General features: G+C 45.1%; 5 protein-coding genes across 13 annotated transcripts; 3 read left to right on the top strand and 2 right to left on the bottom strand.

The window, feature by feature from the left end:
• The first annotated feature begins 12,673 nt into the window (after positions 1-12,673).
• On the top strand, positions 12,674-25,293 carry LSM14B (LSM family member 14B). 6 transcript variants are annotated; one of them, XM_042832422.1, is made up of 10 exons: positions 12,674-12,836; positions 16,994-17,157; positions 17,477-17,540; positions 18,068-18,184; positions 19,989-20,159; positions 20,273-20,353; positions 21,379-21,549; positions 21,724-21,877; positions 23,416-23,595; positions 23,980-25,293. In XM_042832422.1, exons 1-9 carry the CDS (start codon positions 12,716-12,718, stop codon positions 23,585-23,587), a joined length of 1,215 nt encoding a protein of 404 aa, XP_042688356.1. In that variant the 5' UTR covers positions 12,674-12,715; the 3' UTR covers positions 23,588-23,595; positions 23,980-25,293. The 6 variants fall into 6 exon arrangements, with proteins under 6 accessions (XP_042688356.1, XP_042688355.1, XP_042688354.1 ...); XM_042832421.1 differs by having other exon boundaries at positions 17,477-17,612; positions 20,276-20,353; XM_042832420.1 differs by having other exon boundaries at positions 17,477-17,612.
• Positions 25,294-26,863: 1,570 nt separating this feature from the next.
• On the bottom strand, positions 26,864-32,053 carry PSMA7 (proteasome 20S subunit alpha 7). Its single transcript, XM_042832508.1, has 7 exons — positions 31,903-32,053; positions 30,821-30,947; positions 29,714-29,838; positions 28,437-28,559; positions 27,998-28,117; positions 27,360-27,422; positions 26,864-27,096 (listed from the first exon to the last, which is right to left on the bottom strand). Exons 1-7 carry the CDS (start codon positions 31,996-31,998, stop codon positions 27,004-27,006), a joined length of 747 nt encoding a protein of 248 aa, XP_042688442.1. The 5' UTR covers positions 31,999-32,053; the 3' UTR covers positions 26,864-27,003.
• A 458-nt stretch (positions 32,054-32,511) lies between these two features.
• SS18L1 (SS18L1 subunit of BAF chromatin remodeling complex) lies at positions 32,512-47,224 on the top strand. Of its 4 annotated transcripts, none has more exons than XR_006171081.1 (12): positions 32,512-32,659; positions 34,381-34,457; positions 35,506-35,590; positions 36,396-36,540; positions 40,226-40,423; positions 41,369-41,533; positions 42,429-42,530; positions 42,933-43,025; positions 43,795-43,914; positions 44,704-44,831; positions 45,014-45,435; positions 46,458-47,224. XR_006171081.1 is itself a non-coding variant. In XM_042832522.1 (11 exons), the coding sequence occupies exons 1-11, from the start codon at positions 32,591-32,593 to the stop codon at positions 45,038-45,040; spliced, it is 1,209 nt and encodes a 402-aa protein (XP_042688456.1). In that variant the 5' UTR covers positions 32,512-32,590; the 3' UTR covers positions 45,041-47,224. The 4 variants fall into 4 exon arrangements, 2 of the variants coding, with proteins under 2 accessions (XP_042688456.1, XP_042688457.1); XR_006171080.1 differs by having other exon boundaries at positions 45,014-46,689; positions 46,762-47,224; XM_042832522.1 differs by having other exon boundaries at positions 45,014-47,224.
• Positions 47,225-47,353: 129 nt separating this feature from the next.
• MTG2 (mitochondrial ribosome associated GTPase 2) lies at positions 47,354-51,891 on the top strand. Its single transcript, XM_042832367.1, has 6 exons — positions 47,354-47,504; positions 48,764-48,911; positions 49,513-49,628; positions 49,924-50,142; positions 50,764-50,902; positions 51,280-51,891. Exons 1-6 carry the CDS (start codon positions 47,358-47,360, stop codon positions 51,672-51,674), a joined length of 1,164 nt encoding a protein of 387 aa, XP_042688301.1. The 5' UTR covers positions 47,354-47,357; the 3' UTR covers positions 51,675-51,891.
• Positions 51,892-61,521: 9,630 nt separating this feature from the next.
• HRH3 (histamine receptor H3) lies at positions 61,522-65,915 on the bottom strand. Its single transcript, XM_042832266.1, is given in 6 exon segments — positions 61,522-63,820; positions 64,642-64,808; positions 65,057-65,275; positions 65,278-65,323; positions 65,326-65,411; positions 65,852-65,915. Coding segments are annotated over 6 exon segments (1,449 nt in total). The 3' UTR covers positions 61,522-62,953.
• Between the last annotated feature and the right edge of the window lie 1,322 nt (positions 65,916-67,237).

Below are 67,237 nucleotides of genomic sequence, written 5' to 3'. Positions count from 1 at the left end.
GGGCGGGGGCGGCGGTTGTGTAGGGGAGAGGGCTGTCGTCGGGCGGGCGGCCGGGCGGCCGCGGCTCTTTGTCTGCCTCTGCCCAAAATGGCTGCATGTTCTCCCTGTGTCCGGGTCTCCCTCGGCGGCGCGAGTCTGAAGGGCGCCCCACACCTGTGCCAGCTGCGTGTAACTGATCCACCGCCGGCGGAGGGGGGGGAGAGGGCGGCCCCGGGCGAGGAGGAGCGGCCTCTCCGTGCCGCCTCGCGCCGAAGCCCGGAGCGCTGCCCGCGGTGGCGGCTGCAGGCCGGGAGCGGCACCTCCGGCCCCGAGCGGGCTGACTCAGCGCGGCTGAAGGCTGAGCGGAGCCCCGGGAAGCGCGGCCCGAGGAGGCGGTGCGGTGCGATCTGAGCGCTGGGAAGGGAGAAGGAGGAGGGGAGGGGAAGAAAAAAAAAAAAAAAGAGAGGGAGATGACAATTTTAAACAGTCCACTCCCAGCGCCGAGCCGGCACCGCGAGGCGGGGGAGCTGCCGCTCCGGGGACGATCCCCGGGTGTGTGTCAGCCCCGCGTTACACCCCCGCCTCCGCTTAACCCTTCGGGGAGCGGCGGCGCGGGGCTGCGGGGCCGCAGGGCGGAGTGCACTTTGACCCGTTGTGCAACCGCCGCGGAGGAAGTAAATAAAGCGCGGATCCAAGCCGCTGTCTTTTGCTGGCTGTTCTTTCTAACGAGGTGTGTTAACTGAACGATAAAGCGTAGCACGTGTTAAGGGCTGTCAGGCTTAAAATAGTAGCTCTTGTTTCGGTATTATCAAATAACTCCATCTATTCCCGAGCGTAAAGGCTGGAGCTGTGAGAGCAGCTCTGCACCTGCCGGTGCCCAGCACTGACCAGCCTGTGGCTGCCATAGGGCTGCGGAGGGGACTGGGAGCTCTGGGTGCTGGGAGCTCAGGGACTGGGCTACTTTAAATAGGTCAGGAATGAGAGGATTTGGTACTTAGGGCTGCCCAAAGATGGGTGTCAGTGCTGCTTACATTACACATCTGTGGCAATGGCTTAATTTGCAGTGCTATGACACAAAATAGAAAATAAAACTGGCTCGCCCAATGAGTGATAGGAACAATGCTGAATTATAGTCTCATGTCCTGCCCTGCCTGCAAATATGTGAGCACATCTACGAGAGATGTTTCCCGAAAGCTCACACTGGGGACAGCAAAAACTGAGAGCTGTTTATCTTAATGGATGGGCCTCAAATAACAAATAGGGTGAGCATCTTTAAATCTAATCTTAACTTTAACATAAACTGTGTTTCTATTACTGTTCTGGTTTCTCAAATCATCCTTTTCTGCAGGAGCAACTCTGCTCCTCTGAGTTAACGTTACTGCACTGAGCTTTTCTGAAGGCCCCGATCACTTGGCAAACAGGCACTGACAGAAGGGGCCACAAAGCCCCAGTGAAAAGTTTAAAATTCATCTTTTCTTGAGTGTTTTGTATTCCAAAGCTTTTTATTTTCTGTCTGGATAGGTTTTCCCGGTTGTCATTCAAAACTCAGGGGAGTTTTTCCTCAGAAGATGCCCTCTTCCCTTCTCTGACTCTTACTTCCCACTTTTTTTCCAGTTTATGATGCTGTGAAGTAGTTGCCTGTTGCTTAAAAGGCAAGAAAGCTGCTTCAAGCACGGTCATCTCTATCACCTTTTTTCCTGCCAAGTATATTGCTTTTTTTTCCTGTCAAGTGTATTGCTAGTTTTAGCTATGCTGAAATTCTATAAGCAGCATACCAAAGAACTATCTGGAGTAGAAGTCTCTTTGCATTCCCGACACAGTGGAAGAATTAATCTACTCAGCTGCTCTAGTGATTTATCGGGGTTGGGGTGTGCTAGGCTTAAGCTGGAGCCGCCTGAAGGTGCAGTGGCTGCACGTCTTTCTTTCACAGCATCCAAATAGGAGCACGGCCTGGAGCTGGGACACAGCACTGTTGGGAGCAGTGTGAGAGATGGACTGAATTATCGCATGGCAGTGGTAGTCAGCACGAAGGGGCAGAGCAGCCTGCGTTCTTCTACTGATTGCATTTTAGGACAGCTGGAATGCAGCTTACAGTTGCATACAAAATTAGAAATAAAAACCTAGAAATCATCATGTCTTTGTTCTAACACTTTCTTTATTAGTATACCATATGGCATATTTACCATATTAGGTAAATGACTGTACCAAATTACAAGAGCAACTGAGATGCATTACAACTTGTGCATTGTAAGCGTGTAGCATTTATTACTGAATAATTTATCTTTTCATACTCTGCCTCTCGTTTGCTATTGGAAGTCACTTTTTGTCTGGGTTCTTCAGCACTGGGACTCCAGCTCCTCCAATTTGTATTGCTCACCTTCTGTTTTAAACTGTGTAAAAAAGAGCAACTAGCATAAGAATGATGGCAATGGATTACTGGTGTCGGTGTAGAGAGAGTCAGACTCTCTATATAGGAAAGAGTATTTATTGCACCCATTAGCAATTACATCATAAAATCTTGAACATTAGAAGCAAGGATGGATTCTCCCTGGTGTCGAAGAGTACAAATTAGCAGGAGCTATACAGGAAACATAGAGGGCAGTCAGTTCTTTTAACATGCTCTGTTTTGCATATTATTATTTGAAATACTTATTTTCTTCCCCTAGAAGTAGACTGTGTAGACTGTGGCACAGAGACTGTCTCATGATACAAGTGCTAATGCAATTCTCTATTTTCTAAAACCTGTAGTCAGCTGAAAGTTCCTTACAAGCCCATCCAGCAGAGATGACAGCAATATGGATTACTGTAATAAGGGATGTGTCAGAAGAGTCCGCAGTTTGGAGATGGCTTGGGGGAAGAAGGGTAGTTGCCTTTGGGTGTCTGTGTGCAGCTCCTACAAGTCTCAACTGCCCAGTCACAACTCTGAACCCCCATCAGTAAAAGAATGAAAACCTGATTGTGATGGTTTTGATTGATAATTTTTTTTGCTCTCCTTCTCTGCTCCTTTTAATGTTCCCTGCCCAGCCACTGATAATTTAAAATGTTGAAAGTTACTTGGGATTGGTGGCAAATGCAGTGTTAGGGCAGACAAGCCTATGGAGAAAAATAAAACAACTTCAGTGCCTCTTTTCAGTCTCTGAACTTTACTTCTCCTTGGAAAAATGAGATATTGTTAAAGTCGTGGTTTTAAAATCCTGCCATCCATTGGTGTACATCAGCCATCCATTGGTGAATCTCTGAATAAGCCTAAGGCTCCTACTAGCCAGGGATTAATTCAAAATTAACCATGGTGTGTTCCAGGGAAATGCCTTAATCCTCACATTGTAAAAGAAAAAGAGGTGGACAGTAGGTTTTGATAGAAACTCTACAGTTCCTTTTACTGTGACCATACCCACTTATGTCCTATTTCCAGCTAAGGATGCTGTCTGCCCTGGTGGGTACCAGACCATTTCTGCAGCTACAGATGTACCAACCCTTCGACTGCAATTTGGTGTCAGAGGTATCTAACACAAGGCTGCTATGGAAGAGGTGCTAAAACCATCCACTGAAGTGTTTGTATATGCATAACAGCTATTGGAACTTTGTAAGTGAAGTGGAAAATTCTTTTTTCTTTTTTTTTTCTTTTTTTTTTCCATAAAAGATACCAGCAAGATATGTAGTGAGATATACTTGTTTAAATATGTGACAGTGGATTTCCTCCTTTTAAAGATACCTGGTTGTTGGAAATACATAGAAACAATCAACAATCTTTTAAAGAAAAAGAACTTACGAGCTAGATCTCAACAAGAAAAGTCAGCTGAACGCTCAAATGCCTTGGGAATCTTCTCAAGTTTTTATGGGATGGTTTGAAGGCTGCATCCCTAATAAATGCTGTATGCAATTCATATGGGAGTTATTTCAGTATGGCAATACTGAGACCTCCCAAAGTCCATGCAGTTCAACATCTTGTGCCCAAAGGAGGGTGCCCAGGGAATGTACGGTAGGATAAAGGATCATTGTTTAAAAGCCTCCCGGGCTTTACAGTATAAAAGAGTTGTGGAATACTGTTTTTCCTTCCCAACTGCTCTTAATCTAACTTGTCAGGCTTGCTACTGCTTGCCAAGATTGGAAGTATCAATATCCAGATTCATCTGAAAGGAAAGAATTGGAGAAGTTTACTAAGATAAAGAACTCATACAAGACAATGGAAGTTTCCAATGACACATCCCAGCAGCTAGATTTTTTTTTAAAAGCAAATATTCTGAATGGAGATTACTAGCAAATGTCCAGAATAATGTTTGTTGAAGAGACAAGAAGCAGACACGTCAATAAAGACTTGTGTTTTATTTGCTATGAAAAAAAGTTGTGCAAGTCTACATGTTTCATGGAAAAAAATATAATGTTACCAAAAGATTAATGGTCCTTCTGGACACTACAGTTAATTTCAGTAATTTCACATTCTAGTTTGCTCAGAACTAACTGAGCAAAATAAAAATGCTTTCTTCTCTAAGCAAATTAAAGTAACTTTTGGAAACTTGAGTCCCTGTTTCCAAATGATACTCTGACAGAATGTCAAGAAAATGTGCCTACTGATTGGTCTCATTATTACAAATCCAATTTGCACATTTTACAGTCTGGGCTTCTTAGAATACATTTGAAATATTCCTTTTTTACTGAGAGGTGGTCTTCTCAGCTTTGGCTTCAGTTCTGGGACTCTTTGTGAGTGAATTGTTACCCTGACAGTGATGTTTTGTCAACAGTACATGGTCAGAGGTCTGAGCCATGGCACACTGATACAATGGAAGTTTCAGTTCTGGGAGGAGAGGAGAGGAGAGGAGAGGAGAGGAGAGGAGAGGAGAGGAGAGGAGAGGAGAGGAGAGGAGAGGAGAGGAGGACAAGAAAAGACAAGACAAGACTGTGGACTCTGTGAGATCTCTTGAGATGCAACTTATTCCAGTTTTGCACTATATGCACTCTTGTGCTCTATGCAAATTCCTTGGCTTCATGCTGTTTTTAGTATATTAATCTGTTCACCAGTCCGTGTTCAACTTTTCTACATGTTGCCACTATCAGCTGGAACATTTGCAAACATAGTTACCTGATAAAAGATAATTAATTCCTCTCTACTCCCTAGAAAGTATATTTGGGGAAATAAGGGAGATGCCAATCAATACCTTGTAAAAAAGGAACACAGTGTTTACTAACGTGACCAGCTTGAGGTAAACAGTGAGCTACAGTTTAAACGAGCTGTCAGCAGCTCATTCTGAAAGGTATGGTCTGACTGAAACAGATTCAAAGTCCACAAGAAGAGTTTCCTGTCTATGCCAAGATTGTTTTCTTGATGCCAATGTGTTGCTGTGCATCGCCTCCTCATCTTTCTAATCACAGAATCATAGAACGGCTTGGGTTGCAAAGGAGCACAGTGCTCATCCAGTTCCAACCCCCTGCTGTGTGCAGGTCACCAGCCAGCAGCCCAGGCTGCCCAGAGCCACATCCAGCCTGGCCTTGAATGCCTGCAGGAATGGGGCATCCACAGCTTCCTTGGGCAACCTGTTCCAGTGCCTCACCACCCTCTGGGTGAAAAACTTCCTCCTAATATCCAACCTAAATCTCCCCTGTCTCAGTTTAAAACCATTCCCCCTTGTCCTATCACTGTCTACCCTCGTAAACAGCCGTTTCCCTTCCTGTTTTCATGCTCCTTTATATGCTCCTTTGTGTATCAGATAAAGCCAGAGGAGATAGGAACCCAGAAGGCGAGATGTTACTATGCTCTCTGTTCTGTGCATCAGAAGCAGGGCAGCATGCACTTACATCTGGAGCTCCTTGGGGAGCTGAAGGCTGCTGGAACTTTTCCAGTCAAGACAATAAGACATACCTGGCTGTTGCCTCTTTGCACCCTCAGGAGGAGTTTTTACTAGATACCTAAGAGCTGGCCAGTCATGGCAATCAGCTTTATCCTCTTTCTTCATGTGCTGCCCTGCACTCACACATCTTCAAAAAAAAAAAAAAAGAAATGAACCATAAATGAAGGAATTGAAGAGAAACCTTCATCTTGCTTGGTTTTGGTCAGTACCAAGAACAGGTACAGTTAGTGCCATGCCAGCTGTGAAACAGCAGTTGCTGTAGATGAAAGTATTTGGCATGTGATTGACATTTGTTTTGTCACAGTGCCTGGAGATGGTAAGTTACAGGAACAGAGCGGGAAGCATTCTTTGCTCCTACGCCCTTATCTAAATCATTTACAAGCCCGCGGTGCTCCTCTTTTTAAACAGTTGTTATTTAAAAGGAGGATCATGTTTGTGCTCCAATATACACACTGTAGCTCAGCAATAAGAAACGCCAAATAGAATGAACAGGGCAGAGTTGGTAAAACTTTCAGCGTGCGTAACACACATACATTGAGACCATATTCCTGTAAGTTTTAATTGAAGGAATAATCACACGTGCAAGCATTTCTGAAAGTCGCCTTCAGGTGACAGAAATGGCTGAAGTGCTCCAGAAATGACAGAAATGGCTCCTTGCTCCAGCCCCCATCAGTCTGCCAAGTGCTCTGAGCTGTATGGGATGGCAGGAGCAACCCGACTAATCCTAGTGACATTATAAAGAAAACAGACACAAAATACACCGAACTGGAAAGTTAGTGAAGACAGAAGTACAGGAACAGCACAGTGTAAAGTAAAACACAAAAGCAGTGTAGTAAAGGAGCTTTGTTCTGATGATTATAATGAAATGAGATTGTATCTTGACGTTTTGTGGACTTGGAATGCAAAAAGTATGTAAGCGAGTTTTTGCCAAGTTTATTTTAATGAATTCTCCGTATTAATTGATTAAAATAAATCATGCTGTAGCTTCTTTATTGGGCTGCCTCAGACTTAATGAAAGCACAGCAAGAAAGGCTATTATCCACTGTTGGTTTCTTCTGAATTCTCCAGCAGTACAAAACAGTCAGGGATAGCACTCCAGACTGTAAGTTACTTTCTTACTCTACCTAAAATACGTCCTCCCTATCAGAGACAGAGTTCAAGGCCATGCCCCTATTCCTTTAACAAGCTTTTGCTCATTTTTGAAACTCCAAACTAATCCAATAACTCAATTAAACGTGGGATAAGTTCCCACAGTTGACAGAAGAAACCAGTGCAACTTCTGAAGCAGTCAGACAAATATTTTATCTCTCGTAACGCAAGATGGGGAAAACTGCCAACCCCAAGGAAATGATACTCCAGATGGAGGGCCAAGCTTTTGATGTTAACTTATTCGTTACTGTCAATTTTTTTTTTCTGCATGAGGTTACTTGCAATACTCCTTCATTACTGCCGAATTCTATATAGTGAGTCACTATTATTTAATTTTCTAGCTAGGACAGTAAACCCATCCATCTGTGTAAACGAATCATTTATTAACAACTGGACAAAATGGCAAGCAAGAAACACCACATCTCATTTAGAGAAGATGATTCGGTAGGGAAGTGACGGTTTGTACGTTCTTCTGCAAGGAAGTCCAGTTGTTTTTATGAAACTGTAAACCTTGTTTCCCTTATTTTCAGCAGAGCAAAAAAGGGAGCTGGTTTTGCTGCTTTGTACAGCTTAGTGGGCCAATAAATTCACTCATTCACTACTGCTCCTTGACATGCAGCAATCTACATGGCATTGTACGACTTGGCAGCATCCCCAACAAAACTCTTCAAACTTAACTTCCTTGTGACCCTAACAGCTATGTCGAGTTACACACTGGGACACTGGGTTTTGTTTTGGTGCGATCCTACAACGTGCTGGCTCTTACCCAGTAATAACGAGTCACAGAAAACAGAGCCCTTCAACCTTCTCCTGCCATTTGTCTGCTTCCAGGTGTTCTAAGTTCCAAACGTTGCAATTCATACGGACCACCTCTCCTCCAGGAGGTACCGTCCTCTTTTATGCCTGGGTGGAGCAAGAAGCCACCTGCATCACAAAGGCACTGAATCACTAATTCTTGTCCTGCACAGACCAGACAGCACTGTTATCCTGCTACTGCTTAAATAGTTTCAGATAGTTGTTAGAAATCATTCAGTACTGTCATTTCTGGGTTCTAGTTCATTCTCTTGAGGATGCAAATAACAGATTTCATGCAGTTTATATTAAAATAAGTTCTTTTTTCTTTTTTTTTTTTTTACCAACTCACAACATCACTCTCATCTCCACCTCTGGTTCTTTATGCTTCATCAACAATTAAACTGCTTTAGACCAATTTCTGCTCTGAGTTATACTTGCACAAACCTTTTCATTCAAAACGTCCAAACTTTACTTCCCAGACAGCCTTTAGAAGCTCAGGAGTTTGTCACACGTGATGTCATGAGCAGAGAAAATGCTGCTCTGTGACATGGAGAGTCCAGGGCAAAGCTGCAAGGCTCTCTGGAAAACCAGCCAACCAACAAACAAACAAACAAGCACATTTAGATGATATGAGTGTGAAAATTGAAATGCTAAATCTCAGATGTTTCTATTAACGTTATGTTATAGAAAGAAAAAAAAAAAAGTGGTTTAAAAGTATATTAAGAAAATCTTTGCCATACATCAAGTAACTGAAAAACAATGTATGAAATACAAACAATGCAAAAGCCTTGCAACAGTAAATGTCAGAATTTTCAGGTGGATGTGGGAAGAATGCACACCAATACCACAGCAGTAAGAAGTGCCAGTTAGAGGCAACCCGCCAGAAACTCTGCTGTCTTAAGTGAAGACTGATTTATAATGCAGCTTCTGCGAAATGAAGGAGATTAAATGCCAGTTTATTGTTATAGAAAAATAAATTACTTTCTGAAGCAGCACTAAAATCCTATTGCTATGAATTAGCCTTACTAATCTTGGTATTTTTAACATAAACCTGAATTAAAACTTTGAACTTCTTGCTTTTTAAGAAGTCAAATAACAAACAGAAAGGAAGAAGAAAAGGGTGAATATTAATTCACATCCTTAAAGACGTTTCTGAAACATGCCTTTTAGAGCTAGTCAAAGAGCAATTCAAGCTATGAAAACTGCAGCAGATGTTAGGCAGGAAAAGAACAGCATACTGCCGAGTCTAGGTAAAATGATACATTACCTAGCTCAACAGAATCAGGCAAAACCTCCTAGTTGTTTTTAACACACGTAAGGAGAGGGAGATTCATTTCTTTGGCTCAACAAGAGTCCACTGCAGACAATTAATGCAAATGTGGTCCCAGTCTCACATCTATTAGAGAACCTTCTTCCTCTGTGCTCTCAGCCTAGTGATGTAGTTGTCCTGTGAGTCCATCTGCACCAGCAAGAATTGGCCAGCAGGATCTTGGTTCAGCCCTATTCAGGCCTCATCCCAAGGAGGTAAGTAGTGTTCAGTTCTGATAGCCTGAAAGTACTCCACACTTTGTGGAGGGAGAAAGTAGTATTAAAACAGGAGGAGCTCTTAAAGAAACACTGCTATGGAGACTTCCAGAAATTTTAGGCAAGCCCAATTAGTAAAGATAGACTTCTATGCAAAGAATGGTAAAATCTGACACCCTGAAACATCTAAAGGTCTGAAATATGCACCAAACGCAACAACTCATACTCTCCAAAACATATTATCTTGTTCTGAAAAGGCTGCCCCCAAAGCAGTGCATCGGGCTGTTCTCCTGGCTGCTCCTCCTTCTCTCCACTAAGACCACTGCGAAGTGTACAAGAAGGTCTCTGATCTCATGCCAGAGAAAACTTGATGATCCCATCCCCTGATATCGGAGCATGTCAGGATATACAGAGGGTCGTGGTTCATTGCAAGAATAAGAGGCAACGGGCAAAAACTGAAGCACAAGGAGTTCTGTCAACACGAGGAAAAACTGTGAGTGACTGAGCAATGGAGCAGGCTGCCCAGAGACCGTGAAATCTCCTTTCCTGGAGATATACCAAAGCATCCTGGACACACTGCTGGGTACTGAGCTCTAGGGCACCTTCCTTGCGCAGAAGGCTGGACCAGATGACCTCCAGGGTTCCCTCCAACCTCAGTCATTCGGTGATTCTGTGGCTTCACCATACAACTACAAAGCAGCCTATGCAGCAAAACAGAGATCTTTCCTAATGGAGCTCTGCATTTCAGGCTACGTTCAGTGCTCCCCACTGTCCTAGATAGTTATCTCTCTTTTTGTCCTAATTATTTCTAAACTTAGTTCTGAATTCTCTCACTCATCTGAATGGAAGATAGATGCCTAAACACCTTTTTTTAGAATCTAGGTCTGGCTTATGAGACTTCATCCTTCGGTTTTTGTGACCAAACTGCAAACTTCAGCTTCATCAACCTTTTTTGTTGTTGTTGTGGCATCACTTATCATGTCCATTTACTCAACTTTCTGAAAGGATCTCTTAAAATTACCTCCATCTCCCAAAATCCATGTACAATTCACCATCTGCTTCGCCAGGATAACTTTACTTTGCCATTTTTTATTCAGAAAATGTACACTTCAATACAAAAGTATAGAAACAGGTAAAATTTCATCTCAAATAATGAAACTCTGTCCTACAAAGAGTGTGCATCTACAAAACTCAGCCAACGTCCTCCTTTTATGTTTGTATTTCTTACAGTTAGACATGCGTCTAGCCCGTAGTTTTATGTTTTTGTTGTCCTTTTTTATATTTTAATTAAAAATATATTTAAAAGTTTTGTTACTTACATACATTCACTATTTTATACATTTTATATGCATCCCCAAGACAATTGCTCTTCACTCAGTGAGGCCCAGGCAAGTCAAAAAGTTGAATACCCCTGTCCTAGGGTGTATGTGTGTCTGCCTTTATATAATTTGCTCTGTTTGCCATATCCACTTTAATTTTTCCCAATTCCCACACCAACCTATTTTTCTTCTTCTTCACTTCCTTTTAAGACTGTAGCCTTCCATGTGCCATCTCTGGTTATTTCTCCCCCTGCCAACTTCTAAAATGTGTAGAGAAGCATAAAAGAAATTACCACCTCTTTCAGATACTCATCTGAGGTACCTCAGCTACTGAGGTAATCAATTACAAGAGTATATTCCAGAGTCAGGCCAATTAATGGCCATGATGATTACAACAAAAATTCCATACGGCTACACACCTCTCCTTACCTGTCAGCAGTTTATGCCACATTTGTGCATTGTTATCATATCGTCTCCTTTCAGGATCCCCATGGTTGTTTAGGTAAGGGATGTACTGCCGTAAAATATATATATATATACACACACACACACACACACACACACACACACACACACACACATATATATATATATAAATTTGAGAATATAAACCAGAAGAGAAAGTCCTACTGTTCTACCTTTGGTTATACTATCTGTCCTAACATCATTGTTACCCATTTTTTGTATCTGCCTCTGAACTCAGCATTTATTATTATTGTTGTTATTGTTGTTATTGTTATTTTTCCCCCTACCTTTTCTCAATCTGAACAGAACATTCTCAGAACAGACACTCCTCACGTAAGGAGGCCACATGAGTCTTTTCATCAGGGAAGATTTTAATCAATACTTCACCCAGCAAAGGGCACCATTTACAGCACGCACTAAGAAGGGATCTTTGGCTCCGCTGTACCTCATGCTGAGGTAAACACCTACGGACTGGCAGGCTGACCTCAAAGGCCAGCCTTGTTCCAGAGTGTAGCTCACCCAACCCACATACAGGCGGACAGAATCCTTTATATTTTTTTCTATTTTAGCAACCGTCTCCAAGCAGAGACGCTGAAAATCGAACAAGAGAAAGTCCGCCCGTTTGTTCGCGGGAGAAAGCGAGGAAGGCGCGTTCCGCGCGCAGCGGAGGGCAGAGGGCAGCCGCAGAGCCGCGGTGCGCGGGAAGCGGAGCTTTGTGTCGGGGAACCGAAGCCGCGGACTGCAGGCAGTGGCTTTGGGGCGGCAGCCGCGTAACCGAGGGACGGCCGTGCGCAGCCCCACCGAACCGCGCTTCACAGCGGCTCCCGCCGTGCCCTCTGCAGCTGCCGCTTCTGAACCCCGTTTGCCTCGCTCAAATCGCCGAGATGCGCGCACTGCGACCCGCCGCCTTCACCTCCTGCAGCTGCCTGCCAGATGTCCGAGCTGACCGCAGATGGCCGAGAGGGGCTGCGAGAGTCCCCGGGGAGCAGCGCCGAGAGCTCCCGGCCCGCCTACCTGCGGGACCCCACGCCGAACAAAGCGCAGAGCTGCGCCTGCGGCACCGGCACGGCACAACGCCGGCACGGCGGGGACGGAGCGGAGCGCCGCCGCCCCGTACGCAAACAGCGGCGGAACGGCTCGGGGCCGCCCGTGGTATAGCGGGAGGGGCTTCCAGCGCGGGAAAGCTGCCCTCACACGGAGCCGGGCTGCGGGGGAAGCTGAGGCTCCGTAACAAACCCTCCCGGCTCGGCCCCGTCACCGCACGGCTCCGCCCCACCACGCTCGGCCGCAGCGGGAAGGCCGCGAGCTCTCGCCTCTCCTCGCCCCACCCCTACCGCCCCGCCCGCGCGCACGTGGCAGCCCCCGTCACGTGACGCGGGCCCCGGGTTTCCCCCCTCCTCCCCCCGCTCCCTCTCCTCTCCTCCCCGCACCCTTCGCGTCTGACCCCGTCTCCCGTCTGGTCAATAGCGGGCGGTAATCGCGCATGCGCGGCGCTCCCGCAGCACGCCCCCGCTCCGCGCCCCCCGCCGCCCGTCTCCCTCCGCCCTGCTTAAGGCGCGCGCGGCGGGGCTCCCGTCTCCGCAGTGTGCGTGGGCGGGCGCTGCAGCCACCCGCGCGGCCGCGGCCCCTCGGAGCGCCGCCATGAGCTCGGGGACCCCGTATATCGGCAGCAAGATCAGCCTCATCTCCAAGGCGCAGATCCGCTATGAGGGCATCCTTTACACCATCGACACTGAGAACTCCACCGTGGCCTTGGCGAAGGGTGAGCGCGGCCCGGGCCCGAGGGGAGCGGCGAGGCGGAGCGGGGGGGGGGCGCGGGGCCGAACAATGCGGCCGGGCGCTCCTGCGGGCCGCGGCCGGGGCGGGCTGCGCGGAGCCGGGGGCGGGAGCGGCTCGCCTCCAGCGGCGCGAGCTGCCGGTGAGTCAGCAGTGGAGGCCGCGCGGGCGGGCGGGGGTTCCCCGCGAGGAGATCCGCCGTCCGCCTGAGGTTCCCCTCTTCGCTGGGAAAGCAGCCGTGCCGTGACCGTTCCGGCTCTCGGCGCTCACGTCGGAAAATGAACGCGGTGTGTCGTTGCTCGGGCTGCTTTTCGCAGCGCGGGGCCCGGCGGGTTACGGCAGAGCCGCGGCGGCCGCCTTTGTTCGTGCCCGGATCGATATCCGCGCTGCGAGGCGCGATGCCCGCACGTGGGCGCGAAGCTTCGCACCCGGCGCCGCTCCGCTCCCCGGCAGGAACGGCGATGTGCGTCTGGTTGGCTGGTGTGGTTTGGAATCGATGGCCACCTGTGCTGGGAGCTCTTGTGTTTGCTATCGGAAAAGCCTGCTCTATCTTGTTTAGTCTCTCAGGCAAGGTCTTGTTTTTATACTGCTTTTGCTGCACAGATTGGCTGTTCCAGCTAATGTCTGTTGTTCCTTTCCCCGAGCTTTGTCTTTCTCTGTTCTGTGAGTTCAAACCTTCATGGTAGCCTTGGACAGCCCATCAGGATCGTTCAGAAGCCAAGTATCTTTTGTCTCTTGAGTCTGTCTGCTAGAATTATTGCCTTCTTCTCAGCTTACTTTAGGCAGCCTATGCCGCAACTTGAAATTTCAGTGTCGTGATATTGGCATAATACTGGACGCAAACATTTGACACCTGTTGGTGTTGGTTCTAAAGCTTAAAATGGGTGTTATCTCTAATTTCCACGAATTAACCTGTCCAAGGCTCTAGAAGCAGCTGTCTCCAGACATGAAGCACCAGCCTGTGGGAAGGATGCAATCCCTTCGCTGCATGCATAGCAAGGCCTTCAGCCTTTGCTCAGCAGAAAGCAGAGCTGGTTTCACACATGGCTCTGGTTTCCTTGTAACTGCTGCAGAGCTGAAGTGCTGTGTTTTAAAGGTATATGTGATTAAAATGCTTGATGGTGTGGGGAAGTACATGCCTGGTATAATATCTCTGGCAGCACTTGTATTTATTGGTCTCTTAATGTTTACCTGTGAAGAACTGGAGTTTTAAGAAGTAGTTACAGTGCGTGGAAAAATGCTTTTTTTTTTTTTTTTTTTTTCCCCATTTAAAAGTGCTGCTTTAAACTTCACAGTGCGAAGGCTGGTTGTAGCTCAGGGGGCTTTTTAAAATCAGAGACTTTGTATCCAGATTAGTGTCAGTATTATGAACTTAGCTGTGACAGCCGCCTCAACACAGTGAGCAGCAGTTGGAAACGTGGGATCTCCAAGGGGTTGGGAGCCCTGAACTGTTGATGTGTAGTCAACACTGTTTAGATAAGTAAATTGCTAGGCCCCAAATGACAGTGTTAAAGGTTCAGAAGACCTTAGGATACACTGTATGTACTGCTCTTGTGATTATTTTTTTTTGTCATCCTAATAGCATGAAGGACAACTTGGGTTGAAAGGGACTTTGGGGGAAGGAATCTGGTTCAGACTGTTATTCAGAGCAGGCAAACTTCAATTGATTTGTATGCTATTCCTGTGAAATCTTGACATGTGCAGCAACTCAGCTCCTTGGATATCATTCCACGTGCCTATGTGCTGCAGGACAGCTGTCTGTTTTGTTAGATGCTAAGCTTCACTTATGAGCAATGGCCATAATGCAATACACAATTACCCTCCTGTTCTTAGCGAGCACCACTGCCTTACTCCCTGTTCTGCACAAGTCTGAAGGAACCCTAGATTTTAGGCAGGAAATATCTGTGTAAGAGTTGTTTTCCAGACATCCACTCCTCTTATGCCTCCTGACCCTTCAGTGGTTGAGCTCCACAGAGTCCTGCGTGTGAATGCAGGCTGTTGTAAAACACTAGCTGTGGCACAGCGTGGGATTGATTTCCTGTTCGTCTGTAAACAATAGTCACTGTAAGTCTTCATGGGAGACAGCCCTTCAGACCTCCACAGAAACTCCAGGCTGTGCTTTGTGCTGTGCCAGAAATCATTAAACACTTCAGATACAGGGAGTGGGTGTGCTCCACTCCTGGAGGCCTCACAAATGCCATCGCTGCTGTTTTGTCTACAATAAGGACATCATTTTTCTACCCTTCTAGTTACAGACCTTGGGACCAGGCAACTGAAAGGCTGCCTGAACAGCTCTGGACTTTACAGCTCATGTGTTTCTATAACTGGAAGCCAGCAGGCTGATCCTGGTGCTGAGAGAGGTCGTGTTTTGAGCTAGCTGTGGGATTCTGCAGTAGCTCTTGGGTAGCTTTAGCATATGCTGCCATGAGCTGTATGCTGTAATAAGCTAATCTTGAACAGGAATATCAGTGGTATGGTTCGTGTCTAAAAGTCTGTGAGTATCGCTTTCAGTTGATAATCTGCTTCTAGTTGACTGGGTTGCAGCTGTAATACGATCAAACAGCAGCTGGAGAGCTAAAATAACTTGGAGGTTTTTATACCATAGTTACTAATGGAAGGCTGTGTTTGAGGGAAGCAACTGACAGTTTGTGCTTGCACCAGTTAGGTATGAGCTGAGGTGCCAAAGAGCAACGGTGAAATGGGACAGTTTGGCATTGACCTGCTGTACACTGAGCTAATGCTCCTTGTAAGCTCATCTCCACGTGGAACAGGTGGAACCTGAAGATTGCTTGCAGCATTAGCTGCTGCTTTTAGGGAAACCACCTGAAGGCAGCTCCTCATGTGAGGACTGCTTCTGATGAGTATTCCACCTACAAAGCATCAGCACCCATGATAAGTTCAGTATGCCTGCAGGATGCTGGGAATGCTAAGCAGTGGGGTTGAGTTGATCCACTTCTTGCTACCCTTTATCTGGGGGAGCTGCAGTGCCTCCCTGTCCTTTATCATCCACCTGACAAGGCCGTTTGCACTTATCTTTCCTGCTCTGAAGTGGGAGCTGCAGCTGGCTGGCACAGGAGTGGAGGCTGTGGTACAGCAGGTCTTTGTAAAGGGGCTGTTCAGGATGGAGTCTGTAAAGGTACTGTCAAACTCAGTGTGTCCTGGCTCAAAGTTTGAATGCTTCTCTGGTAACCTGTTGGAACTGGCTGATGCAACTCCAGTCTGGGGCTCTTCCACTGACAAAAAGCATATATCAAGCTAATATGTGCTGGTGCTTATCTGAACTGGCAAAGCTTCATAAAGGCAAAGAACTATGCTAGCAGACTTGATAGACTTCTGTAAAGTGTAGAAGGAAGTCTCTGTACATGTTGGTCGTGCACGTTCTCTAGTCTGTTTCATACTCTGGTTTTTGGTGTGACTGCCACTTGTTTTCCTGCACTAACAAAGTAGAAAGTCTGAATCTGACCTCCTCCTGTTTAATGGATTGAGTTAATTTATGCTCCTCCCTGGTAGGCACGCAGTCAATTACAGCCTTCTTTCCCGCTGCAAAGTAGAACATCATTCTGGTAGTACCTGCACAAGTGCTCTGATAGCTGAGACTTGGTGAAGCTTCAGTAGGCACTAAGGTTATCACTTAAAGCTTTCTAAATATGAAACCATTGGCATAGAGAGAATTTAAATAGGAAGCTCTTATGCAGATAGACAACTTGCTATTAATAAATATGAAAACAAAGGTATGGATTTGAGCTCTAAAGCCACTGAGGAGCTTTTCCCTGCTGCTTCAGAGGCCTCCCTCGTGGTCTGTTGTGGTGGCAGTTGTCTCAAGTTGGATGTATATATGGGACAGGATCTGGGCAGAAGCGCTGGCTATGGCAGTATAGCAGTGTGGGCAAGTCCTCAGTTTTGCAGTGGACTACTTCATTCCAACTGGTTTATCATCCTGGCCTTCCATTTATGCAGGCTGCTAGAAGATTTGGTCTTTGGGAACAGATGTGTGGGATATGGGGGGCTGGGACTTGAAAGGTAACCTACTTTTTTGTTACTTTTGGCAGGCATTGTAGGAGTACTTCCTAATTTTGTAAGTCTTAACTTGTATAACGTTGCAAAGATAATGCTGAACTAACAGCAATCTCTCCAATGCTGAAGTGCGATCCTTTGGTACCGAAGACCGGCCCACAGACAGACCTGCTCCTCCAAGGGAAGAGATCTATGAGTACATTATTTTTCGAGGAAGTGACATCAAAGACATCACTGTCTGTGAACCTCCGAAAGCTCAGCATACCCTGCCACAGGATCCTGCCATTGTTCAGGTAAGTTAACCTGCAGTGTAATAGATGTGGTGGAACACTGATAAAAGGCTGCGTTTGGTATCAAAGTATAAAAACGGAGTCATTGTCTCCAGGAATCTTCAGATTTTTGGGAGCGTTCTGAATTGCATTGCCATGTTTAAAATAATGGTAGTAAGGCTTCAGTCAACAGAACTGCAGCTAGTGTAGCAGCTGAGAATGCGGGTAAGGGCTGCAGTGTTTGCTTGAGGGGTAACAGTGCTGTACTTGAAGTAGAGAATCGCTGCCGAAGCAAGGTGACTTCTGGATGCTGTAAATGGAAATGTGCTTTGTCTTGTTGCAGTCTTCACTGGGCTCTGCCTCTACGTCATCCTTTCAGCCACATGTGCCTTACAGCCCGTTTAGAGGTATGCCACCTTACAGCCAACTTGCTGCCAGCTCTTTACTTAGCCAGCAGTACGCAGCTTCATTAGGTTTAGGTAAGTAAAAGCTTTCTTTGCTAGAATAAAGGTACAGTCTTTGTATGCAGCTACACTGGAGCCACATAGCAGTAACTGATAATGAGTTCCATACTGAATGTCAGGCTGCAAGAAGCAGTGAATAAGTAGTTAAAAACTTTGCAATGTTCTTATAGCAAGGAGGCCCATCTTTCACTTATGCACATGTACCCAAGAAAGAAACTAAAGAGCTGAAGCTTCTCTCTGAAAGTAATACGAATAACAAACAGTTGAGGTCAGTTCATTTCTGGTCTGACATAGCTCACATGCACAACCCATGTGTGAAAAGAGCTTGTGTTCCAAAAGAGAGCTAAATAAGCTGCTCTAAAGCTGTTCTAGAGATTCTTGTATCTCTTTCCAAGTCCTCCAGATGTTACACAACCTTGTATCTTATCCATATATCTTTTTGCTTTCTCTTCTTCCCTCTATCTCTTTAGAGAAATTGGTAAGCCCTCCAGCATCAGCAGCTGCTTCCAGTCCTAGTTCTTCTCCGTCTCCACAACCTGTTTCAGAGCCTGACATGTCTTCAGAGCCCCATCAGCTCTCTTCCAAGGGTAACAGCAGTTTGAGGACTCCAAATATTTGGAAGAACTGCATGGCATTTGAAAATATGTTCTTGTTAACCCCCTCCTAGAATGATAGTACTTACATGGGTAATGCTAGTGAAATGAGTTTGTTCTTGGCTGTTGTTGCTTTTCATCACATGAAGCATTACTTCCTCCTGCTCTAGAAGTATCAATTAGAGAGACAGGAGAATGGAAAAAGTAAAGAATCCTGAAAGAATGTGGGTCCTCCTGTGTAAGTATCAGGAGAGAGGTGAGGTTTAGGGATGTCGTGCTGCATCCTCCCTAGGAGTATGTGTTAGCTTAGGCATTAGGCAGGGAATTAATGGGCCTTTCCTAGAAAGCCAAGCACACTGCTTAAATCATGGGTGGCCTTACTACTCAAAAATAAACAGGCAGGTAGAAAATTCAGGAGTATTCCTGTAATTTAGGAAACTTCAGGATATGTTTCATGCATGACGGGGCAATGTACCTTATAAAGATTGCCAGCTAGTGAGGCATAACTAACAGTGAGCAATTTTAGTTGTGGTAAGCAGAGGTAACATAGTTCTGGGTGCTTGCTTCTGTGCTTAAGAACTTTTGAAGGAGTTTGAGTAGAGATAACTAGCCTGACCCATCTTCAGAGCAGAGAGACCAGGTGCAGCCTGCATTTAAACATGGTAATTAGTTAAATCTGTTTTTAAATTAGCATGTATGGTTGTGTTGGCATGAAACTTCCCGCTTTCTGTTTGGCCATCTGTCTGTATGTGCTTTCTCAATTTTCGTACTGAGCTTTGAAACTTTTGTTCAACTTGCACAGCAGCTTTGTGCTACTGAATAATCCTTAGGCTGTGTCTGTCCTCATTGCAAGTTTTCCAGGTGTGCATAACTGGGAACCTGCATGATGTTACCTACTGGGTTTATCTCAGGTGGACTTGGGTGACCCAGAAGTGTCAGTGGCTTGGTTTGTGTGTACCCTTCAGCTTTTTCACTTTTCTTGCTCTTTAAGTGTATTCAGTTCAAGTTTGCTTCCAAGCAGTTCTTATGCATAACTACAAAAGCCTGTAGCTCCAGAACTTCTAATTAAATCTAGAATGCAGTATTTCTTCTGAGTACTGAAGACTGTCACTTTCTAAAATAAATGGTGTAAGGTATACCAAACCATGAAAAGTATTTACGTGTTTTGTAGTGTGAATAAATAAGCCTGGATGGAAGAGCAACAGAAGTCTTGGGTAACACTTTGGCCTTGACCAAGAAGGAATTTAAAAGGGTAACTTTGAGATCTGGTCTGGTTTCAGGTTTTCTTTGTCTGAAAGCTAACAATAAGCAATGACAGTACTTCAAGTAATCAAAGGGCTTCTAAAAATGGCTTACAAAATGGGATATATAGCTGAGGTGATGAGGCTTTAGCAGCAAACTTTTTTTTAGACAAAGTGGGGAAGCCTTCTGGAGCAACTTCAGAATGGTCATGTTTTGCTTCAGATTAATGTAAAGTACAATCCATAACCAGAGAGGCAGCTAGAAATTTGATTTTCTTATCAGCTCTCTATAGGAGAGTGACCTGGCTTGTTTGTCTGAAGTGTCTAATTTGACTTAAGAAATAAATGGGTAGTTTTTCTGATGTAAGGCTCTGGATTTGTGAGCTGAGAACTGTGGCAGTAGTGCTTTCCCTACGTGCCACTTAAACGTAGCTCGTAACGATAAACAACCAAGGTTTTGAGTAACTGTGGTCGATGTTTGCTCCGTAGAAGTGGGCAGGGCTTGAATAACGCTGGGTGCTTTCTGAGGAGCACTCAGTCATTGCAGTTCTTTCCAGGTGCTGGCTTCCCTTCCGTTCACCCTGTCCGCAAAAGCCCCATGGTAGAGCAGGCTGTCCAGACCGGCCCTGTGGACAGCATCCATTCGCAGAAGCCGCTCCCAGTGAAAGTAACTCCCGGGGTGCAACGCAACGGCCGGCAGGTTCCACAGAGCAGCACCAAGACAGCTGGTGTGTATGGACTGCTGTACAGTGCTGTTCTCAAGTGTCGTTCAGAGGTTCATAGCAAGGCCAGACTGCTTTGCTCTTGTTCTTGTGTGCCTTGAAGTTTCTTTCTTGTTCAGTAGATACAGTTCCGGCAACGCCTGTACAGACCCAGGGGCAGGTGAATGATGAGAACAGAAGGCCCCAGAGGAGAAGATCAGGTAGGCTGTTCTGACACAGACACTTGTTTGGGTTTGTAAAGGCAAATACTGCTGCGTCAGTGAAGCGTTGTTGGACAGAAGGCTAAGACCAAAGAAAGGCTTCGTGAGTCTTTGGCCAGGTAGGGATGGTTCCCCAACACAGTAAGCTCTGAGCCACAGAAATACAGAACCACCAAAATCCTGGTGCCCTCTGGGCGCTGGAGATAAATTGTTCTGTTTTGTTTTTTAAAACTGACAGCAGTAACTGGATTGCTCTGAAACCTGTTGTGTTGTCTTATTGGGAAGGGCAGCCTGCTTAAGATATCTAGTGTTCTTTCAAATTAAAAGAACTATGGAGTCATTGCTTCTCTAGAATGAAGCTTTTATCTTGAGATGACTAGTTAAGCATAGGACAAAGCAAAATGAAGCCAAGTTCAACTAGAGATCCTTGCCCAAACAAAGTGAGAAAAGGCAGGAAGCAGAAGTTGAGATCAGTTTTCAAACTAGTTTGAAGGCAGCACTGTGGAAGGGAGGCCGCAAGTTTGGTGTTTTTCTTTCCAAAAAGAAACTGATAGTTTCTTTATGTGGTTTCTGCTTTACAATTAAGTATGCATCCCTTTGTGGGCAGGTGAGTCTTAGGTAGGTTTTCCAAAACCAATGATCTGTTCATCCCAATCAGGACAGGTTTGTGGACCAGTCATAGTAACATGTTAGCAGATGAGTAGCAAATAGAGTTCATAGCCCCTGTACCTTTCCCTCAACTTTACTTGAGGTGCTGCTCTTATTTTTTTCTTTTCCAACTGGAAGAAAAGTTGGATGTGTTTTAGTGGTAAGGCTGACAGCAGGAATGCTTTCCAGGCAGTTAAAATGTTGCTGTAGTGTGTCTCCTGTAGCCCTTCAGAAGTTACTTTCAAAGAGGTGTGACCTAACCATGGGACTGGAAGCCAAGATTCTGAGTTCTAGTCCTGGTTTTCTCTGGTCTTGAGGAAGTCATTTAACTTCCCTTAGTTTAACATTACCAAGTGTTTCAACTCTCCTGCTTTCAGGAAACAGGGGAAACAGGAGAACCAGGAATCGTTCTAGAGGACAAAACAGACCAACTGCTGTGAAGGAAAATACAATAAAGTTTGAAGGTGACTTCGACTTCGAAAGTGCAAATGCACAATTCAACAGAGAGGAGCTTGATAAAGAATTCAAGAAGAAACTAAACTTTAAAGGTTTGTAGCTTCTTTAAATACGAGATGCTGGGTAGTAAGCCTTGCATAGAAAACTCATTCTGAGAAACTGCATCATTACGTGTGGCAGCATCTCAGATTTTGTTTGAAGGACCAAGGGAACAGATGGGTCTTCAGTATGCCTCAAAGAAGTGTAATGCATTGTATTATCTTCAGATGACAAAGCAGAGACAGAGGAAGAGAAAGGGGACCCTGGAGTGGCAACTCAAAACAATGATGGCAGTGCAGAGGAGGACCTTCTGGGACCCAACTGCTACTACGATAAATCCAAGTCTTTCTTTGACAACATCTCCTCAGAACTGAAGTCTAGGTGAGTATTTCTTTAAGCTTGCTTTTTTTTTTTTTTTTTCTGCCTTAGCCATAATCCTAGATGTGTAACATGGTGCAACTTTCTAGAAGTCTCAAAATGCAAGAAGAAAATGTGATGAAATCAAAACAGGTTTTAGAAGGGAGTGTTGTCACACACTTGATGCATCACTGATGATGTTACCAAGCTTTGTGCAGTGAGACCAAACAAATAGCAGTAAGTTCAGTTGCACTCATACATTTCCCTCAACTAGGATACACGGATCACTAATTATCAGATAGCATAATTGATGTGGAAGGAAGCACAAAGATAAGTGTGCAACTGCCTAAACTTCAGGGCTGCCAAGGAGGTGAAGCAGGTTGGTAAGGGCACTGTTCAAATGGCTCCTGAACCCTGACTGACATGGAGATCAACCAGCTCACTAGGAAGCCTGTTTCAGTGCTTGACCACCTTTCTAGTGAAGACAGTATCTATAGAAGTCTTGCCTGGCATGTGTGTATGCTGTTCCCATGTGTTCTGTCACTGATTATGAGGAAGAGAGTCTCTGTGCTCTCTTATTTTCCCTCCCCAGGAAGTTATGGAGAGCAATGGGGTTACTTGGTCTCCTTGTCTGCAAACTAGACAAGCAGGGCCTCAGCTGTTCCTCATGGGATGTGTGCTTTGGCCATTTTACCAGCTTTGTCCCTTGGGTGCATTCAAGTATCTTAATGTTTTTATATTGTGGAGCCCATAGTTGCCAATAATATTCAAAATGAGGCCGTACCAATGCTAAATACAGTGGGGGAATCACCTCTGCTGGCTGGCTGTGCTGTATTTAATGCATCCCATTCTGTTTCCTAGTCCTGACTTTGAACCCATAGAATAAAGTCTTTAAAATCACATTTGTGGGAGGAGGCAACAGAATCATGCTGTGCTGAAGATGGTGCAACTTGCAGACAGGAGCAAGCTAAGCCTGGAGTTTGGGCAGGTCTGTCTGTAGAAGCATCAAATTAAGTACTGCAAATATTAATGAGAGGCTTCATCTGCTGCTTCTGTCTTTTGGTGTCATGAGCAGCCTGATGAAGTTAAACTTCCCTTTAATGTCAGCATGTAAAATTCCCGTGGTGTTTCTGCTTCCTTTTAGCAAAGCTTTCTTCCAAGTGTTTACCATAAGGCGGTATTTGGGTAGGCAGGTTCTGGGTAGGAATTAAGACTGGTGCTCTGAGGCTGTTCCAGTAACTGAACCTCAGCTGTGACAGGGCTGCCTTCCTAGGAGTCCAGAGAGGCTTCATGGGATTCAAGTTTGTGTTTGCCAAGAAAACAAGACTGGGTGTGAGATGCTACCGAGTCCTCATGCGAGCATATTTTAAGTCTTTCCACAGTTCTCTGGTCTGGAAGTAGCATGTAAAAGCCAACAGCTGTCACTTCCAAAAAGCCCACATTTAGCAGAGGAACTGAATTTGTGTTTTCATGCTGCAGCAGTTCTTGTTGTAGTGGTAGTCAGGAAAACAGGGTTGGGGTTATTGAATGTCTGTATTAAATCTGAATGCAGTCCCATTCAGTTCTAGGCGCACCACGTGGGCTGAAGAAAGGAAGCTCAATACTGAGACGTTCGGAGTGTCGGGGCGGTTCCTTCGTGGCCGCAGCTTTCGTGGTGGGTTTCGAGGTGGAAGGGGCAGCGGAGCAGCAAGGAGGAGCCAAACCACTCACAGAGCTGGTACTGGCAGAGTGTAACTTCACAGGTAAACTGCGTTTTCTTTCTTTAGCTGTTAATAGCTGCTCTCCCTAACCAGAGCATCCCTTATCTTGTCCCTTCTTATCCCTTACCTGAGCTGTCTGTGCAACCTCCTCTTGCTCTCCAGTCCTGCAGGTAAATGAAAAGTAGTTCTTTATCATCTCTTAACTGTTCATCCATCTTTCTAAGTGATGGAAGGAAATACAAGCAGTTCTAGCATGTTGATTGATCTATTGGCTCCTGGGGCTCACCTCTGCAAAAACCAAGAGCTGTTTGTTTCAGCTGAGACTTTCTAGCTGAACATTTTAATTGATATGTAGGCATGAACTTTTGCTTTTTCTTGGGGCAATCCTCCGGATATCAAATCTAATTCTACCTTTTTCCTGCGTAGGTTCTAACATCTCTCCTGAGAGGACGAAAATGTACATAGAAAACAACTGACTGCTGCACTAATGTGGGAAAATGGTTCATATTGTTTACCGTCTCAGCTCAAATGACAGAACTTCATGTACTACTGCTTATATTCTGGACTTACTTTGGACCAGCAACAGTCAGCTGGAATATTCTTTGGAAGAGGGAATGTGTTCAGGGGTACCTTCTTCAGGGTGTCTTTTCGTTTGTTTTTGTTTTTTTAAGTGCAGATTAACTTACATGGTTCTTCTTTCGGGTCTCTCAAAGGCTGCTGTAGTCTAAGCATAAAGTCAGACTCCTTTTCTGAACCCTGAAGAAGTTAAATCATGGTATTTTAACATGGAACCAAAGCTCACTTGAAATAAACCAGCTAACTTGTTTGTTCTGAGTAACCAAATGGATTCTTTGGCGCTGCTGGTCTTGCTGTACTCAGCAGCGTGTGTGGAGTAGCACTTGGTATCTGAAAGAATGGACTCCTGGTGCCGAGGAGTTACGTGTATTGTCACTTGGGAATACTGGATTGTTGCTCATGTAGTGGTGTGAAATGACTACGACTGTTTGTTAGCCAGTACCGGTGTGGAGGTACTGCAGGCTCTGCAGAGCTGTGCCTCCCTCGAGTTGAAGGGTGCTGGGCACTCCTCCACGGCTCGGAATTCTGCGGGGTCAGCGGGGATGGATGCAGAGCGCTGTGCCCCAGCAGGACGGGCAGCAGGCGCTGCTGCTTGTGTGCTCGCAGTGCAGAGCCCCTGGCAGCAATTGGCTGCCTGGCAGGGAGCCCGGAGCGCCGGCTTCTTGCCTTGCTTTGTACCTTGTTCGTATAGTGCTAAATGCAAACAGTTCTCTGTACACTAGTAGACTGTGGTGGAACACTATGGAATGTTTTCATTAAACTAGGAATGGGGAGTCCATATAATGAAGCTTAACAGATGGGCATGTTTAATTTTTCCTCTGTACCCCCATACTGTAAATAGTTTAGTTTTTCTTTTGTTTTTAAAATCTGTATGTGGGGAGAGGGGCTGGGAGGGAAGGGGTTACATTTGTTTGCATGAATAAGTGGGTTAAATTGCTATAAGCATGTGTCCCTTTTCTGTTGGTAGGGAATTTTGTTGAAAAAGCACCTTGATGACTGAACCCCGTACATAGCTAGAATTTTTTAGTTATGCATTGACTTAGGTTACTGTAAAAGCTTGGATTTATTTTTGTAGGACTTTATTGCTAAGAATTAGAGCATAGCAGTGGGGCTGCTCTTTGGAGTAATGTAAATTGTAATTATAATAAACATGTAAATGTTTGATGTTTTCCTGCTATTTTGTTCTGCGTGCAGCTTGGCAGCATCTGTCCCTACAACTTGTTGGAGCCCCAAGCAAGGCTGAAATCTAAGAGGAAACTGAGCTGGCCTGGGAAGAGGCACACAGTGTTTAAGAAGGCTGCTGAAGGCTCTGCTACAGCTGCTGCATCGTTCCTGTCACCCTGTGCTCCCTCAGGGGAAGTCTGAGTATCCAACTAAAGGAGTGTTGCTGTTCACAGCACCCAGAGCTCACAGCCAGCACTGGTACAGCTTTACCAGTTGGTTTTGGGTGGCAGTACGTCTTTTTGGTGGCCACAGATGCTTTTAGGAGCTGGTCTTTTACCAGCAAGTAGTGTGTGCTGACAGCAGGGCTTGCAGCAGCCCTAGGTGACTCCTTTCTCCAATGGCAAAACAACTTCTATGACACTACAGCATGAAGGTGGAATTGCATTGCCTGTCAGCTGCTGGAGCAGTGAGCGCCTTTACAGCTTCTTCTGTGTGGCTGTGGTGAAGTGAGAAATCAACACCAAGCTCAATACCACTCCTTTTTATCATTAAGGCACCAGTTCTCTTTCTTCTAGATTCAGTGTCAGGCATGTTGGGCAAATACACCACAGCCTCCATTTGCAGTACTGTACCTGGATCACTGCCCTTGTAGGGAAGAGCTGTCAACAGGAAACAACAGCAGAAAGGCACAACTCCCTCCCTTCCCCAAAAGCTTTACCCCCATGCTTGTGTGAGGCCAGGCTACTTGGAGCTGCCTCAGGCTGCAGCTGGCTATTGAATGTAAAACTTGCTGTCTGGGTACACAGCCACCTGCCCACAGGGCTTTCATTTTATACAAGTTATTGTTTGGTGAATAGAATGCACACAGCAATGACTTTGGTGTGCAGAGGTAGGCCTCCATCACTTACAGAATGTGATCTACCTCTGCCAAGAGCACTGGGCAAAGAGACAGCTGTGAGAGTAGGCAGGTCTGACCAGAACCTGAGCTAGGCACCAAGCCTGGGGTAGGGTGTAGGGAGGGAGATGGAGGAGGTTAAATACAAAAGGATAAGCTGGAGTAGACCTCTATCCTTGTTTTAGCATGCCTGCAGTTCATATGAGGCAGTCACTGGTCTACAAAGCCCCTAGTGGGCCATCACACCACCGCTTTATTCTCAACCCACAATCATGCAATGACCTGCAGGTAGCAATTCAAGCACCTCAGTCGCTTATGATGTGCCTTCAAAACAGGTCTCATGCTCACTGCAGCCCCAAATCTGCTATAAAACTCACCACAACTGGGGATGAAAAGTGTTTTGTTTTACATCTGGGCCCTGGCCACTTACATTTGAAAATAGTGATGAGGGACAGAGAAAATGTAACTCATTGAAAGCAGTTGTTTTTGCTGAGACAACCACTTCAACAGCAAGAAAGTAAGTGACGATGGAGACTGTTCACTAAGAAAGCTGCCAGGAAGAAAAATGCAACCAGTCTTCATCCTTTAATGGGTCACTACTGCATGGTGTAGCTGATCAAGTCATCTTTAGTGATTAAAATATCAGGAACACATGGATCTTTCTAAAATAAGAGCTTAAAAAAAATCAGTAGGTTTATTGTAGGTCTCCAGAGGGGCACAGTATGAATAAACGGAATGCCTACATCTTGTCTATACAGAACAACCCTTTGCTTCAGTTAAAAAGAAGCAGCTAAGCAGGCGCCGAATTTGGTTCATCATGATGTCTTCTTCTGTTTTTTCTTTTCATTCTCTTCCTTTTCTTTTTCAATTTCAGCAACATACTTCTCAATTTCTTCAGGGCTTAGAATCTAAAGAAAGGAAAACAGCAACCTCTAAGATGCCACTTAAAGAAGATAAAAGTCTCTTGAGTAGCTCTGACACGGCAGGAAAGTGAACAGCTATTTCCAGAGACACAGGCACACTGTGCAGACACAACGTGCCTTGGCTGCTACTGTTAAACAAATATTTGCCAGTGCAGAATGGGAGATGAGGAGTGGAAGTTAGGGCTGATGTACAACAGTGCTATCAGAGAAACTGGCTGCAAAGGGAGAAAAGCCAAAGCAGCCTTTACCTTCAGGGGCTGATCTCTTCTCATAACAGCCAGCTCGATGTTCTTCCCCCCAGACTGCACAACCTGAACAGAAGGTAACACCATTAGGAGTGGGTCCAGTAAACAATTTGAACACCTCTCTTTCAGACCTTTTAGGAAAAACAGCTGTGGAAAAGGAGCACTTCTTTAGCTCCAAGCCCTCTATCCCGGCAGTAGGAAAACCCATCCCCAAAAAGGAGGCATTCCTTTTGGCATCAATGCAGCCTGTTGATGTTTAACTTAAAAACCATCACATTTCCACCATCTGAATTTTGATTTAAGCTTTCCTCACCTCAAATTTCAGCACAAAGACAAAGCATACCGCACGTGGAGTTTAGTGCATTTTGGTTCATTTATATTAACTGCAAGAACTGAAGTCTTTTTCCCTCCCCTGAGGACTGCAGTTTAACTTCCTCCATGTAAGTTACAGGCACAGTTCTCTGAAGTACTCTGAACCTTAAACATAACCCCACACCTATGGCAAACAACAAATGCACTTTTCAGAGATCCTTTTGTAATGCTCTGCTGCCACGTGGGTGAAGATTTCAGCATACTCACAATCAGGAAGTTGATCCAAACACGAGGTGAAGAGTGACACAAAGCTCCTGAGGGAGACTCACCTCAAGAAGAGCCTTGATGACAAGCTTAATAGTCAGATCATCTGTTTCAATGGCTTCGTCAGTGTAGTTTTTCTCCAGGAATTCACGTACAGATTTAGCTCCTCTGCCAATGGCATTAGCCTGGAATGGATGGGGTGGGAAGAAGCTTGGAATTAGCATCGAATGGGATCTGTACAGTTAGATGATCTGAAACCCACTGTGTGTTTTTCAGGAGATGGAACGCATTACTTCCCCCACCGCACAAGCAGTCAGCAGTCAGGCACCCCTGTGTACTTGGGAAACAAGAAAACATGGTAAAATTTCCCAAGTGGAGCTGAACTGCACACTGCCACTCCACGGAGATGGATTTGTTCATCTCCTTCTACATCCACCCCTCTTAAAGGAGATGGTAACTCTTAAATATTTCATTACACCTCCAGAAGAGACGGAACCAGCTCACCTTCCAAGCATGGTACGTGCCAGAGGGGTCGGTCTGGTACAGCCGGGGGGTTCCATCAAAGTCAAATCCCACGATCAGAGCAGAGATTCCAAAAGGCCTGCGACCGTTGCTTTGAGTGTACCTCTGCTCAGAAGGAACAGACATGCATTTCACAAGCAGCTCCGTCGTTAGAGCAGAAAGCAGACATTTGTATGTTACGACCAGGAAAGGCATCAGAAATATTTTCAGGAGGCTTTCTCACCCACCTACCTATTGAAGGCAGGATTCTGTGTCCTACCAAAGGCCGTAAGCCAAGCAGCTGACGCGGTTACTTCACTTTTCAGCCACTTTTCCTAACATCCACTGAAGTTTTCTGCACCACTGTAACTATCAGGAAGAGACTGGCTGCCAGGAGCTGCTGACAGTGACTGCACGCCCGGGTGCGGCGCTGTGCTTTCACAAGCACGAGGATGCCATCTGAGCACAAAGCCAGCTTTCAGCAACGATGTGCAACAATTCCATGAATGACAAAGCAGGCTTCATCCGCGATGGCAGCCGGCTGTTTGAAAGGCAGTGCCACAGCCCTTCTGCTCACTGCTGCAGCACATCATTCACCACAAGTGACCCTAAAAGCACGGAGGCCCAACAGCAGAGCTGCAAGATTTACTGCTGCTACTTTTAGAGAGATTGCAAGCATGCCAGAATGAAATACACAGATGTGAGATTACTGTAAAGGAACAAAGCGAGATTCTGCTCTGACAGGCTAGTAATGAACACCAGCATCACACCATTGTCACCATCACTGTGCTAGCACGTCATAAATAAATTAGACTTTTGCTAATCCCCACTAGCTGCTGAAAATTAGTTCAGTACACCAGCAGCAAATGAACAATCTTACCACAGAAGGCAGTTGGGCATATTTTGACCCTGTCGTTAATCTTACATTCATGAATATCAAACTAAATATATTAAGTGCTGCCTTAATTTGCTGCCCTCTCATCTCTCCCTGCAATGTCTTAGAAGGGAAACCGGAACAGGAAATGCATCACAGCCACGATGAGAATGAATTAAAGCCACAGATGGGCAGCGTCCCTGGTAACATCACCGATGTGCTCACGCAGCTGTTATAGGCACTGACTGATTTCATCTTCTGAGGAAAGCTGGCGGTCAATCCTCATGTTCTATTACTACATTTTCATTTCCAACAGCCAGCAGCGTTCTGTTGCTTTCTGCCAGCAGAACCACGCGCAGCTCCTGCACAGCAGGACGCATGGACAGAAGGACCCCACACAGCACACCTGCTTCAGGCTGGCGATGTAACGCGTGATGTATTCCACGGTGACCGGATCCTCCACGGTGAGTCTGTGGCTCTGACATTCCACACGAGCTCTGTTTATAACTATTCTGGCATCAGCTGTGAGCCCTGCAATGACAGTGGATTCGCTGTGCTCAACTCATGCTTCACACCACGAGCACAGACAGCTTGTCTTGCTCCAAAAGGCTCACAAGGTCAGTGCCAACAGTGAGGGAAGGAAAGCATACAAGAGGTCACGCCTTCCCAGGTTTGCTGAGCGAGGACATCATTTAAAAGGCAACAGAAATAAGCTAATGAATCAAAATTACATACGTTTTGTTTACAGGTTTCATGACTGTCTGTTAAATAACATGCAATTTGGAACCAGGTAATCAGAATCCCCGAGAGACTGGAAGCATTCAGTCTAATGGCAGAGCTTCCATTCTCACGTACGGTGGCTGCATTTCTTTTGACAGCACCCCTCTCTATAAATCAGCTTATCTGCACAATAAATCTTGTCTAGTTGATGGAACTACAGCAGCATGACGTTAGCTGACAAAAAATGGCCAGCAATGCCATTTTCAGCTGGGAGCCTTGTTTCCATTATAGAGCTATTCTTTAAGCTTGTGAACCCACCTGCACATATCACAGTGCCCAGCTGAGGAAGCAAGGCACACTACATCTCAAAAATCAGTATTTTTGCCTGCTCGAATCAGATCTCCTCTTAAAGCATTGTGAATACTGATACAAAGAATTACTTACAGACAGGAGATATCTGCTGAAATGTACACATGTTCACATGAGCTCACATATTGTTGAACACTGTATTTCTATATCTGTGTTGATAATGTTACTTCTCAGTCTTCATCCTCACGTTAAACTCAGTGGACCTTGTGAGTTCTAACCAATATTTCATCCCCATTTAATCACTGGTTCTCCCATATGCCCTATGGACCTATCTACACCTATTTGTAAAAGTGGAAGTAACTGGAAACACACTCCTTCCCCACAGCCCTCACTCAGTTATACATGCCCTATGAATCCATAACCTTACCCAAAGGCAGCCTAAAAACTGCTGCACCAAACCCCACACTCTGCAGGGATCACAAACCTGCAAAAGCCATGCAGACATTGTCATCCAGGGCGCAGATCTTCCGTACAGTTCTTTCATCCTGAAGTTTTGCCACAGACTTCTTCTCCACGCCGAGAACAACGATGTCCTTCCCTCTGACTCCAACCTTCAATGCGTTCAAAGAAAAGAGGAAAAAAAAAAGTTAACTTAGGTCCCCTAAACAGGTTGCAGAATACTGAAATGAGGTGGAGAGAAAAAAAAAAGCAGCAAAGCAAACATTATAAACTTCAACTTGAAGTACTTTGTTTCCTATTGCCACAGCCCGGGAGAGGACGGATGTAACAAAAATCGCATTCAATTCCTGAGCGCAGTTTCATCAGCTGCTTTCACCAATTTAAATCCGTGTGACTCCCAGCAGATATTCCCACCCTCCTACAACCGCGTTCTCCAATACCAGCACTTTCCTGCAGCCACTGCGGCAGGAGCAGCACTAAAGCTGCCACATCAAACACAGGGGCAGCCTGCCGCAGGTCGCTCCCTCGCCGTACCGTAAAAAAACCCAACGCTATCTGGCACTGCGCCTCGTTACGAGGGCCGCCCCGCTGCTGCAGGGCCGGGGCAGCTGTGCTGCGAGGAGCTCCGCGCTACCAGCGGCCCGGACGGCTGCGTCCATCGGCGCTCAGCAGCCGATGCGGGCAGTGCCAGCCGCGCGCCCAGCCGAAGGCCGGCGGTTTCCTTCCCGATACACCTGGAAAGCGATCCGTTATTCCCCACGAGGTAAAACTCGTTCATCAGAACCTCGGGGCAACGCGAACACTGAAGGCAGCGTTCACAAAGCCATTCCCACTCGCCTCTCCTCTTTCCCGTCCGCCGGACACCCGCACAGCGCAGCACAGCGCCCAGCAGCGCCGCCCGGCCGCGCGGTTCCGCCGACAGCAGCGCCGATTTCGTGTCTCTCCCGTGGCGCCGCCCGGCTCGTGGCGCTCCGTGCGCGCGGGGCCACCGGCGAAGCGGCGGCGCGGCTCCCCGCGGCGCGACGTGCGCAGGGCCTGCCTTCCCTCCCTGCCGCGCCCGCCTCGGCCCCGCGGCGAACCCGGAGCCGCCTTTCTCCCCTCACTCACCGCCGTAGAGCCCTTCTTCACCGCCTCCTGGGCGTACTCCACCTGGAAGAGGTGCCCGTCCGGAGAGAAGACGGTGATGGCCCGGTCGTAGCTCATGGCTGCCGGCCGCGCGCCGCCTCCCTCAAAACAGCACACTCATCCCCCGCCCGCTTCCGGAGTACGCCGACGGCGCCCCCTGCGCCAACTCCGTACGCTGCAGCCGCGAAGCTCCGCGCTCCTTGCGCGAGGAGCCGGCGTTGCGCAACGAGCGTAGGCGAAGGCGGCCGCGGCGCTCGACGCACTCGGCGTAGATGGCGGCCGCCCTTACGCAGTTGGCGCACCTGGCGGCGGCCGGCGGAGGCAGGGAGATGCCGCTCGGCTGCGACAGGAAACCCGGCGGCAGGGACGCACCATGTGCGGCGGCGGGGAGAGGCGCGGGGCGGCGGGCGGCCGCTCTCCTCCCCTCCCGCAAATCCGCCCCGCAGCCCCCCCGCCCCGAGCTGCCGGCACCGGCCCCGGGCGCGGGGCGGCGTGTGCCGCTCCGGGGCGCGCTGGCCGCCGCTGGGCGCCGGGCTCAGAGCGTACCATGTGCGGCGCCTCCCCTGCCCGCGCACTGCGGAGAATCCTCGCACGGCAATAGCAGGCAGATAATAACAATATTATTAGAGCCTGGGACCCATATATTATAGACACATAAAAAAAGCCCACCATGTCGGTTGCCTTTGCTTCTGCTCGCCCGAGAGGCAAAGGGGAGGTGACCCAGCAAACTATCCAGAAGGTAAAAACAGCATGCTTTGTACCGATGGGGTGGACGTGATTCCGTCCGTGCTCCCGCAGCCGTGGAAGGAGGCAGATTGCGGGCGAGCAGGGAAACTCGTGCATGGCCAGGGCTGCAGAGATGGACAGCTGGAGAGAGGTGGGGGAAGGAGGAGGAGGAGGAGGTGGAACAAAGCAAAGGTGTGCAGATCGCTGCAGAGAGAGCCAGAGAAGGGGTACGGAATGAAATCCGCTGGCACGTTGGCTGCTGCTGGAGGGAAAAAGACTGACAATAATGCAGTGGAAAAATGCAATAGCGTTTGCAAATATGTGTTTAATTTCTGACGGTATATCAGCAAAAAAAATGAAATAAAATGCTGCATTGGCGAGGGTTTCGCGTTTGGATGCGGAATCTTAGAAGCCAGAGGGAGCAGCGATCAGTGGTGTTTTTCATCTGCTGTTCCTGTTATTTGTGATGTGTTTATTGGTGTGTAATGACAAAGGTTTTGAAGATTTTCTCTGCAATTGAGCTCTCCACACGGTACAGAAGGGCTCCCAGTTGGGAAGTTATTGTTTCCCACCCCGGAGTGCTGGCAGCAGGGAGTGCAGTGCGTGCACCTGCCGACCCTCCGTCCCTCCCACAAAAGGTAACTGTATAAGGAAGAGGCTGGAGACTCAATAAAGACGCATGTTTCACTTTGACCGCTATTTGTCATTTGTACTTGTGCTGCCGTGGCTGCGTTCCCCACCACGAAGGCATTTTGTTCCTGCAGCTCGTGCAGTGTGGGAGGTGCAGGTGTTGGTCGTGGTCGGTCCGTGGACGATGGGCAGTGAGGCAGCGTTGTTGCTAACGCAGCAACGAACGGATCGTCAGTAGGTTTTGCAGCCAAGCCATTTTCTGGTGCCAATTTATGACTTCTAGGGAAAAATAGGAAGAACGTTACAGAAAAGAGATTGGGCAGAACGACCTGCTATGAGCCTGAGGAGTGTGACTGAAATCTCAGGGCGCTATTTGGAAACGAAGCCCATGCTCCCGCAGCACACAGTGTTGTGAGCAATTAATTTTAGGCAGTGAAATATCCCAGTGGCTTTTTTTTTTTTCCTCTAACTGCCGTGTGACTTCAGGACTGTTTGTCAGTGTTGGTGGGCTGCTGGCAGTGATTTGCTGTTTGCGAAGCACGGTGCTGAGCAGGGGACTTGCAGGCACAGTGACTGAATGGATGTTCCAGTTCAGTGTAAGAAACAGAGCAGTCAGAGGGGGCACGTGCTGGGCTCCTCACAAATTCCCACTACAGCAAGATTGTTTGAATATTCTAATGGCACTGAAAAACAAAAGTGTTGTTATTCGTATTTGTAATATGAAAGCAGCTTGTTTTTATTTATTAGCTCAATGGTCTTTCAAAGCTTTAGTCGTTCCAGTACCGCACACCACCAGAAAATAACTGGTGTGCTGGAAGTCAGAGCTTTTGGCCACACAGCAGTGATGGCGCTGCTTTAAAATGTTCAGAAACAGCAATTTTAGGACAGTGAGCTGCATCTTCTTGTGGGTGGGGATCAGAACTCGGGGGCCCTCGGCATCTCAGCGGGTCAAGGACCGTGCCGTCACGTGTAGCACCTGCTCGCATCCCAAAGCAAAGCGCCCACAACGCCATCTGTGGCTACGGAGAGCAAATGCGGAGTGTCGCAGAAACTCGGGTGTTTCATACGATTCTCACATGTTCTGATCGTGTTTCTTTTATGCAGATGTTAGATGAAAATCACCACCTAATACAGTGTATTATGGATTATCAGAGCAAGGGGAAAACTGCAGAATGTACTCAGTGAGTATGATGAGTTTTGGGCTGGGCTTTTGGAGTACTTTTTCTCAAGGGCTGTACCATGAGCAGTGCTGTCCACTGAGCAGGGAGAAAATGCTTGGACTGATCTGTTAGATTTGCTTGTATTACAAACTATTTATTGTTCTTGGGATGGAGGGTGTTATTTTTTTCCCCAAAGTATTTGAGAATTTAATATTTAGAACATTTTTAACAGATTATTTATTAATTCTGGAGAACCATGCTAACGTATTCACCTCCTGCTTGCAAATTAAGCTGTTGAATATTTTGAGCAATAAGGATCACCTCACATTTCTGCAAAGAAGGCAACACCATGGGACTTGTGTGCATTTGGGAGGAGATGACCAAGTTCCACGCTTTTTGTATTCCTTTCACAACCTTGGCTTCATATTTGCCAGTTTTACTACTTCCCACACGTTTTCCCCTTATCAGAAGAAAAAATCATGCTAAAAAATATTGTCTCTTGCGTTCTCCTCAAACTCTCCAGGTTTGACTCTTTGCACAGTGGTACATCTGTAGTTTGCTTTTGGATGCCCTCCTGTTCTTCCTTATGAACTCTTCCCGTTCCTGGAGAGCTGTGAAGAAGCAGAAATGGTTCAGGTGGTGCTGAATTGAGTAAACACTCCAGTTAAAGCACTCTTGAAAAAATCTTGTTCTTCTCAGCTTGTTGGCAGGGCAAACAGGTTTTGGGTTTTGGAATTTCACTACGAATGGGACCCTGGTTAGACAGAGGAAGAATCTGTGGTAAAGCTGCTGACCCAGTGTCAGTTCTCAAAGAAAGCCTGAGCTCCCAGCTGCACAGCGCGCTCCAAGTGCTTGCAGAGAAGCGTGTGCTTTGCCTCCTGCTTCCCCGCGTTTACCCACTGGTACAATGGGTGTTGAGCACACTGTGAAAAAGCACAGCAGCGCAGATGTGGGTCAGTATGATAACTGTTTGCTTTGACAGATGTAAAGTGGGCTGATGTCATTTAATAAACTAGAATTTTCTGTGTTGTTAAACCTTTCCAAATAAGCTTTGCTCCTTATTCTGTAGATACCAACAAATCTTGCACAGAAACCTTGTTTACTTGGCAACAATAGCAGATTCTAACCAGAATATGCAGTCCTTGCTTCCTGCTGTAAGTACCAGTGCTACCACCACATTTATTTCCTATGCCAGAGGGAAATGTGCTTTGATACAGATACTGATAGATGTCAGTGAACCTTTTTTATCCCTAAGTGGTTGTGCAGACCACCAACCAAGTGCAAAGCTACTTTTACTGCATTTAAGATACATTCTTTTGGATATTTGTGTTAATATCTGTCTCAGTGGCCTAATTTCTAAATACTGGGAATGATGCAGTGTTACATATGTGAACAGGACCCATTTGTTCCAGATTCATTATTCTTGGCTTATTCTTACTGTATTCTTTACTTGGGAAAAAGAAAAAAAAAAAGCCACTATTTTATCTCAGTATTTGGGCTTTGGTTTGCTTTTAAAAATGGGGTTATTGCTGAACTGATTGATTTGAGAAGTATCCAGCATAACACAAAGCACACAGTAGCTTTATGCTTGGCAAAGGTCAGTTTGTCAACACTCTGCTGTGTAGTGTTTGTGAAGGCATTTCCCCACAGCAGTTACTTTCAGTCCAGTCCAAATGAAATTTATCTGAGTACAAAGGAATGGGCACAGAAGCCAGCCTCTGTTCTAAGCACAGCTTGGAGACCTTTGCTGTGCTGCCTGCTGGCTCCCCCGTGTCGTGCTGAATGTCACTCACACATCCTAGTCACATGAAAAAAGGTTTGCTCAGAAAGTAAGGGAAGCACTTACTTACTTGAGGCAGTTTTTAGTCATGCTTGGTCTAATTTGAGGGTGATTATTTTTCTAAATAAAACCTAATAAAACCTAACAAAAAATTTGCTTCTCCTCCTTGTTGTTTGCAGCCACCAACGCAAAACATAAACTTGGGCCCAGGAGGAATGACTCAGAGTGCATCCAACCAGTCTCTTCATTCACAGAGCAATCTCAGTGATGCAATCGGGACGGGCCTTCCTCCTTCCTCCCTCATGCAGAGTCAGATTAGCAATGGTGAGCCTTGGTCCCCTTTGTGCTGCTTGCTGTTGCTTGGCAACAAAATCATTAATGCAGAAAATACGTACAGAGCTGTAAAAGACCTCTCCTCACTCACCTTTCAGGCAGATGGGGATTTCTGGGACTGTTGAAATCATCACAAAATGGCTACAGTCTGTAATGAAGTTGGGTTCTGCGAGGCCTCCAGTCTGCTTAGTAATTCTATGGGAGAAATTGAAAACAGTTTTGAAAATGTCTAATGAGAATCACCAAGATGCCTCCAAGTCTCTAGTTAGAAAAATGATAGATTGCAGTATTTTTCTCTTGAAGATGGTGGGGCTGGCCAGGGTGAAATGGGATCGCTTGCATGACTAACTGCACAACCAAGCCTTTAGATTGCAAAGCTCCTCTAGATAGATTTCTTTGGGGGAACAAAATGGTGTTACCTCAGCCTTTGTCCTCCACAGAAGCTTTCAGGGATTGTAGCATGCAGCCAAAGAGTCTGCACAGACATTTTATATGGATAAGACAAATATACACATTTATCTATTTGTTTCTTTGGTTCTTGCAACTAAAAAGAAGCTAACTGAGATTTTTGCTGCTGTTGTTTACTTTGTATTAATACTCTATAGCATTAATAATCCATGTATTCATTTTGTTCCTCACGGTTATTTAGTCAGCTCTTGTTTATGTGGGTCTTTCCCAAAGTGAGAGAGAGAGAAAAACAATGTCTATAAATAGAAGGATCTGACTGTAAAATCACAGACCTTGGCAGGGGAACTCAGGAGCAGATGCAGGCAGTGAAATTACTTCTGAGTTTTTGGAAATCTATTAGTGGTCAGGCTGGTAGGACCTCTTGATCAGATGGAGGAGGTACCTACTTTTGTACACTTGCAGCTGTAGAGAGAAATCTATCCGTGCCACCTTTCCGAAAGATTTATTGACTAGTCTAAGTGTTACACTGAATCAGTCTGAACATTGTTTGTTTGCTTTTTTTACTCACAATCTGCATTTTCACTGTTACTGCTGCTGTTTTTTTGTATTTTCCTTTGCTCCCCAGTTCTTTACAGCAATGTAATGCTCATTAAGAGGCAGTCCTGCTGGGTGCCATCACTTGCAGAACAGAGCTGGGAGGCAGTGCTGGTGCACGCTCACCTCGTGTGCCCCCATCCCAGTGCTAACAGCCCGAGCTGGGGCTCTGGGGGCAGCTTACTCTTTGTCCAGTGCTCTGCACCTGCGTGGTGCCAGGCTGTTAAAGTATCGCTCCACTGGGGGCTGGTCTCAAGACAGAGCTGCTCTTCAAAAGGAAGGTGTGAGAATGCACTAGCCTGCCTCTCCTGGTGTGCTGTGAGTAGCCCAGGTAACAGCAGCAGTGATGGCATGTGCTGCTGCTCTGCAAGAATGGAAGCCTCCCACCCCAGGCCTGGGGGCACCCACCTGGGTGCCAGCCCCTCCTGCTGCTGTCTCTGTGCCAGCCAGAATCGAGTTGGCACCTTAAGCTATCCGGCACCCGACCCTCATGTACAGATAGGCTTTGAGACTGAGAAATTATTTAACATCAGCCAGTGATTATTGGACAGTGTTTTTTTGCAAGTTAGGCATAAGGATGCACAAGCAGTGATGAATGTATGGGCTCCAGTTCTTGTGAAAATTTTTCATCTGAAGGAGATGAAAATCTGTACTGAACAGGTACAGCGTTGTTAAAGAGGAAAGGACAGGGAAGGAGACCTCAAACTAGTACATTTTATCCTTTATTGTCCTCACACTGGTCTTTACAGGAATCATCTCTGCAGGACAGTCACTAGGTAGTACCTAAATATACAATAATTACCAGCAGTGGCTGCTGGGTCAATAACTAATGGTAACTGATGATAATTCCGCCTGTAGGGACAGGTTAAAAACCAACCCACTGAAATGTCAAATAATCCAACAGCCACAAGTTGGTGATTCTTCATGCCGTGGCCCTGCAGGCAGAACTTGTAGATTCAGACATCAGCCAAGGGAAGCTCAGCTGCCTCCTGACAGAATGGGGTCCAACTGGGAATCCTCGCTGTTCAGAAATCATGAATGAGGCCTTTCAAACAAAACTCAGCTCCCTTAGATTCACAAAAGTATGAAAGAGATTCAGTGCTTTGTATTTGCCTTATTGTTCTAGTATTTTTATTTAAACACTTTGGGTCATGCTGTCGTATTTTCCTTTACAACCATGAATTAGCCAAACTTTTTTTTTTTTTGGGGGGGAGGGACTTTAAAGAAAGCCCAGAGTCTCATGTTTTCCCATGCTAACAGGGCAAGATTTACTGTGAGCCTTACTGAGCCCAGTCTCTCTCATTCAGTGCCTGCAGATGCCATTCAAACACCTCATGTTTTGTGTAGCACAAAAACGAGTATCAGCTTTAGAAGATACACAGAACTCTCACAAAGCACAGAGCTGGACCTCTGTAGCAGTTTGTGTGTCTCTGGTTCTGCAGATTTCAGTAGAAACAGCTCTGTTTGTTTGCTATTAGAAATGCTGCTTGCTTCTCTCCGTGAGAGGAAAATATAATGATCAACAGCAAATCTTCTGTTTTTGATGACTAGAAATATCATTAGGAGTCGTTAATGAGGTTTGCAGTACAAGAATTAAACATTTTTTCAGAGGCTGTAGATACGCTTAATAACCAGATTGAAATATCATTATCTAAACATTGCAATATAATTTTGTCTCTTCTAGGGATCCTGCTTGTCTTCCATTCTATTTAAATTAATTTGATAGACAGCAATACACAGCTGAATTTAGATAGGCAACAATACATGCTATCATAATTTCTACAGTATCAATGCACAGTGAAAACAACTTTCCAAAACTCACTCATAAAACTATTTGCAACAACTAATAACAAAAATCAGGACCAGATTTTCCCTAATTTTTGTTATCCGACAACAACAGAATTAAAACAAAACAAAACAAAACAAAGCAGCACACTGCCAGGTAAGCAGAATGCTACTCACATCTCACAGTGCAAGGGTACAGTTGGAGCAGCCCAGTAGTTATGGACTGTGATACTGGACAGGTACTGTAAGCAGTGTTACGATGGCCACTTGCTCAATATGTCTTCAGAAAGTCTGAGGTTGTTTCAATCAGACTTTCATAAAGGGAAAGACAAGCTTGTCCTCTTGGTCCTCTGAGGGGAGGCCCCCTGGTGCTTCTTAAGCCTGAGTCACAAAGTGCAGTTGGTCGGAGGGGAAATGAATGAATGAATGAATGCAGCAGTGTGCAGAGTTTATCAGCCACCATTGTGCCTTCCTATTGTCACCATCTGTGTGAATGGGGTTAACAGCAGGCAGGAGGAAGGAAAGAATTTCAGAAGGCCGGGATGTTTCCAGAGTCTGTGTATTTTCTAACGTATCTGACACTGCTGGCATTTGTGAATTTCACTGCCTGCAAGATCTGTGGAAGCCCGTGAGGAACTGGTTATAGGCCACAGCTGCTGATTTTCCCCTGCAATTCTGTACAGCTAGATTTGGCAGGCAGGAGGAGGAGCACTGCTGTAACTTTGTAGGAAGCAGTTCTGTCTGTCAGTAACAGAGGATTTTAATAATGAGGATTGTTCTGTTTTGTTTTGCCTTACCGTATTTCAGAAAGGCTGTGAGGGCTTTAATGCTCTCTGTACGTTGCTGATAATGGCACAGATTTTCTTGTTGCTCTCTTTAATTCTTCTAGGTCCAAACCACGTGCCTATGCAGCAGTCAGGCCAGAACACAATGCCCACAACCTCTCTGAGTATGAGTGTCAGCAGTCACGGAACTGGGCCTGGTTACAGCCATACAGTGCCTGCATCTCAGAATGTGCCAATGCAAGGCCAGGGCTCGATAGGCAATTACGTCTCTCGAACAAACATCAACATGCAGTCTAACCCAGGTAAACTCCCTCTTCCTCCTTCTGGGCCAGCTCGACATTTCAGTGACCTCAGAGGTTTACCAACATGAATGTGTTCTGTAAATATTCTATGTACACAGGGACAAACATGCAAGAAGAAAAGCTTTAGGATGTCTCTGAATGAGACAGAACAGTTTCAGACCTGTTTTAACTGACGTTGACTTGCCACGGTTAACAACAAGTGATGGAAAACAGTTCAAAGAGTGGCAGCACTCCCTGCTAGGGCCTGGCAGCAAATCTCACAGCTGTGGGAGGGATTGGAAAGGCACCTTTATCCTATCTGAAGGAGCCTGCCAGCAGAGTATTGCACGTTTATCATTTATACATTACTGCCACGTTGTTATGATTTTATAGTGATACTTAACACTGCTTGGAGGGCATAGAGACTAGCAGACAGCTCCGAATTTGTCTCTTGACCAGTTAAAACAAGTGCTGCTGAGTATTGAATGGGTTGTCCAATGTTAGTTCTCTCAGAAATACAGGGGGCAAATCAATCCTACAGTGTCAGTTTATTAATATGTATAATCATTGGATATATAATGAGATGGGTTAGAAAAAAATAATTGATTAGAGAACAAATACGGCAATGAATGAGTCAGAAAGAACTGGGAACAAATATCAGTTCTTATTTCTTTAATCCTACTCCAGTAACGATGCATTCTTTTCAAATCAACTAGCAGTACTCAAAGTTAGATGTGCTGTCAAATTTGTGACTGAAACAAATGGCAAGAACTGACAAGTAATAGCATCCTTGTTGGATTCACTGAAAAGAGCTCAATGCACAGAGTAGGAAAACATCTCCCCCTGTGGAAAATTCATAGAATGATCAGGATGTAATGTAGTTGAACGTTTTAACTTGCTTCCAAAGAGACTAGGGAGAGAACCATCACATCCCTTTACAAAACAGATTTTCCATGTACATTGTAGTCTCCATGATGCACCAGCAAGCAGCAACGTCGCATTACAACTCGGCACAAGGAGGAAGCCAGCATTACCAGGGGCAGTCCTCCATTGCCATGATGAGCCAGAGCAACCAGGGCAACAGCATGATGGGTCAGCGACCGATGGGCCCCTACAGAGCTTCCCAGCAAGGTGAGATGTATGCCTAGCTCACTGCTGGTGGCAGCAGCAGCTCCATGAGATCACCTGCGGGGTAGGCAGAACAAGATTTCCAAGTCACTTTTATGCATTAGGAATCCCATCTGGAAAGAAAGGAAATCTGAAATGCTGGAAGTACCGTGACAATCAGAAGAACTTTAATCTCTTTTCAAGTTTATTTAACTATTTCAGGTGTTTAGAAATAATTCTGTCTAAAAGAAACCGTGAAAAGAAAAGATGAACAATTTGATATACAGCTCACTGAAGTAACTGGAAACCTTTTCATTTCTTTTGAATGGTATTGGATCAGCCGTAAAATGGCACAATTAACAAGGAACTCATTTCTGCAAACAAGATAGAATGTGCCAGCAATTAATAGGAAAAATTAGGCCAAAGCAAGGAAAACACCAGAAGAATACCACCATGCTCTAACACCTCTCTGGAAAAAGTTCTAAGAGGTAACAAAGCTGCTAGACTGATTCTAATATAAACTGAATTTTGCTAAGAAACAAATTAATACAGTAATTGAAATATATTTAACTCTCTATGTACATGAGCATGGAATACATTCCTGTGCTTCCTAATATCTCAGATTAGTAGATGAAAAGTTGCCATTACTTTTGGTATTGCCATACAAGAGAGTGGTTTTAGGACTTCTATTACTGACGGTTGCATAATTTCAATTTCAACTAGCTTTGTTTCTAAAAGTACAAAGTTGTTTCCTTTTTCCAGTGAGCAAAACATCTTTGAAACTGCTCTCAACATACATAGCCTGTTTACTTATCAAGATGTTAATGCTGTTCTCTTAAAAAAAAAAAAGAAAGAAGATAAGAACCAACATCACTCAGTTGTCCATGGGCTCAGTGTGCTCTCTCATCTTTGCTTGCAGGTTCCTCACAGCAGTACATGGGTCAGGAGGAATACTACAGTGAGCAGTACAGTCATGGACAAGGCTCATCAGAACCTATGAATCAGCAATATTATCCAGATGGTAATTCCTCTGTACTGTTGTCGCTGTAGTGCTGATATAGTAGGCCAGCATGACTGCCACATCCGAAGTCATGGCAAACACACTGGGATTTGTTTCCACTTCGAGTGTTAGAACATTCTAATCCCTCTGCGTGGAAGCAGCAAACAGACACATACATATTAGTGCACACTGCTATCAGACTGCTTCATAAAGGGCATGAAGCCGAGTTTGGATTAGTGTATGCTAGCGATTTATCTGTAGGTGTAACTTCCTTGCTGCATACTCAACCTCCTGTCTTAGGTTGGGTTATTTTCTCTTAGCCCCATATTTATGCCTAAACAACTTTGTAATGCATGTATTCACCAGCATATATATATAGTTATATTAAGCATGTATCTGATAAATCTTTGCAATTTCTTACAGGACATGGTGACTATGCCTATCAGCAGTCATCCTACACTGAGCAGAGCTATGACAGGTCATTTGATGACTCTACACAACACTATTATGAAGGAGGTAGGAAAATATCAGGAATCTTTGTAACCCTCTAAAGCCCCCTAAAATACTAAGGAGACAGCATGCTTATGGAAATGTAAAACATGACTTGCACTGCACACGTTACTGAACTGCTACTTAGCTATTATTTAAGTGTCCAGAAGACAAAATGTAGGTGTTACAGCACGGTTATACCAACACCGTTATCAGACTGTGTACGCAGCATGTCAGTACCTGTGTGTGAGGTACACGCTGTGCAGCCTTGTGGGATTGTTGCTAGCTTGTGCATAGTCTCATGTTCATTAAAAAAAAATTATCCTCAGGTGTAGCTGAGCCAGATAGAATTTCACTGTTAGGATACTGCATTGTAGTTGTTTTCAAAAATCAGTAACAACTGGATGTGTTGTCTTTCTGGGATGAACGAATAAACATTGTTATCTGGATCAAAATACACTGGGAGGGCTTTCTGAGAAACCAGCTGTGTACCCTGGCACCCTTATCTTTATGGTTCTGCCTTTTTCTTCTGAAACACTTTAGCAGAAAAAAACCCTTTGGGGAGCAGGTTGCTTATTCACTGGTTTAATGATGTGTATAAATAAACAACTCCCTCCCATTCAAAAGAACTAAAAGTCACTAGAGAAATAAATTCATCATGACTGGCGAAATGCAAACGTCTGTTTCTGAAAGAGTGCCTGTCTGTGAGCTCCAGCCCAAGGCTCCTTACTAGAGATGGAACAGAGGAAGGTCTGCTACAAGCATAACCACACTGTGTCATTTTTTTCCACTTTAGGAAACTCTCAGTACAGCCAGCAGCAGGCAGGATACCAACAGGGAGCTGCACAACAGCAAACATATTCCCAGCAGCAATACCCGAATCAACAAAGTTACCCAGGACAGCAGCAAGGATATGGTAAAGCTGCCACTGGTCAAGTATTTGCAGTACTTAATCTTGATGCCTCCATTCCTCACCTAAACTATGCTAAACTATTTTATTGATTAACCTTGGCCATGCACATACTATAACTAGCCAAACAGCATAGCATGAAAAGAGATTGGGCAGTAACATCCATTAATATAGCAACTCCAAACTGCTATGTTAGCATCCCATTGCTTTCTTTCTTGATAACTTGAGAAAGTTATAAAGTACTCGTGCCTCATGTTGACTGGGAGGTGTTGGTAGAAGGTCACTGCCTGGATTCTCATGCCTCCTACACATCCAATAGTTTTGCAGCTGACATAAAAACAATTCAGACAATCCAAACTGACATCAACAATCCAGAGAACCGCTTTGCAACATCGTGCAAAGGTTTTAATCCTTGGTGAGGAAAAAAGGTGAAAAGAAAAAAAGTGGAAGTGATTTGGAGATACAGCTAACGCTGTCACAGGGCTGTGGAACCTTTCTGGTTGCCGGAGCAAGGCTCCTCACTGTCATCAAACCAGGTTTGAACTGTTCACTGGTCAGTTGCAGGCACCCGTGGTCTCTGGAAGAAAGAAACCATTTCAGGTTAATCAGTACAAAAAACGGGCTGGAGAAAACAAGGCTATTCTAAATACTGGTTTCAAGGCAAGGGACTGCCTTGCAGTATGTACCCGCTAACCTTTATTACCCTCACGCTTTACATTTTGCTAACCATAAGAACTCCCTGTAGCAAATGGACTATTAATTAAATCCTATTAATAACTGTCTCTGTCTCCTCAGGTCCTGCACAAGGAGCATCTTCACAGTATTCCAGCTACCAACAGGGACAGGGGCAGCAATATGGGAGTTACAGAGCTTCTCAGACAGGACCATCCGCTCAGCAGCAGAGGCCTTATGGCTACGAGCAGGTAAATTGTCTTAATTTCTGCTATAAAAAAGCAGATTTAGCTGCTAGCTCTGCACATAAATCTATCTGGTATTTTGGTGCAGAATTTATAAACCAGCAGAAAATTAACTCTGTTTATGAATCCCTGATATATTATTCTCCAACATTTATATTTCTCTCTTTTTTTTTTTTTCCCCCCCCCAGGGACAATATGGAAATTACCAGCAATAAAGGAATATGATCCTGTGTCAGATTCATTTCAATAGTATTTCCATCTTTTGAACTGGATGTGCCGGCAGTTTTGATTAATTGTAATATGTTGGTTACCCCTTAGCACAAAGCAGCGTCTGTATGTGAACAGTGTTCATTTCATGCTGGATATGAAGCAGTGCACTACTGGTAACAAGACAATGCTTTAATGGTTTGATATTTGGTGCTGTGTATAGTACTGTATGTTGATACAATGCAGAAGTTTTTAATTTTCCCCCCATTCTTGATGTTTCTAAATAGCTTTAGGATCATTTGATCACGGTTGTGCCCCGTTCTGACAAAATGCCAGGTTATTCTGCACTCTAACTAAATACGAAGCCATTCAGTCATATCTCAGTCCAGGAAAGTGTCCTATGGTAAGTTATCAACTTTTTAAAAACTAAATGTATTGCAGGTTACCTGCCAGCCTCTGAAATCCATGGCTCTTCACTTCTTAAGCATAAGGGAAAGGTTTCATTCCTTATGTGAAGACAGCTCCATGCTATAAAAATAAAATTGACTGCAATCTCTGCAGTACCTACTGGGCAAACTACCCAGGTCTTATCATTCAATGATCTGCGTAGGTCTATTATTTCTGTTGTAAAAGGAACAGAAAGATGATCAAAACCTATATTCAAGGAAATATTAATCACTAGTGGCACCTTTTATATATCCATGTAAACGAAGGTATTTCTGTCATGGAAAGAAAAACAGAAGAAAGTTCAGAGATCTGCAGTGTCATCCTCCTGGATGTCAGTATTGCTACATGCGGTGCTGAGAAAACATCTGGCAACCTTTCAGTCTTGAATATGCTACTCCAAATGTTATAACTTGCACATACATTTTCATGCCAAATTTCACAGGCAGGTGGCTGGCATCCTTTATTTCTGATTCTCCCATAGCCCTTACTGAAGTTTTCCAGCAAGAATTATAAGCATAAATACTGTCTTTTTTTTTATTGTTGTTGTTGACTGTATTTATGCTTCTTGACAGCATTTTTTCTCTTTAGCTTAACAGAAATAGTTCAGAAATAGAGATTTTTATTTATTTATTTATTTATTGGTGGCAGAAAAGCAACCAAATTCAGCTTTGATTGTGGAACAATATTCTGAGTACAGAATACCGATAGAGGGAGAATCTAGAAATATGAACTAGAGGTGTGTTAAAGCCAGTATGACCATCTGGAGTTACTTCCATGTCCCTGTAGAGTGTTGAATGAAGCCCTTATGAAGTGCTTCTGTAACTGACAAATGAAATTACACGTTCAAATTTCTCTGTGGTGAGAGTAGGGTGGTTATAAGCAATGAGCAGTTTTTAATAGGAGATTAACTGGACGTTTATGCTGTAAATTTACCTTTTGCTGTAGGATTTCTGTTTGTTGAAACTGGTATGCTTGCAGGATTTTGAGTTCGAGCACTTTGTGTTTTGAAAAACCAAGACCACGGTAAAACAGAAGATCTCTCCCTTCAGTACATCTATTCCTGTAGAGAAAAGTCTGTAAGTGGACAGTTTGCTATGGGATGTTGTCCAAGCACTGCCCTTGCAACATTACTGCTTTCATTACTGATAAAACAAGGCGTTTTCAGCCCGTCCTCATTTCATTCATCTTTCCTGCTGGTGTTTTCATACAAGTAAGTACTCTCAAATATCAAGGAAAGGAAAGGAAGTAGGTTTGTTTTCTTTACGCTATGTTAATATCACAGGTAGGCAGAGTGCAACATTGCTCTCGGCCAGCCTTCCCCATGGCTTTTGAAAGTGCTGAAATCCTTTGGAGAGAATACAAACAACACTTGGAACGAAGCAGCAACATCCCACCACCCTGAAATGTCTTACATTAAGAACTTCTTGAATGTTGTGTATATAATGTATTTGAAAGAGCACTTTGGAAATAGTTTGTACATTTATTTCCTAATTTATACATGATTTTGGTGTTAATATTTCTAACTGTTAATAACAAAAATGTTTATTTAATGTGTTGTCCATTTTTATGTATCGATGTGGAAACGACGTGATGCCAGCATTTTGACTTCTTTCATTAACTGTAACCATTTTCTGTTTTGTAATACAGAATGCTTGGAAGTTGTTTAGGTTAAACGTTATCTGAAAGCGAAGTTGGTGGTGCTTTTCTTACGGCGCAGACTGAGGGGATCCCCCTCACAGCGCACTGACGGGACGCGCGCCCTCCTCTTCCCGCGCTTTCCCAACGGCCGGCGGCGCTGCGCTACGCATGCGCACAGCGCAGGGCGGGGCGGGCGGCTGCGCTGTGGGTGCCGCGGGGCGGAGCCGGCGCGGCGGTGCCATGCTGTTCCGCTGCGCGTTGGCGCTGCGGGTGCTGTCGGTATGGAGATCCGCGCCCGGCCGAGAGCCGGCTTTCTCCACGAGTTGCGCGGCGTGCTCAAAGAACAGGCGGCTGAGGCAAAAAAGAGTCATTTCGGAAAAGAAATTGGTGAGTGCTTGCGTTGCGCACCGCGCTGCTCCGCTCCTTGCCCTGCCCTCCGCACGGCCGTCGCTGTGTGTCACGGCGTGTTACAGCCTGCCTTTCGTGTTGGAGAAGCCGCGCAGGAGCTTCTCTTCGTGTCTGGATGGAATTTCTTCTCTGCTAGTACCGATACGGTTCAGTTTAAAACGAGTTCCCCGTGTCGCCGTGTGGTGGTGCTAGATCTGTAGTGACGGTTTGTCGCAGCGCTGCCCCGAACGGAGCTCTCGTTGTGCGCGAGTTCCATTTATGCGCTCGCTTGCCTTCAGATCGTAACGCTTATCTTATCCCACTACTACGTGGGCAGTTTAATTTAAATGATTCCTAGTATAAAGCCCCGTAGTAACTGACAGAATTCATGCGTTAGCGCAGCCGAGTTGCACGCTGTATTCACGCTGACTGAACAGTTCCGGCCACCTGCACGGGCACAGCTCTCGTTTCTCCCACATTTACAGTGCGGGTTTGTGGCACTTCCCACAGATAGCTGCCTTCAGCTTGCTGTTGCTGGCAGGAAAGCCAAAGCACAGCACAGCCAGAAGCCAGATGATAAAGTCGTGTCAGAAATGGGGCCAAAATCTGGAATTCTCTGCACCTTTACCCCTTGAGCAACTGCTTGTGACAGGTATTAAAAGTAACTTCACTTATTCTACTTTTTTATCACTCTCCTTAATTTTCTTAATTGTTAATAGGTTGAAATTTGTATTGCTTTCATCGCCAGGTGGAGAAAGCAATGAGTCAGTGTGCGAACATCCTTCCACACAACACACTATGTCCTCTATAGATTTTAGTTCAATTTTTAGAAGCTTATCTGTTTGTCTTCTTTCCATTTTATTCACATGAATAAGAGCACAATGACAGACTGATTCTGGTTGGCAGTGCAGTAGCTCTCTTATGCTACCTGTGTCAGCAGTACATAATCATATTGGAAAGATACTTTCTCTGTTGTGTGCTCTTTTTAGCTTGCACATCTGCTTCATTAGGTTGTATCAGCGTACTTTCTGTGTTTTAAAGAAACTCTTAAAAATACTGATAATTAGATTCTTTTTTTCTTCAAAGATGCACTTTGTAGTCTGTATTTAATTTTTCTGTGAATTACAGCAGTTTAGAGGAGCTCATAATGACAAAAGAAGCACATCTGCACGTTATTAAGTTCTGTAGGGCAGTTAGCTTGTTGAATGGTGTCTGTGATAAACTGTACTTAAAGGCAACAAATCTCATCATCTTTGCAGACCCGCTATTTTGTGGATCACCGGAGAGTGCGTGTGGTTGGGGGACAAGGAGGAGGAGGAGGTCAATCTTTTTATAGCGAGCCTAGAAAAATATTTGGAGGTCCTGATGGTGGAAATGGAGGTGATGGAGGGCATGTCATTTTAAAAGGTAAAACTCAACAAATCTGCTTTACTTCCTGTTGTCTTATCAACTTACATCTGTTGCTTGGTTTGGTTTTTTGTTTCCACAAGGAAGAGGTTGTTTCTCTCTAAGCTGTCTTTGCTTCTGTATTTTGTTCTGAGCTGCGGTAAGAAGGGTATAAGTGACACTGACAGCCTTAGAAGAGTCTCCTAGGAAGTGTGTTAAAAATCGTGGTATTTTGTAACTGTTCTAGTGGCTTCCACCTGGCTACGTAAAGACAACCCAACAAATGTTACCCTTAAGCTAGGTAAGGCTGCTTCTGGTACCACTCTGCTGCAAAATCTGCTACTCTGCCAACAGCATTTTCCTGAGGATTTTGTAGTGGTTGTGTACATTTTGGAATGAACCACTTAATGAAATGTATGATTAACAAACCTAAGCAGATAAGTAAAGGCAGTTAAGCTTCACGACTTAAACTGATATTAATATTCCCTGATTCATTATGTTGAGACAGTGAATCAGATACGTATCAATGTAGTCAGAAACAGAAAGAAGAGTCAAAACAGAGTTCTACTTTGCATGTTCTGCTAGAACAGTGTGTTTAAAATGCACGTGTTTTGCTTTACAGCTGACCAGCAAACAAAATCACTTTCTTCAGTCCTCCCTTTCTATCAGGGTATTCATGGAGAGAGAGGAGGAAGCAAAAACTGTTACGGAGCCAATGGAGCATGCGTTTATGTTAAAGTAAGTTAAGGTTCTGGTTGCTATGTTAGCTTTACTTACATTGCTCATTTTCAAGGTTGATGAACTCATGAAAAGAACATATCTCATACGCTTTTACAGTGAGCTTTGCCCTGCAGGAACTAGTTGGCACACAGGCAGATCAAAATTCTTTTCATTATTCATCAAAATTAGACTTATTTGGAAGGTACATCTGACCAAAATACAGCCCTGACTTCCTTTCGCTTCGTGGGATGATATGCCTAGAGAACATTTTGTTGGAGGTGCTACACTGAAGTTAATCTCTCTTTGTCTTAAGGTGCCTGTAGGTACGTTGGTAAAGGAGGACGGAGTAGTTGTGGCTGACCTCACTCAACATGGTGAAGAGTATGTTGCAGCTTATGGAGGAGCTGGAGGAAAAGGTAATCGCTTTTTTCTGTCCAACGAAAAGCGAGCTCCAACATTTTTTACTCCAGGAGAGCCAGGTCAGGAGAGGGTCCTCCATCTGGAACTCAAGACAACGGCTCATGCAGGATTGGTGAGTGTTGCTATGGTTCTTCACCTTCCATGTTGCAGGATGACGTTTGACTGACTGAAGAAATAATGTCTGATAACATTTTTATTGGTCTTTTGGCTTGCTTGTTTTGAGATGCAATTTGATGCTTTCTTGCTGTTATTTGGTAGGAGGATGTCCGAAGTGATTTGCAGAGCTGTCAGGCTCTTGCTGCTTCATCCTGCTTTCGCTAAAATTAACTGTATCTATAGAAAAGCAGTATCCAAAATTCATGAATGAGTAATGCTCACTGATGTGTACAGCAGGCATTGTCTGCAGAACCTGCAGATGAGCAGTACAATGTGGAGATAAAATTAGAGCACAGATGAAATGAGAAGAGCAGAACAAAGAGACGTAATGTTTTTTCAGATTAAAATAAGTGCTTCAGTACTGCACTGAAAAATAAATTATGGGGATCTTTCTACGTTTGATCTATTTTGTGAGAAATGTCACCTATAAATAAAAGGGGGGAGACCAAGGGGCAAAATTAATGTTCTGTCCCTATTGGGAGAATGTTTCTGCATCTGTAAAAGTTTGTTTGTTTTTTATTTAAGTGTTATTGGAATGAACCTTGAGCTGTGGCTTTAATGGGTGCTTGTCCTCCAGGTGGGCTTTCCCAACGCTGGGAAGTCGTCACTCTTGAGAGCGCTGTCCAACGCGAAGCCGGCAGTGGCTGCCTACCCGTTCACAACTCTGAACCCCCACGTCGGCATCGTCCGCTATGAAGACTATGAACAAGTAGCAGGTAGAAGTTGCAGTGCACTGAGCACGTCCTGATAGCTGTTTGTGTCACACAGCTTCATCTTTGAATGCTGTAGAAGTTAATAATTCTGTTGAATTATTTCTACGGAACTTCAAACTTGATGTAACAAAAATGCTGAAAGCCCGTTTCACATTCACTTATACGTTGCATTAATATCAAACTAGCCACCTGAATTCTGTCTTCATTGGGATAACTTAAATCTGAGGGGTGTAAGATAATAGCAGCCAGGTTTAACATTAGTTATCCTTAGTATTTATATGCTGTGGTGTAATTATGTAACACTTGCAGTGGATTGGGAAAGACTGGTTGTCCTTGTTGTTAAGTGTGTTGGATTCACTGTGACATTTCTCTCACTGTAGTTGCTGACATTCCTGGCCTAATAAGAGGTGCTCATCAGAACAGGGGCCTCGGGATGGCCTTCCTAAGGCATATTGAACGATGCTGCTTTCTTTTATACGTGGTGGATCTCTCTGTGTCTCAGCCATGGATTCAGCTGCAAGACTTAAAATATGAACTTGAACAATACAAAAAAGGATTGTCTACAAGGCCTTGTGTTGTCATTGGGAATAAAATTGACCTTGCTGAGTCCAGGATTAATCTACCACTCCTTAAAGAACAGATAAATGACAGAGTCATTGCATTGTCAGCATTGACAGGAGACAACCTAGAGGAACTGTTGGTGCATTTGAGAGAGCTGTATGACACTTACGTGAAGATGGAACAAGCACAGGGGCAGAGCCCAGTCAAGTGGTAGGAAACAGAGCTACTACAAACTGCTGGAAGGAAGAAAAATCATGATTTGATTAGATAACATTTGCATGTGTTGTTTTTTTGTTGTTTCTTTATTTTGAATGTATTGCACACAGCCTGTGAGTTTGGTCTGGGCTGCTTCCGGTGGAAAATTTCAATTCACCTTTGAGGTGTCTTAGATGTCATAAAATAAATGCAATGCTTTGCTTTTATGGTGGAAACAGTTTTTTATTTAACTCACTGTATACAAAAATGGTAAGTTTTCTTCTTGAGGAATTGGGAAATTTTGGTTTAGAACAGTGTTTTTTTTTTTTTACAGAAAAGCTGGTAATTCTGCTTCTGTCACTTGGAACTTTTTGTTCGGTTTCATCTCAAATACTTCAGTCCTTCTGGGTGGTGCATCCTTAGCAGATAGGCTTTCGTACCTTTTTTTTTCCCCTCTGGCTGCCTGTGACTGCAGAGGAGCAGTTTTGTTCAGTCTTTGTACCCTCATACCTTTTGCAGTTGGGTTGAGATCTGTGATTATGATTACGAATTCGAACCAATTTCATCTGTGTGAGAAAGTGAAGGTGTGCCCTTTTTTAAGAGCAGCAGGTTTTTGTTCTGAAAAAGTGCAAACGTAACTTCAGTGCTTGAATTATTAAGTAAAAAAAAGTAAAATGGGTAATTACCTCTTCTAAATTCACTTCTGAGTAATTGCATCTCATTGGGTGTGGGAAGCAATCTATGTGAAATAAACAATGATATTGTTCCAGGTATGATCAAGGAAAAATAAAACCGTAAGTATTAGATCCCATAGGGGCTCTCATGTTTTGTTTCATGCTTGCTTCATCCCCTAGGATTTACCAGACTGAATGAGGCAGAAGTTAATATTCAGTTCTGTTGTTTTGATTGGTTTTGTGCAGCACTATTAGGCCTCTGTGCTCTTCAGCAACATTTGACTTTGCAGCTGTTTGGTACTTACAGATTCTCAGTGTTCTGTCTGAATGTACTTGAGAATTTTGAGAATGACAAAGACCATTTTGAACACCCTTCACTTAGAGATCTCGCACTGACTTCTAGTGCTCACACCATCTCAGTGCTTTCACTGGAGAACATTTTGTGTAGTGATGTGCAAACAGCACAGCAGGTTGCTGGGCAGCTCAACAGCACGTCCTGTGGATCGTGTAATTGGTTTCTTTGTTCTTAGACTATATAAATCTATATTGGATGAAGTAACCTCCTGTGAAAGGTCTCCAAGGTAATGCTGGACGGGTGTGACTGTGCCCAATGCAGAGCTGATAGTTTGGGTCACCTTTTTCAGTAGTGCTCCTAAAGTATTAAGGTCTCTATTATGATGGTCTCCTGTACAAGCTACTTCTTACAAGGTGTAGAAATGAGGAGTAACCTCTGATTTTTCTGAAAATAAGGTATTTACAAAGGAAACTCCACTGGTGGGAACAGATGAGAAATGGATAGTGATAGGACAAGGGAGAATGGTTTTAAACTGAGACAGGGGAGGTTTAGGGTGGATATTAGGAGGAAGTTTTTCACACACAGGGTGGTGAGGCACTGGCACAGGTTGCCCAAGGAGGTTGTGGATGCCCCATCCCTGCAGGCATTCAAGGCCAGGCTGGATGTGGCTCTGGGCAGCCTGGGCTGCTGGTTGGCGACCTGCACACAGCAGGGGCTGGAACTGGATGAGCATTGTGGTTCTTTTCAACCCAGGCCATTCTATGATAAAAAGAATATTGCCAGGAAGGTTCAGTCTCTACTGCCCTACCACCAACATCCACCTCTGAGGCTGTGGGACAACCCAATAAAATAGGAGGCATTACTTTTGAAGCAGCCCTCATAGTATCTTTTACTGGACCCACTGTGTGATGCGTGTAGGGAGAGTGGGTGAGTGTTCTGCTTGGCACTTCTATCCACCCACAGCCCTGTCACTTCCCTGAATGGGGATTTAGATCCCTTCCGTTGCTAAGGAAGTGTGATATCTTTGTGCACGTGGTATAAATTAAAGCTGCTCCTGATTCTGCTTGACTTGATCCCAGCATTGCAGTGTGCCTGGCCTTTAAAGCACGGCTTTGTTGTCTTTTGTCTTCCATAGTGCAGTTTCCAACTTTCTTCCATTAAGTTTCCCCAGCTTTTTAAACAGGGATTGGTTGTTCTTGTGCTATAAAGGTTTGGAAGGACTGAAGTTATTCATGTTCGTGGGGCAGGTTATGTGTGTGTGCCAGTAATGATAAGGGATGATTTGGCAACCTTGATAATAGAACAAATTCACCTTCAGGCTGCACTCCTGATTTTTTTCTAGGCAGTTCTGAGGGTTATTATGTGGGATGTGCCCATTTTTTTCTGACATACAGCTGGTAGGAAAAAGGCAGAGATTTTTATCAAGCTTTTAATGCTGAGCTTGTGTTTGTCCTTCGTTTTCCCACTGAGAGTAGTTTTTCATCTCCTCTTTCTGTGCTGTAATAGAATTGTCCAAGGCAGCCTTAGCAGTGTTTGATTTCTTGCAGGTTTTTTTTGTTGCTGTTTGGTTGGTTGTTTTTCCTCTGTCCTTGTTGATATGAAGTACTGCTTTGAATCCTTGGAGTGAGCATTCCTTGGCTGGGCTGGTTTTTGCTATGCTGTTACATCACCAAGATAGAAATGTTCATGTGGCCAAGACACCAGGCCAGTCATATTACTGGACCATATAATTACGGTTTAAAAACTTGCTCATCTCTGCATGCTCATTTTCAGTAAGAGGAAATGGGTAACTTTGTTACAATCCATTTTTTTCTGGTAACATGCCATTAATTTTAATTGGAGTCACTCTGGCATAATGCATTGGTGACCTTGGTCCAGACTGTTGGGTTTTTTTAACTGAAATGAAGCATTGCAGCACATTCAGATTTTATGTCCTGGATACTGGGTAAAATAAGACACACAAAACATGAGAAGCTTTATACTTATTCATACATGCTGAAAATGTTCTATAAGGCCTGAATCACCTTTTAAAATGAGTAATGCACTTAGATCCAGATATATTAATGCTGGTTACAAAGTGAGACTGAACACCAATCGCAGAACAAATTATCTTCTGTTGTTCAAATCCTCTTTCTCTCTGTAAGCAGAGAAGTGCACGCTGGGTGCTCACCGTTGATATCTTAGGAAGGGTTTCTCTGGATTTTACCACCACATGGAAAAACTCAGTCACAACAATGTGTCTTTTTTTGTTTGAATCTTGACGCTCGCTTCCTCACTGCTTAATTTCCATTGAGGAAGGAACGTGGCTGTTCTCCCAAGGATGTGTGAATTCCCACCCAGTGCGTCCTTTGTGTGCACGCTCATCAACCAGTGGTAGGAGTTGGTTATTAACTGTCCCCATCTAGATAAATTAATCTTCCACTGCAAATGGAAAATGCTTATGAAGAAAAATATTTGTATGAGGCAGTGTAATTGCTTATGTGCTGATTGTCAAGATGATATCTGTGATGGTACAGATGGGCTAGCCATATTTTGATTATCTTATTCATGCAATCATACTGTTGGGTAGCTATTCATTTCCTGCTGTTTTCTGCTGTTAGGAATGAGGGAGATGAGTTTGGGCAGCTAGTTTGCTTTGTCCAGACAGGACACACATTTATCACCTGCGAAAAATAACCTCTAGAAGGGCACTGCCTGAAATTGGCGTTTTTACTGGATTGTTTTAGAAAATATTTGTCTGTGCCCTGCTTCACATCTGTGGGCTTTCAGGCTGTTTCCCACATGCAAAACAGGAGTTGCCACATCGTCACGTACAGTTCATTAACTGGTACTGTTCATTCATGTCATTATCATTACGTGTTCCAAAGGTAGCGACTCGTTGTAATGCTCACTAAATACATTCAAATGGCTCGTGAAACTCGTTAGCGTGGAACAGTTCTACAATTCTGTATTAAGACTAAATGGAGTTAGTGCTACAGGAGTTAATTTCTTAATGTGTTTAGTCTGGAACAAAACCAATATTACACGTAACTGCTAGGTTACTTCACCAGCAAAAGTTGAAATTTGCTTTTAGTGAATATTGAAGCTAAAAATGGAGCTCTGCCTGCTTTCACCTTAATACAGCCCCAGTTTTTATATATTAATGGAAAAAATAATTGACGAGCGTCACAGATGTAATGGAATGAAGAATAACTCGTTCAGTGCTCTGTGCTTGCTCTTCTCCCTGATGATTAATGTATCCATTTTTCTGGTGCAGTTTGGTGGGTCCTGTCAGAACAAATACCTCCTTGGCCATCGTGTAGCTTGCATTTAGGCTCGTGATGCCCGTGTTTCAGCCCGCTTTGGTGTGGGGGAGGCAGTTCTGTTGCATTACTTGCTGCCTTGATGTCTTCTCATGCCACATTTATGAGTGATCAGTATTGATCAGAAATTGCCATTGAATGGCCCTCTATTAAGTGAGTGCTAGGTGAATTAATTGCTGAGATGAGAACAGTTATTCAAGTGACTTGATGTGAAGACCTTAAATAGCTGATTTTCCTGTTCTTAGTCTTTCGATCACTGAACTGGGGCTAGCTCCCAAGGAATGAATGAAAGAGGATTGTTTTTCTTGTTTGTTCCAGGCAAATTACTGAGTGAACTGTGTTACCAGAAACCATTTTTGAGATGGTCATTTTGAAACAGCTTGGGAACATGTGGGATTTCCAATGGGAATTTCTGAGGGATTTCAGCTCTTAATGAATTGTTCTGCACGCTTCTGTCCACATGACTTCTTCCCAATGAGAACCTCAGAAAGGGTATGGTGGGCATTTTGATCCTCTGCTGAGTTCTGATCTGCCTTTCTGCTCTGTCCTTGTATGTTCAACCTCAGTCTTTGCCTTACTCTGGAATAAGCATCAGTGTTCTTCTGTGCGTATGGTTCTATAGAGTAGTTTGCAACCCTGGTATAGATTAGAAGTATTAGCAGCATCAACAAAGAATTTTCCCACTTGTTACTTTCATGAAAGCTCTGGAATAACAGCTTAATTCCAAGTCATGAGAGTGCTTAACTTAGGCTGCGTGCCAGTATTTTACGTATCATTGTATCCACATATATTTTGAATGCAAGCTGTATCAGATATTAAGCAGTGTTTTAGCTGCAATGGTGTATTGAATTTGTGCTTTTTAGGGAGTAAATTATTTTCACAACAGAGGGTAATAGCTCTGCTTTGTGAATCTATCATCAGCTCAGGAACACTGCAGGGTCTGTGTGCAGCTTAACATTCAAGGAATTCTCTGTGCAACTCCTGTCATTGTTTGTTGTTCAATAAACAGCTTCTAATGACTGAAGCTGTGTGTGAGCTGTTACTTAACAGCTAAAGTGTTTGCCAGAACTGTTGTTGCCCTTCTAGAAGAGAGCTTGTTGTTTGTGAGTGCTGAGAAGTCTTGAATGAGATGATCAGCTGCAGGGCAGGCAGGTTTCCTTAGTGTTAATTGTGCTGTTAAACATGGTGATAAAAGAATTCAAGAGTCCATACCACATCACAGCTGCTTTTTTATGCCTAAAAGGACCGATGACATGTTGTGGGCCCAGCCTGCCTGTAAAAATTCCACTGTTGTCATGAGCTTTACATTGAGGTGCACAGGATGGATACTTGTGGTGTTTGTGCCCTATGCGCCATCACTCCTCCTCTCATGCTCTGTCCTTGCCATCCCTGATATACAATCATTGCATGTTATGGTGGGGGGCCATGGAATTATTAACAGGTTTCTATTGTATAAGAAAAGCTTGTAGAACACACCAAGAAGTCCTGCTTGGTGCATCTGAGTCACATTTTACATTGTATAGGGCTGTAGAATTTTACAAATGGAAAAATAATAGTCCTGTTCTTCCCTCACAAATGTGCACGCTTAGCACTGCCTATAATCTTTGGTAATTGGATTAAATATTGGTTGTCTTTTATACTCAGTCTGTGTGAGTGGCTTGTAAATTAGGGAGTAAAACTGTGGTTTGCAAATACCCAGTAATAAGCAAGAGCCACGCGTCCTGGACTACAGCAATGAAAATAAAAGCTTTCCCCTTTTTGGCACTCATCCAGGCTGGCTAGCAAATTGTTTTTATTCTTGCCTGCAATTCCTACATTGGAAATAAAGGTAATACTACTCCTCATTTGGCTCCATCTATTTGTAGAGTAAATCATTTAGAGTGGAGATGGCCTCTTTCAAGACTGGGTCTGTGCTTAAAGTTGTGGTGGTATCACTGCACCAGGGCTGGGGTTGTGAAAAACGAATCCTCACTCTCAGAAGCCACGCTGTTGAACTTCTCTCTTGCAAGGCTGCTAATTGAGTGTCTTTCCATCCTAGTTTTGCCGTAAGAATGCCCTTTCACTTATGAACACGGAAGGAAACCATTATATTCCGATTTGAGCAATTACTGATTACATCTTCCCAGTTTCCCTCTTGGCAAATCTCATTATTATCCCAGGTAGGTGCTTTTCATCAAAAGCTCTTTCTTGCGTTCTCTCTTCTCCTGTAGCCTCTCATGCTGGCTAATGAAGCTTCAGCCGTGTCTCTGGAACAATGAAGCCATTTATGGAACTACAGGTTGGGGAGAACAAATAAGAAACTGTAACTAGGGAAGGGCTCTGAAGAGAGGCTATGGGAGCAGGGTCTTCTGCCTGCATTAAGAAATTTTCCACTGTTGGTGGTTGGGGTAGAAGCAGTACGGAGCTACACAGAAAGTAGCTGTGCTGCAAAATATTCTTTGATAGCTTATTGATATGCAAACAGTGCTCTGGGAAGGGAGCTCAGGCCTTGTTTTCTTTTTGCCTTTACATCCTGTGGTTAATGGAGTGTAGGTTTGTATGAAGAGCATTGGCATCACCTCCCAGCAGGTCTTACAGCAGGTCACCTCGCCTGCTTCTTGAAAAAAGAACACAACTGGGGACAATTTACAACTGCGTGAATAGTATTTACTAACACTGCAGGCATAAATTGGGTATTTCTCTCTGGAAATAGCTGTATTTCTTTTTCCTCTATGCCTATGTACTTCCACATACACTTGACGCATATTATGATTACAGTTGGTCATCCTTCCTGTTTTTTATTGAAAACAGATCCAATCTGCTTGGTTTCTGTCAGACAGTAGCAATAGGGCAACTGTTTTACAGGCTTGGTAGCAAAAGTATCCAAGTGCTTTGCTAGGATAGTTGATGAGAAGCCCTGCATTGTCTATGGCTCTGTTGTTTTCACAGTTCATTGCTGATTATGCCTGGAGGCTCCTTAGGCCAAGTGCACATGGACATTTATAATCTGAGCGCTGATAATCAGTGGAATTCACAAGTTCCTTTAGCAGTGTTTGAATTAGTCATCAGCTGCTCTGAAAGTTCAGACCAGCTCAGAAGGCTTCAGTTGGAACACCAGGCTTGGGTGTGAGTTCATATATGGGCGTAAGTCCTTGGTTTTCCTTTGTATTTGGCAAGACAGGAGCTTTAGTTCCAGGAAGGAATGCAAGTATCTTGTCAGAAAAATCTGCCAGGAGCTAAAATAACTTCAGCTAAGTTAAGCTGATTCTCAGAAGTCATTTCTTAGAACCACAGGATACGGAGAGGGGTTTTGAAAATGATGGCTGAAGGTATGTATAACCTCTCCATAACAGTCAAGGAAAACTTCATTTGCTGAACAGTTGACATTTCAGTCCTTATCTCAACCTTTTGGTCCATACAGTGCCTGTGTACTGAGTAGGGTTGTGTGGGAGCATGGCCTTTCAGGGCTGCAAAGGCAAATGTGATGTGTTGTGTGAACTGAAGCTACATGTGCACAGCCGACCTTCACAGCACTTCTCTTTCTCTTTGCTAACGGCTGCAGCGTATCTTGAGCCACTCTTTTACACTTCAAATTCTTCATAATGTTGAAAATCCAAGCCCTGCTCTTTGCAAACCCACAAACCCACGTTGTCCTCCTTCACAGGAATTAAAGAAGCATGAATGTGTTTAATCACTGAGGCACAGGTTTATTTCCAATCATCTGTGCACATGTTGGTACAAGCACAGGCGCGTGCAGTCTCTCCTATAAGAAGAGATAATGACCATGAAGAATTCTACAAGATTCCCAAATTATATTTTCCCAGGAACTACTTTAGCAAAATGATGCACTGCTCCTATCTCATTAAATAACTTCTGTTAACTTGGAGGCTGTTTTTTGCTCATCTTGATATCACTTTGCTGCAATTAAAACATTATTGGTGTGATGGAAACGTTATTGAAATCCAGAGAGATATGGAAAGGGAAACGAGAGAAACCAATGTTCTTCTAGGATGGATGTATGGCTGCAGTTCCCCCAGTTGTTGTCTGAAAATGTGTTGAGCATCTCCTGCACATACAGCAGTCAGAGAGCATGGAAATACCGTGCAAAAGCTGTACGATGAAACCTGTCCATTTCTTTACTCTGTAGGAAGGGACTTTAAGACCAAAATACTTGGTCCATTCTGACAGCTCAGAGGAAAGTGGCACTGGGGTTCTAAATGATACAGAAATACACTGATGTCACTACTGGGACTCGGGGATTCGTGGCACTTGCAGAGATGGCACATGGATTTCAGTGTAGGTACAGTGTGGCCTTATGGATGACATCGTGCGTTTTATCGGCCTCTTAACGCTGTGTTGCTCACAGCTTTAGCTGTTTGACTGTGCAAATATGCAGAGAAAAAGAAATCCCAGCCCATGTCTCTGCAAAGTCAACTTCATTGCTTTTGAATAGAATTACTACCACGGACGTAGGAGAAAATCTGCTCGTCTGCAGGATGCAAATATTTAATTATAAGCTAAGAATTTGAGAATGGAAACAACAGTTTCCAGAATTCAGACAAACAGTTGCAACTTCCTTTTTAAATGCCTTCTTGCTCAGCTCATCACCTGCAGGAAAACCAGCTAGAAGTGGCAACTCTTCTTTCTTTTTCAGTGTCATACAGTGAATTTATACTCTAGAAAGGAACAATTTTACAGAAAGAGGAAAATGAACCTGGTAACTCACCATATGCTCCCTGTTTCTTAGCTCTGGTCTGTGGGTACTGTCTGGTCTGGTCATATAATAACCTGTTTTATGTGTATTGCAATGTGGAGGAAGAAGGAAAAACAGCACCTGTGACATCTCCCTGCTTTATTCTATTATGAAGCTCAATCACCAGTCCATCCTTACTCAGGCAAATGTCTCATATAGGAAAGACTGGTACATTCTTCATTTGTGAATTCATTTGGTCAGGAAGAAACAAACCATAGTGAGGAAAGTATTCTCACATCTAATTTGTCAGAGATCTACCTGTTAGCCACAGAATAGAAAGAGTTCTTTCAGATTAATATTTTCTGTTAAATTTCCTTTCTGGTAAAATGATAGGTAAGTTACCTGGTAAAAGATAGATAAGAGGATGAAAACATGAAAGCCTCGTTTTAATACCAGGTATGACAGAACCAACAACTCCTCCACCCTTTTCTGTAGGTGTAACGTAGCTTTTCTTTTATCAGGCTGGATCTTGTAGCCCTCTCTGTCTTTACGAGCAAATGAGAAGAAATACAGCTGGGAATTGGGCCCTCATTCACATCACCCACTGCAGGGAACCTGCTTTAGCACAGGGTTGGACTAGCTGGTCTCCAGAGGTTCTTTCCAGCCCCTATGATTCTGTGATTATGATTTTGTCTTTTTTTAGGCAGTTGAGTGGATTTCATGAGTCACAAAGGTTTAAGGTAAGCTTTTCAGATGCAGGCTGCACGTAGCATGCTCTGGAAAAGAACGACAGCCGGAAAGCATTAAGTGCCCCGCTCTCACCACCAACTTTGTGTGACATCCAGACCCCATTTAATCAGCAGTAAAAGAAATGCAGCTTTTTCAGGAGCCTTTTCTTTATTGGCTTCCATTGTCTCCTCAGACAAATAGATACAGGTTTTGCTTTCATAATTCATACATGTTGGATTTCACAATTTCTAACAACGTCCTGCTTACCATGAATTATTTGTATAAAAGTACCTTACTGGCGTTCTCAGAAGGTAGTGGACACAGCAAAGTACACGAGGCTCAGCAGTGCATACTGGCACTTCTCAGTACACTTCAAAACATGTATCTGAGTTCATATTTTATGGCCTGATGGAACTCGTCACAAGACTGCAATATCATATACACAGAACAAGACATCATTTAAACCTGACTTCAGATGACAATATTGGTCTACTCAACAAACATCACTGGAATAAAGTAGGATGGCATTTTTGTTTATTCCTAGCAACAGCCAAGAAACTGTTTACGACAGCTAAGTGTAACTGGCAATCACAACATCACAAGCTTGTGGGTACAACTTCACAGCAACTGGGTTTCCATTTATAAATGTAGTCTTCAGACTTATGATCTCAAGCTTCCTTTGCAACACTGTTAAACACGAGTGCTTGCCATGGCAACTGATGATGTATTTGTATTACTACAGCAGTGAGCAGTGCCAGCAGAGGTGGGAGTTGGTCTTTTCTTTGTGGCCATGCTGCCTGTTCCCAAAGAGCTTATTGAGTCTATGTGGGCAAGTATGACGAAGAATGAGATGGGAAGCAGAAATAAAATGCCCAATATCTCATGCTAGGTTAGAGCCCTGGTCTCTTGAATCTGATGTTCTGTCTGTGGAAGAAGCTGGCTGATTGCTTAAAAAAGACAATTAAAAAATGATAATTGTGTTGCTTAGATCAGCTTGACCAAGGTCTCCTGCTATAAAAGGAAGCCTGGCTGTAAGCTCAGTCTGGCTGTAGACTGCTTGGGGCAGAGATGTGCCCCTTCTTGGAGAGTGGAAAGGACCTTGCACCATATGCAATGAGGATCTACATTATGGCTGTAGCTGCTGTAGAAGTAATGATAAATGAGGCATTCCTTCTTTCTGTGGTTCATTCTTGCTGTATCATCTCATAATAACTTAAGTGCAAAGAGAACAAAACAAAACCCATTCTCAGTAAAAATCAGGTTTGCAATCACGTAACCTTTAGTTTAATGATTTAAACATGAGTTTAGTCCGGTGGGTTTGGGGTAGGCATTTATTTTCTGGGTTTCTTATTTCAGCAAAATGTTGGTGCTGCTCAGGCTGACTAGGTGGCAGCAAAGCTCTGCTGTGCAGGTGGAGGACACATCACTGCCTATGGGTAACGTTAAAATGGAAAAAACCCAACCTCCTCCCTCCTCTGTTCTGTTTGGGTTTGTCGGTGATGAACTGGCATAAGTGAACAGTGGTCTCCCAGCTGCCTTCCTCGTGTGCTGCAGAGCAGTGATCCCAGCTTCTGGAGAAGCAATGCTACACCTGTTACAAAGGCTTTCCCACACCCAAGGACTGCTTCATTTCCAGCAGTTCTGCAGGGGATCTTGAGGTTGAATCTTCAGCTTCTTCGGACAGAGGAGTTTAATAAAAGCTCTTCTGAAGCTGTAGTGACAGAGAGGATATAGGACGGGGTTGACAGCTGAGTTGATCCACAGCAGCCAAAAGGAAGTCTCGTACCAGTAGTCAGAGATGCAGTGGCCGTGGCAGCCAGCACGGATGATCATAAGGAGGGTGTATGGTGCCCAGCAAATGCCAAAAACACCCACAATGATTGCCAGCGATTTGGCTACTTTCTTGTCCCTGGAGAGCCTGAAGCGTTGGGTCATGCCATGGGAGACTATCTTCATCCTTTTCTCTAAGGACAGTGCGGATGCTGAATTCTTACAGCCCTTTTTATTGCAGCACTGGGATCTCCCCGAGCTGGCTGTCAGCAGGTCTTTTGCACTGGTGGAAGCTGCTGCTTGTGCTTCACTGTTAGAGAGGCCGAGGGTTTCAGCTGGCTCCTTCTGCTCCCACTTGCAGCATTTCGAAGCAAACTTTGTTTCTGGGCTCATTTCCATCTCTTCAGCAAAGGGCTGGTTGTGCACTTCGTGGAAAACATCCAGGCGTAATTTGGTACGCTTCTGTATGTTCAGGTAAATGCTCAGGTTGAAAAACATTACGCTGATAAAAGGGGTGAAAAACTCCAGCGTGGAGGCTGTCATGAGAAAGTACCAGTTGTAGAAAAACTCAGCATAGCATTCCCCAGTGGGTATGATACTCTCCCCCGAGATGTACTCCCAGCTGATAATGGCAGGTCCATAAAGCAGGAATGCTAATATCCACACCATCACCATCTTCAGCACTGCTCGCCTGGTGTTGCCTTGCTGGGCTCTGTAGGTGACCTGCAATGAGGAAACCTTCCCGTAAGCACGGCCACACACACCAGCTGGTTGAGGCTCTTCACAAACACACTGTTGGCATTTCTGGTAAAGCTACGAGGCAATATCACAGCAGTGTAACAAATTCACATGTCGCAGCACAAGCAATTGCTGGATATATCACACACCTGCCAAGAAGACAGAACCCTCATCTTGTACCTCACCAGAAAGAGACGTGAGTTCTGCTCAGTGGAAATGAACAGCCTTGGTTCAAGCCCACAGTTTGCTGCTCCCAGCCACATGCCTGAGCTGCCCCTGGCTATGCTGCACCTCCTGGGGACAGGCATGCATCACACACCAGGCATTCAGCGCTGCCTTGTTCTGAACCCAGGTGCCGTGCAGCTGACCCATGTTTGTAGTTGGAGTCAAGGAGAAATCAGGCAGCTGTGGCTCTGATCAGCCTGGGCAAGGCTGTTTTCACCACACCTCACAGTGCCCACAGACCTGAGCAGAGCCCTGCTGAAGCTGGCACTGAAATAGGGCCACTGAAATCTCCCTAGCTTTGGGTCTGCAATCTGCTTGTCTGCCCCGGAGATGACAGATCTCTGCAATTCATTGCGGGTCTGCCTTCCTGTCATCTGCAAAGGAACATCTGCACAGTGGGGTCTGGTTAAGTACGCCAGAAACACTCATCGGAAGCCACAACTGAATTAGGTATTTGTGGATAATTATTTCTTTCCAATCACCGGGCTGAATGATTAACAATTTTGTGGACGATTCAGAAAGCTTTTAATTAACAAAGCAGAAGGAGTTATTCCCCTCTCAGCTGCCGTGCCAGGACTCACCGCTCTTGTCACCGAGAGAAATCTGTCATAGCTGATCAGCACGATGTTGAAGACCGAAGAGGTGCAGAGCAGGTAATCAACTACCAGCCAGAGTTTGCAGAGGCTTCTCCCGAAGATCCATCTCCCTGTCAGCACGTAGGGCACGTACAAAGGAATGCAGAAGGCACCTGCAACCAGAGGGCTCCGTTTGTTCGGACACGCGAGGCCGTTACCTGCAGCAGCGCCGCCGCCCTTGCGCTCCCCAGGGCTCTGCTGCGCCGGGCGCGGGATGCGGGCGGGCGCTGCGGGGCTGTGGGGTCGGGGAGAGGCGGCGTGCTGCGGAACGGAACCCCGGGGCTACGGCCGGGAGAGCGGCACGGCGCTGCCCTCGCCACGAAGTTTCGGGCGCGTTGCTCCGCGACGGGCGGCACTTTACCTACTAGGAAATCCGAGATGGCCAGGTTGAGGAGGAAGAAGTTGTTCTGGGTGCGCAAGCTGGAGTCCGCCACGAAAGCCAGCATCACCAGCGCGTTGCCGGCCACGGTGACGGCGATCAGCAAAGCCATGAGGGCGCCCAGCGCCGCGGTGCCGACGGCTGCGAAGCGCCCGGAGGCGGCGGCGGAGCCGTTCAGCGCCCCGCCGCTCTCCATGGCCCGCGCCTCTCCACAGCCGCGGGGCTGCCGGTCCTTCCCTCCCCTCCCCTCCCGGTCCGGCCCCGCCTCCCGCCCCGCTGCTCTGCAGCCCCGCGCTCCCCGCCGCCGCCGCTCCGAGCCTCGGTGCGTCCCGCACCGCTCGCACAGAATGCTGCCATCCACTCGTTCCCTTTTCCCCTCAGTCCCTCGATTCCTCCGGAGTATCCCCACGTGTCCCGCTAGGAACGTCTCTGCATCTCCCCCAAAGCATCTCCCCAGAGACAGAGGCCGTGGGGAGTGCTGACGGTCTCTGCCCCAGTGTCAAGACGGGGAGGTAAACGCCCAACTAGAAGTCAGCCCCAAGAGCCCCCGGGCTGGTGGAGGAAGGCAGCGATGCCCACGCCCCCAAGGGCAGCAGGGGAAAGGTACTGCTGCTCGGGAGCTGCCCTGCTGCAGATCTCACCCTGTCCAACCCACGACCTGCAAACCGGCGACTCACTGCCCTCCACTTCTAGCTGTAGGGAGTCGATTCATGCCTCCTCCTCCCTCCTCTTGCTTGGCTTTTCATAGTGAAGGGAATAACTTTTGCCTGAACGTACTTTTCTGCCGGCAGTACTCCAGGACGAAGCTCTGGCCACGGTAAAAACCACGTATGCAGTGCATGCTCTGCATGCAGCACTGAAAATGCCTTCCGAGTCCCATCAGCTCACCTGGGAGTGAGGGAGGAAGGTGTGGGGTGTGCAGGGCAGCACCGGAAACCAGTGCTGCAGAATCTGCCCCAGAGCCTTTTTTTTTTTAATCTGGAGAAGTCTGATACGTTTTGTCCGTCTTTGAAGAACAGCGAACAAAAAACAAAGCAATGAAATTTTGCAAGCCCAGAAACACCATGAAGCCGAAGCCCGGGGAGCTGTGCCTCTTTCTCATTACTTCAGAAGCCATCTTCACACCAGGAGCTATCAGAGGCTCGAGCAGAGGCTGAAGAAGCTCCAGCATCGCGGCAGCCAGCAGCAGCAGCAGGCAGCATTTCCGTGCAGGGATGGCATTCGGTGGCGCCTCGTTCCATCTCTCCGCTTTCGGTCCGGGCTGGCAGGAATCGCTGCGCCCGCACGGAACCGCGGCTCTGTCCGCACCGCCGCCGCGTCCCAACAGAGGAGGTCACTGTGCGCCCGCGGAGCCGCACACGGCAGCGCTGCCGGGGGCAGAGAGCGGGGCTTTGCGTCGAGTTGTTGGTGGGGCGATTTCTAACAGCCAACACTTTCATCCCGCGGCTGTTTGCGATCTCGTGTGATTTGTAATCTTTAGCTATTCAGCCAGTCGTTAGTGTTCATTAAGACGTCTATGAATTCCGAATGACTGCGTGCATACGGCGGCACTATCACTGCGAGCTGCTCGTTAGCTGTCAGTCATTATTCAGTTTGCTCCATCAGAACAGGAAGCAGAAATCACGCTTTGGACTGAAGATAATTTACAAAGGGATTTCAACATGTTACGTGCACAGCTCTCAATCAGTGTTTAACCAGAGTGATTTGCCTGGCACCTTGAGCCAATAAGGGACAGCAGAGCTGAGCAGAATAGAGTTTTCCTGCTCTGAATGTTTCTTTTTTGCTTCAGGAGGACATCTATCTATCTAATGTATTTCTGGAATCGTGTTGTTAATGAAACAAAGGAAATCACCCAGCCTAGAAGGGCTGATTAGCAGATTACACGTGGATATGTGGTCAGACGGTACGATGGCTAATGTTTTGACCTGGCCTATGCAGTACATATGTAGATATCATGTGCTCATAAGTGCTTATATGTGTTCATTGGGGTTGTCAGTTAGTGTGTTGTCACCTGCCAGGGTTCTCTTCTTGGCCTCAGAGCTCTGCACCACTTAGTCCTCAGGCAGATACAAAAGCGGATAGCCAGTGTAGAGATCCCAGCCCAGAGCTCCCTATTCAACCCAATTCCTAAGGGCTTCTGGGATGTCTCAGCTGAGTGCAGTG

This window comes from Centrocercus urophasianus, unplaced genomic scaffold, assembly GCF_019232065.1.
Source record: "Centrocercus urophasianus isolate 14NV4802_14NV808 unplaced genomic scaffold, USGS_Curo_1.0 seq_38, whole genome shotgun sequence".
NCBI lineage: Eukaryota > Metazoa > Chordata > Aves > Galliformes > Phasianidae > Centrocercus > Centrocercus urophasianus.
This window is presented reverse-complemented; position numbering and strand designations above follow the sequence as displayed.

What these genes read in the sequence shown, in the direction of transcription:
- SS18L1 (XM_042832522.1), top strand. Translation starts at nt 32,591, where the DNA reads ATGTCGGTTGCCTTTGCTTCTGCTCGCCCGAGAGGCAAAGGGGAGGTG. An exon ending in CAACATGCAGTCTAACCCAG is followed by an intron (nt 40,424 to 41,368) that starts GTAAACTCCCTC and finishes TGTACATTGTAG; the next exon opens with TCTCCATGATGCACCAGCAA. An exon ending in TCAGCAATATTATCCAGATG is followed by an intron (nt 42,531 to 42,932) that starts GTAATTCCTCTG and finishes AATTTCTTACAG; the next exon opens with GACATGGTGACTATGCCTAT.
- LSM14B (XM_042832420.1), top strand. Translation starts at nt 12,716, where the DNA reads ATGAGCTCGGGGACCCCGTATATCGGCAGCAAGATCAGCCTCATCTCC. An exon ending in CGCAGCTTCATTAGGTTTAG is followed by an intron (nt 17,613 to 18,067) that starts GTAAGTAAAAGC and finishes CTATCTCTTTAG; the next exon opens with AGAAATTGGTAAGCCCTCCA. An exon ending in CCATCAGCTCTCTTCCAAGG is followed by an intron (nt 18,185 to 19,988) that starts GTAACAGCAGTT and finishes AGTTCTTTCCAG; the next exon opens with GTGCTGGCTTCCCTTCCGTT.
- PSMA7 (XM_042832508.1), bottom strand. Translation starts at nt 31,998, where the DNA reads ATGAGCTACGACCGGGCCATCACCGTCTTCTCTCCGGACGGGCACCTC. An exon ending in TGAAGAAGGGCTCTACGGCG is followed by an intron (nt 30,948 to 31,902) that starts GTGAGTGAGGGG and finishes AACGCATTGAAG; the next exon opens with GTTGGAGTCAGAGGGAAGGA. An exon ending in TCATCAAGGCTCTTCTTGAG is followed by an intron (nt 27,423 to 27,997) that starts GTGAGTCTCCCT and finishes CCTTCTGTTCAG; the next exon opens with GTTGTGCAGTCTGGGGGGAA.
- MTG2 (XM_042832367.1), top strand. Translation starts at nt 47,358, where the DNA reads ATGCTGTTCCGCTGCGCGTTGGCGCTGCGGGTGCTGTCGGTATGGAGA. An exon ending in CAACGGCTCATGCAGGATTG is followed by an intron (nt 50,143 to 50,763) that starts GTGAGTGTTGCT and finishes CTTGTCCTCCAG; the next exon opens with GTGGGCTTTCCCAACGCTGG. An exon ending in AGACTATGAACAAGTAGCAG is followed by an intron (nt 50,903 to 51,279) that starts GTAGAAGTTGCA and finishes CTCTCACTGTAG; the next exon opens with TTGCTGACATTCCTGGCCTA.